This window comes from Mus caroli, unplaced genomic scaffold (assembly GCF_978045245.1).
Source record: "Mus caroli unplaced genomic scaffold, Mus_caroli_1 scaffold_4, whole genome shotgun sequence".
NCBI classification, from domain to species: domain Eukaryota; kingdom Metazoa; phylum Chordata; class Mammalia; order Rodentia; family Muridae; genus Mus; species Mus caroli.
In genome coordinates, this window is record NW_028227259.1 from 140905909 (window position 1) to 140976125 (window position 70217).

Sequence of the window (70217 nt, forward strand, 5' to 3'; positions counted from 1 at the left end):
CATGACACTCCTTTTTTCTGCCTCTTGCCCCCACTCCCCACCCCGGCACCCTTCTGGAAACTACAATAGTGTGTCAGTGTCCAGGAGCCAGAGTCCCATGATTGGGGCAGACAGCCAGGATGGCTGAGGGTGAGACCTAGGGCAATTCATAGCCAAGGCCAGGAGGACTGGAAGTTCAAAGCTAGCCTGGGTGCATAAACAGACTCTGTTTCACCTACCTACGAATATATACATACAGGCACACACATATACTTGCATGCATACATGTGTTCACATACCATGCATGCATGCACACATGTGCACATCCATTATTGCATGCACATATATATGTATGCATGCATGGGTATATGAACACAAGTATGTGTGTATATAGGGGTGTGTGTGTGTGTGTGTGTGTGTGTGTGTGTGTGCAGAGAGACCATACAGAACCTGGGGCTTAAATGAGACAAAAGCCAATAAAGCAGTAATATGAGTGACTCTTACGTCACCGTGGCCAAGCATCTGACAGAAATCACTGAAGGGTGCCTCGGTTTGTTCTCTGATGTAAAGCACCATGAACAAAAAGCAACTTGGGGAGGGACGGGTTTATTTTAGCTTACAGCTGTACTACAGCATGAAGGGAAGATGGGGCAGGAACTCAAAGCAGGAACCTGGAGGCAGGAGCCGATGCAGAGGCCATGGAGGAATGCTGCTTACTGGCTTGCTCCCCATGGCCTGCTTTTTCCCACAGCCTAAGACTGCCTGCCCAGAGGTAGCAACTATGCTAGTGAGCTAGACCCTTCCACATCAGTCATCAATTGATACAGATATATATCCACAGGCCAATGTGATGGAGGCATTGTCTAAGTTCTGGTCTCTCTTCCCAGATGACCTTAGCTTGTGTCGAGACGAGAAAAGAAAATTAATTGGGGGCTGGCGAGATGGCTCAGTGGGTAAGAGCACCCGACTGCTCTTCCGAAGGTCCGGAGTTCAAATCCCAGCAACCACATGGTGGCTCACAACCATCCGTAATGAGTTCTGACTCCCTCTTCTGGAGTGTCTGAAGACAGCTACAGTGTACTTACATATAATAAATAAATAAATAAATAAATAAATAAATAAATAAATAAAAAATAAAAAAAAAGAAAATTAATTGACATAGCATAAAGTGTTTTTTTGGTTTACACTTGGGAAGGAGACAGACGTCCATTGTGGGGGAAATAGATCGTGGTGGGGGTAGCACAAGGTAGCCTGTTCACATCTAGGTGGGCTAGGACCAGAGAACACTCCGGCAGGAAGCAGAGCCACGCTATAATCTTTGGTTCGCCTACCCTTAGTGATCAACTGCCTCCCCAAACATCGCCCCCTGCTGGAGGGGAGGCTGAGCCTGGGGGTTGGAGGTGAGGGATGAGGAATTTCCCATTTAAACTATAACAGCAATCAACACTGGCGGATGGGTGAGCTCCATAAATAATTGCCAGTCATGAGTCAGCCTGTTATAACTGCTGTGTGGCCTGGGGCTGCTTGCCTGGTAATTGGATGTCTGAGCTCCTGGTAGGCAAAGCAAAGGAACTTGACTGGTCTCCGCACCCACACAGTCATGAGGGGACCATGCTGTGGTTGAGGAAGTTGACAGTTTCTAGGGACTTAGTCTAGGAAAAGAGGCCTTTGGGGGCATCCCCATAGGTGGGCACTAGGGTAGATGGCAGACAGTGTTCTGGATGAGACCTGTACTGGCTGGCTTTGTGTGTCAACTTGACACAAGCTGGAGTCATCAGAGAGGAAGGAGCCTCACTTGAGGAAAAGCCTCCATGAGATCCAGGTGTACTGCATTTTCTCAATTAATGATCAGTGGGGGAACACCCTGCCTATTGTGGGTGGGGCCATCCCTTGGCTGGAGGGTCCTGGGTTCTCTGAGAAAGCAGCCATGCTGAGCAAGCCAGTAAGCAACATCCCCCATGGCCTCTGCATCAGCTCCTGCCTCCAGGTTCCTGCCCTGCTTGAGTCCTGTCCTGACTTCCTTTGGTGATGAACAGCAATGTGAAGTGTAAGCCAAATAGACCCTTTTCTCCCCAGCTTGCTTTTTGGTCATGATGTTCTGTTGCAGCAATAGAAACCCTCACTAAGACACTACTCAAGTCAAACAATAAACGTCAACAATGCAAAAGCCAAAATGATGTTTAAATCAACTTAGATAGAGTGTCCAAGTCTCTGAAGTGTTTAGGGAGGATGATAGGAAGGAATCTTGGTCTCAGAGAACTGCTTCCCCAGGTTTGAGAACACCAGGGAACATGGAGAAAAAAGACCAGATCTTGAGCTGACATTTTGTCCCAAGGTACAACCCATGTCATTTGTGACCCTAGACGTGGGCTCTGCAGAAGCTGGTTGCTGACAGAGCTGACCGTCCCTCCTTTTGCTCCAGGCCACTAGCCTGAGCTCTCATTTGCATATTCTGTTTGCCCTAGAGGGACCCCGTTTCCCATGAAGCCTGTTCTCCTGGCTATCACTCAAGGTGACAATTCTGAGATCCCTTCGCTCGTAAGCCTTTTCTGACCTCTGGTTGAGTCAGACTCGCTCCGTGCAGCCCAAAGCATCCGTCCTGCCCTGTGGGATGCTATGTGGCTCTGGGCTACCGTGGCCTATGTCCTTACCTGCACGTCTGTTCCCTTGCATAAGGGCCAGCAGGCACGTTGACTTAGATTCTCACATGCCTCTGGAGCCTTGTGTCCTGCCTGTTACCGGAGTATTGCTGTTTTGTAGTTTTTACTGGTGCCCTCAGAGACCAGGAGAGTCCATCAGGTCTCCTGGAGGAGAATTACAGATGGTTGGGAACCAACTTGATGTTGGTGATTGGGACCAAACTCCGGTCCTCTGAAAGAGCAGTGCATGCTCTTAACTCTTAACCACACGCCCACCAGGGCGTGACTGAATGAATGAAAGAGTGAGCGATTTATCTTCTCTTAAGCCTTCACACATGACAATCACCAGACCCAATTTGACAGCAGAGCCCTGGCTGTCATGATGGCTGGCTTTAGTCGTCAATTGGGAAGTGAGTCTCAATGAAGGGTTGTCTTCTTTGGGTTGGCCTGTAAGCATGTCCAGGAGGGATTATCTTAATTAAATGAATTAATGGACACACCGTGGGTGGCACCATTACTTCCACAGGGGTTCGTGAACTGTACAGGAGCAGAGAAATCCAGATAAGCACAGCAAGCGAACAAGCAAGTGAGCAAGCATGCATTCATTTCTCTCTGCTCTTGACTGTGGCTGTGATGTGACTAGTTGTTTGAAGTCCCTTGGGCAGAGCAGCCTGAACAGGTGGGGATGGGGAGGACAGGTTCTTTTCTCTGGGTACCCCAAACAGCTGGAACTCGCACATAACAAACAGATGAATTAGCAGACAGGCTACAGACAAGGAAGTATTGTTTAGGGTTTAATTCCTTAATTCCTGGGTTTTCCTTTTAATTAAAATGTGTGTGTGTGTGTGTGTTGTGTGTGTATATGTATGTGTGTATATGTGTATATATTTATGTGTGAGTGTGTGTGTGTATCAGAGTGCATGTGGAAACCCCAAAGTTGATGTCAGGTGTCTTCTATTGTCTGTTGTTTATTGAGGTGGGGTCTCTCACTGACCTCAGAGCTCCCTGATTCTGCCTTGTCCAGCTAGCATGCTTGCCCAGGGATCTCCCTGTTCCTTGCCATGTTCACGGGTGGTCATCAGGCTTCCCTACTTTGGTGTAGGTTCTGGGAGTCTTGGCTCCAATCTTCATGCTTGCAAGACAAGCATTTTACCTATCAAGACTTTTTCTCTATATCCCCTCTTTTCCCCCTTCCTTTTATTCTTTCTTTATATCCAGGGATCCATCCCATAATCAGCTTCTAAACGCTGACACCATTGCATACACTAGCAAGATTTTGCTGAAAGGACCCAGATATAGCTGTCTCTTGTGAAACTATGCCGGGGCCTAGCAAACACAGAAGTGGATGATCACAGTCAGCTATTGGATGTATCACAGGGCTCCCAATGGAGAAGCTAGAGAAAGTACCCAAGGATCTAAAGGGATCTGCAACCCTATAGGTGGAACAACATGATGTACTAACCAGAACCCCGGAGCTCTTGTCTCTAGCTGCATATGTATCGAAAGATGGCCTAGTCGGCCATCACTGGAAAGAGAGGCCCATTGGACTTGCAAACTTTATATGCCCCAATATAGGGGAATGCCAGGGCCAAAAGAATGGGAATGGGTGGGTAGGGAAGTGAAGGGGGGTATGGGGGACTTTTGGGATAGCATTGGAAATGTAATTGAGGAAAATACGTAATAAAAAAAAAAAAGAAAGGGAGGATAAAAAAAGAAAAGAAAAGAAAAGAAAAGTTGTTTTTATTTTCCAGACAGGGTTTCTCTGTGTAGCCCTGGCTTTCCTGGAACTCACTTTGTAGACCAGGCTGGCTTCGAACTCAGAAATCCGCCTGCCTCTGCCTCCTGAGTGCTGGGATTAAAGGCATGTGCCACCACGCCCGGCAAAAGAAAAAGTTTTGAACATGTATTTTATTATTTTGAATGTATGTTTGTCTGAATGTATGTCTGTGCACCATGTGCATATCTGGTGCCCAAGGAGGTCAGAAGTGGGCATCGAGTCCCCTGGACCTGGAGTTACTCAGTTGTGAGGTGCCATGTGGGTGCTGGGAATTGAACCCAGGACCTCTGGAAGAACAACTAGCAAACTTGCTCTTAACCCCTGAGCCATCTCTCCAGACCCTTTCCTTTCTTATGTAGTCCATGTTGGCCTTGAACCCACTACACAGTGGACTCTAGCCTGACTCCTGCTCTTCTTGCCCCTGTCTCTAAAGTGCTGGGATCATAGACCTGTGGCCAGCACTCCTAGCCACATTTTGCTCCTTATATTTTCAAATGTAAGAAAGTTTCAAATGAAAGAAAATCCAAGCTGGGTGTCAGAACAGGATGCACCTCTAATCCTAGGATGAAGGGTTTAGGGTCAGCCTGTGCTATAGGGTAAGATGGTTTGGGGAGAGGGAGGAGAGGAATTGGGTGGAGAAAACAGAGGGAACAGAAACTATGCCTTGAGGTTAAAGTGGCTTCTAAGCCTGAGTTCTGAGGTGAGAAAGGACCAGGCTCTGGTTGGAGTCATCTTTGTCACAGAAAGATCTGAAGGAGGCACAGGGAACTGTGGGGGGTAAAGGAACCGACAAAGTCAGAGATGGGACTCCCTACGAGCTGCCCTGTCCTCCCCATACCACCCAGCCCCCACTTTATATTCTCTGCTTCTACCCCTGATTAGTTTTGTAGAGAGTGTTCTGAGGAGCACAAACCAAAAGTCACAATCCAGCCCAGAGTAGGCACTCAGTGGCTTCCCCTGTGCCTACCTTCTAGTCCCTGGCTTGGGATGCAGGCTGGACTTGAAACAGTCACTGTGTACTGAGCTTCCAGTTACCTAGGAGATGGTGGGGCTCAGGGAAGCTGGCAAGACAGTGTACCTGTGCCGATGGGGTGTCTGTGAGGCCCAAGGCTATGTGACTGAGATGGGACTGAGAGGTGTGCATACAATGTGGTATCAGCTACAGGTCTCCCTTAATAAGGACTTCTTTTTTGAGGGGGGTGTATAAGTCAGTGATGTAGCACATGCCTAGAATCCCCCAGTGAGGGCTGGGGGCGTGGCTCAGTGGTAGAGCCCCTGCCTAGAATCCCCCAGTGAGGGCTGGGGGCGTGGCTCAGTGGTAGAGCCCCTGCCTAGAATCCCCCAGGGAGGGGCTGGGGGCGTGGCTCAGTGGTAGAGCACCTGCCTAGAATCCCCCAGTGAGGGGCTGGGGGCGTGGCTCAGTGGTAGAGCACCTGCCTAGAATCCCCCAGTGAGGGCTGGGGGCGTGGCTCAGTGGTAGAGCCCCTGCCTAGAATCCCCCAGGGAGGGGCTGGGGGCGTGGCTCAGTGGTAGAGCCCCTGCCTAGAATCCCCAGGGAGGGGCTGGGGGCGTGGCTCAGTGGTAGAGCCCCTGCCTAGAATCCCCCAGGGAGGGGCTGAGGGTGTGGCTCAGTGGTAGAGCACCTGTCTAGAATCCCCCAGGGAGGGGCTGGGGGCGTGGCTCAGTGGTAGAGCCCCTGCCTAGAATCCCCAGGGAGGGGCTGGGGGCGTGGCTCAGTGGTAGAGCCCCTGCCTAGAATCCCCCAGGGAGGGGCTGGGGGCGTGGCTCAGAGATCTAGCATGTACAAGGCCCTGGGTTTCCTTGTGCTAGCACCACCAAAACCAATGCATACTGCCAAAACAGTGGCCTGCTGGCTGGATAGCTTTGAAAGTTTTACTAACACTTGGGTCCTGGGCCCTCTGTTGATTCATCTGGTGGGTGAGGAGGGGGTGACTTCAAGGGCAAAGAGACACAGAGTATGCGTTTGGCTGAAATAAAAAGTTTTGGCTAGGTGATACCTCTAATCCTAGTAGCACTCAGGAGGCTGAGGCAGGGGGATCATATTTCAGGTCTGCCCAGACTTCAGGTAAGTTGGAGGCTGAACTTGAATCACACTTCTATTTTAATTAATTAATTTAGCTAATTAACTAATGTATTAATTTTATAGTAGTCATTTCGTGTAAGCAAGTTGGACATCCCTTTTGCAGCCATACACACAGTTCAGCAAATCCTGTCCCCTGGGAAGGCTCAAGGGCCAGCTGTGGTGTAGTCTGTGTCTGAATTAGGTCAATTGTATGCTGGTGTCATCTGAATCTTGCTTGGGGCTGCCTGGGACCTTGATGGAGTGATTCGTGGGAACTTCAGGCTTGCTGCTGTGATCTGCTGTGCAGAACCCCAGAAACCATCAACCTTTGAACAAATGGTCTCTGAGAGACTCCACGAAGACTTTTAAAATTCATTTATTTTTATATTTATTTTATTTTATTTATTTATTTATGTTGAGACAAGGGTTCTCTGTGTAGTCCTGGCTTTCCTGGAACTCACTATGTAGACTAGGCTGGCCTTAAATTCAGAACTCTGCCTGCTTCTGCCTCTGTCTCTGCCTCCCAAGTGCTGGGATTAACCACACCTGGCCCAAGGGGAGTCTTAAGATATTGTCTTGTCCAGGGACACTTGGCACCAGTCACCCATGTGGCAGATGTCGAGGGGGCTAGGAGCTGGGACTGGCGCCTTTTCCAGACTTCTGGAAGGGGAAGCAGAGAAGTCAGCTGTCTTGTGATACAGGCTGGGTAACCTGGCACCCGAGGGCCTGGCCTCGGCGCTGGCCAGCTTCATGGCTGGTCTGGCTGGTTTGCGAGGTGAGGGAGGAGGAAGATGCTGCCACTCTGGGTGAATGAGTAGTGACCTGCACTGAGAAAAGAAAGGAAGGGGGAGAGGGAAGGAACGGGAGAAGTAGGGGCCTGATGTGCATCCCTGGGTGGTCTTCACAGTGGCAACATGCCTCTCTGTTTATGTCTCTACGCCCCCTCCACTCTCTGCTGCTCAGCCAGGCCAGCTCACCTTGTATGAATGAAGCTCCAAGCAGGGCAAGAACACAGACTCCCAAGGCCAGTGCGGAGCTCACTCCTGCCTCAGTGCCTTCCTGGGGTTTCCATCTGGATCTGCCCTGTGCCCTAGGACTCTCAGCCTGAGTCCATGGACTGCAGGGACTTGGCATCGGGGCGGCTGCCTGAGCTGACCCAGCCCTGCTGACCCAGCCTGACCCAGCCCTGATGACCTATACACACACAGGGACATTCATCACTGCTGCCATTGTCCTGGTGACTGTATTACTGCAGTCTGTCTGTTACTCAAGGCTAATATGGCAGAGTGACAGATAGTACCTAGGGGTGAGTCTTACAGAAGTAGATAACATTTGATACAAGCTAAAGGTGCCATCTGGACTATTCTAAGGAGTGTATGTGCATGTGTATACATGTGTTCATATATGTATTTTCTTTTCTTTTTTCTTTTTTTTTTTTTTTGTTTTTTTTTTTTTGTTTTTTTCAAGACAGGGTTTCTCTGTGTAGCCCTGGCTGTCCTGAAACTCACTTTGTAGACCAGGCTGGCCTCGAACTCAGAAATCCACCTGCCTCTGCCTCCCAAGTGCTGGGATTAAAGGCGTGTGCCACCACGCCCGGCCCATATATGTATTTTCTTAATTTTAGTCTTCTTTCCCTCTCCTTCCCCTTTTTTTCACTCAGCCTCACGTTGTGTGTTGCTTCTGCTGTGTGATGTTCTATCAGTCACTTGACCTCTCTGAGCCAGTGAGGTTCATGACATGAGATTAAACCTACCTCTCTTAGGGTATTTTCTAAATTTTCATCACCTACCCTAAAGGCCTTTCTAATCACACCAGTGTCTAACACCTCACAGGCTTTCCCAAGATCCAGTATCATGATTCTATCTCTGCCCCAGAGCCCGTCACTGACAACTGGCCAAGCCCACCATGTGTCTGACTAGGGGACCTTCTGAGTCCACAGTACTTTGTGGCCCGGGACTTCCTACTGTAGAAGGTCCAGCTGGAGTCTTTACTTAGGAGTCAGTCATGAAAGCCTTCCTGGAGGAAGGGATGTTGGATGGATCCTGGACTTACAAGCAGTAAAATTAAAACTGCTCCCTTGGATGGGGCCGGCTCAGTGGTGGACCTGGGCTTCTGACCCTTTCGTGTGGGTATAGTGGAGAGCATGGGTCTTCCCATTTCTCTATGGGCTTTGAAACCATCACCCCCAAACTGAGAGGTCAAAGATAGATGCTAGGTAGTGCTGTCCCAGGGAAACTGAAAGAGGGAAACTGAGTCACTATTGCTTACTGAACCTTTATCTCACCATAGCTCAGGCTGCCCTTAAAATCCAATTTCTGCCCACTTCAGCCTCCCGAGTGCTGCTAGGATTATAGTCAGCTGCCACCATGCCTGGCTCTATCATGGCACTTTAATTAACTCACTAAGTTTTGGTGCTGGAGTTAGGATCCAGGGCTTTGCAGGTGCTCTGCTGTTGAGCCAGGCTCCCAGCTCCTTCACTAGGTGTTTGTAGGTGCTGCTCTATCAATGAGCCCCGTCCTGACCCTGCCTCTGTTCCGTTCTAGAAACTTGGGAGGCAGAGTGGATATGAACCACTTGGGTGGGAGCAGCCATAAGCTAACCTTGTCCCCTCTCCCATTTATCTGCCTCAGGCCTTAAAAGGAAGCTGAGGCTGGGACACACAGGGATTGAGGACCTGGGGCACTGTGATTTAGATGGAGGCAGGAGGTCAGCCTTGGTCTGGATGAGCTGGCTGTGCGGTCCATTCAGATTTTCGTTAGCGGAGCGCCACCTAGTGGTGTTTGTGGGAACCGTTCTAACTTCCCGTTTCTTGGTTGTCAAAAAGAGAGACCAGCAAAGGAGAGATGGGAGTCTGGATCCCTCACTGGGCTGTGACTCCTGACACTTAGAGGCCAAAATAAGGAGAAAGCGGGTGGCGCAGGGGCAAGTGCTAACTAGCCTTTGGCCGTAGCCCCGACCTTAGTCTTAGCCTGCTTTTGGCCCGACCTGGGTTTTTGTGTCCATGTGGTAGTTGCTCTGCTCTCAACTTCCTAGTATAGAGTATCCTTTAAGACAAACTATGGGCATCCAGGCATTGGTGTACATTTGTAATCCTAACACCCAGGAGGTAGAGGTAGGAGAATCAGAAATTCAAAGCCATTCTTGGCTGCATAATGAATTCAAGGATAGCCTGGGCTATGTGAGACTAGTACAAATGAGATGAGGGGGAGAAACAAAGAGAAGGAAGAGAAGGAAGAGGGAGGAGGAGGAGGAAAACAAGAAGAAATGACTCAGGGAGTGTCTGTGTGTGTGAATTTGGGTATTAGTGTGTTTGCATGTATGTCTGTGTGTCTGTTGTATGTGAATGTATTTCCCTGCATGGGGGTGACTCTGTGTATTTACATACTTTTAAGTATGTATCTGTTTGCGTGTAAGTGTGTGAATGAATTGCTGTGTGTGTGTGTATGTGTGGCTATGTGTATGATTGTGTATGTGTGTGTCTCCGTGTGTGTGTGTATCTGTATATGTCTGTCTGTCTGTCTGTGTGGCTATGTGTGAGTATGCATCTTTGTGTGGGTATATCTGTATGTGAGTGTGTATATGTGTGGCTGTGTATGGGTGGCTGTGTATATGTATGTGTGTGTCTATATTGTAGCTATGTGTGAGTGTGTCTGTCTGTATATGAGTGTGTGTGTGTATGTGTGGACATGTGTGTCTGTCTGTCTATATGTACTTGTCTGTCTGTCTGTGTGTATCTGTACGAATGGATATGTGTATGTCTGTCTGTCTATATGTGTGTCTGTCTGTCTGCGTGTGTCTGTATGTGTGGCCATGTGTGTGTGTGTGTGTGTCTGTCTGTCTGTCTGACTGTGTGTCTCTCTGTGTACTTGTGGATCTTTGTGGATATAAATGCATCTCATTCTAAAAGTATGTGACTGCAGCCCCTGTGCTTGTGGGATTTGGGGGACACCTGCTTTTCACACTAGGCACCCCTTCTTGGGCTAACAGGTGCCTATCTGGATCCAAGGAAGGGCTGAAAACTTCTTTGAGGCCCCCCTCTTGATGGGAGGACCTGAAGGGCTCCCCTGCCTCGTGATGTCAGTTTGGAAGTGTGAGGTGCTCCGGTGGGGACCATGAAGACGATGCTGTGCAGCCTCCATTCAGTATGGACTTTACTTTTTTAACATTTTAAAAAAGATTATATATTTATTTAATATATATATAATATATATATATTTAATTTCCCAAACTTTAATGTGTTTGAGTGCTTTGCCTGAATGTATGCCTGTGGATTTTGGGTATGTGTTTGTGTGATGTTCATGTGTAAAGGCGCACACTTGAGTGCTTGTGGGGTCAGCCTCAGGTATTAGTTAGTCTTCAGGGCAATGTCTATCTTATTTTTGAGACGGGGTCTCTCACTGGCCTATAGTTCATGGGTTTGTCTGGGCTGCCTGGCCACCATGGGTCCACCTGCCTCTGGCTCCCAGCGCTGGGATTAGAAATGAATGTCACAACAGTTGGCTTTTTTATATGGGTTCTGGGATCAAATTCTGGTCTTCGCGCTTCTGTGGCCAGCATTTTACTGAGCTATCTCCCCAGCCCCAGCAGTAAGGAACTTATGGGTTCAGCAGCATCGGTCTGCAGATGTGACCACTGAGTCATCCCGCCAAGTGCCCTCAGTGGGAGTGCAGTTGTGAAACACCCGAGCATGTATGTGGGTGTGTAAAACACACATGTGTGACTATGTGCATGCTTTATGTATTCGAGTGCTGGGCAGTACATGTGCTTGTGTGTGCATGCTCTGGGGGGTGTGCACTGATGTGTGTAGCATGCTTTGAGTATGTGTGGATGCATGGGAATTAAATAGCTTGTTTTATGTATGCCTTGTGTGTACAGGCATGAGGGTGCATGTGCCCATGTTTGTGTGCTTTGAATGTGTGCAAACATGAAGGTGTGTATTCATGAGTTTGCATATGCTTGTGTGTGTGTACCCTTGCAATGTGTGCATGAGTGTGTTTGTATTTGAGTGTATACATGCTCTGGAGGTGTGCATTGGAGATTGTGCACAAGCATGACTGCATGGGTGTGTGCATGTGTGGATGTGTGCATACTTTCATGTGTATGCTTGAATGAATGACTGCTCTGAGCATGTCCATGCATGAGTGTGTTTGTGAGCGTGTGTTTGTTTGGGTGTGTGCACTGTGAGCTTGTCTGTGCAAGCCAATGTGTGCATGCATGTGTATGCCTACATTTTCAGTGCAGGACATGTATGCACCTTTAACAGTATTTCCCCAGGGCACTTCTGCCTTCCGCACCCCACCTTCACCTCCCATTGGGTGGTGACTGCGGCCTCTATGGGGCAGGGCAGCTGCCAACTGGCCCTGGGAGGAGCCCTGTTTGGATGTGTGTGTGTTGGGACTGGCAGCCTGGCACAAGTCACCGGCCAAATTAACTCTAGTTTCCTTTGGGGAAAAAATGTAATCAGCTATTTCATTTGGGTCCATTTTAGCAAATTAACTTGTCTAGTATTTCCTTCTTATTTGTTTTATTGGGCAGAGGAGGGGATGTGAAAATAGGAGAGGCTCAGCAGGGACCAGAGCCCAGCTGGGACAGCTGTTGGAAGAAGCTTCCCTCTGGGGGGTGGGGTGTCGGAGAGATGGGCTGTGAAGGAAAGTAGATCTGGGCTCAAGTGGGGTCTTGGCAGCAGGTGGGGGCTCATGGGGCCTTGGATCTGCTTGGGACATGGGGTAGAGCCTATAGAGGAAAGGGACTTCAACAGTAATGAGTGACCCACTTGCAGAGCAAGTGAGACCTCCTGGGACACATCAACTCCTGGCCAGAAGGAATTAGCCCAGAAGATCCCATAGGGCCACTATATATGTCTGACTACACTCCACAGGCACCGAGGGCACCCAGGCCTGCCTTCTACATCGCCCATCTTCCTACTTCCTTCCCTCCTTCATTCATTCGTTCAATTTAGAGACAAGGTCTCAATGTAACCCAGGTTGGCTGGCCTCCAACTTGCCCTGGAGTCAAAGGTGACCTTGAACTTGTGATTCTCCTGCCTCCACCCTGATGAGGAGGTTACAGGCATGTTCTTTCACTCGTGGCTTATCTGGGTGTGACTCCCGGGGCTTCCTGTGTACCAGACAAGCACTGTGCCAAGTGAGCTGCAGTCCCAGACTATGTCCACTCTCTTCTCCCTCTTTCCTCCCCTTTCTTCTCTTTCCTCCCTCCCTCCCTCCCATTTCTTCTTTATCCCTCTTTCTTTTCTCCTCTTTTCTTTCCTTCCTCATTCCTTTCTTCTCTCCTCATACTTCCTGCCTTTTCTTTTTCCATGTTTTGTGTCTCACTGTGTCCTCCAGGCTGGCCTTGAACTCATGACCCTCACACGTGAGCATCAGCTGGGATTCCAGGTGTGCACCCCCCTGCAGGCATTAGCTGTGGACATCAATGACTTGTGTGGCTCTAGCTTTATTTCTGGACAGAAAGCAATAGAAACGTCTCAGAGCCTGTACAGCAGCCGGCAGGGGAGTGTCACTGAGTGTATGTTGTCATCCGTCCATTTCACAGTTGGGAATGTGACCTCTGGGGTGTCACAGACAGCTGCCTGACTGTGCTGGTCCCTGCTGATTCCTTCTCCTTTCCACACCCCCTCCTGTGTGTGTGTTGGGACTGGCAGCCAGGCAACAAGTCACCGGCCAAATTAACTCAAGTTTCCTTTGGGGAAAAATGTAATCAGCTATTTCATTTGGGTCTATTTTAGCAAATTAACTCATCCAGTAGTTTCTCCTTATTTGTTTTAATGGGTAGAGGGCAGGGTGTGGAAATAGGGGCTCATGCAATGGCCTTGGGGGCAGCTTTCTTAGCTTGCTCCCTCACAGCAAACCCTCATCTCTATTAGCAACTTGGAGGAAATACTTCTTTCCCTAAGCACAAGGGCCTGAGTTCAAATCCCGAGCACCCATGTAAGCCTGTAACTCCAGTGTCGTGGGAGACGAGAGACAGAACAATCCCTGGGACTTACTGGCCAGCTGGGTCAGGCAATCGGTGGGTCCCAGGTTTAGTGAGAGACCCTGTCACACAAAATAAAGTGGAGGGCTCAGCAGGTAAAACCCACTGGTGACAGAACTTTAATCCCTAGGTCAAATTTGGTAAAGAGAGAGCTGACATCTGAGAGTGGTCCTCTGACCTCCACATCTCGTGCTCTGGCATGCATACGAAATAAATAAAAAGGCAATAAAATATTATAAAATAATAATAATAATGTGCAGAGTTATTGAGGAGAACAGCAACATTGACTTCTGGTTTCTACGCACACCGCCCCACACAAGATTCCTTTTTCTCTCCATCGGGTGTGTGTTAGAAAACTCACTGATAAGAGTCTGGAGAAGCAAGCTGGATCTTGCTTGTTTGACCTGACTCTTTGCCAACATCCAGGGCCCTTTTTTCATTGTTCCTTCTTGCAGCTTTGGAAGAAGCAGGAGCCAGGGTAGGTGTGGCCAGATGACCTCCCGTGACCTTGTACGGCTCAGTCACTCATCTCTGCCCTCCCACCTCCCATTGAATCTGACTGGAGATTGTCAATTTTTTTTCTTACCCACTACCTTTCAACTCAAGTTATGGTTTTATAAATAATATATACTGCAAGCCAGGCTCGGGAAGGACGTTCATTCTGCCCTGAAATATTTATAGCTCAGAATGCCTGCTTTCTTTGCCTGGGAGTCATTTTTTAGAGTGGCAGGCAGAGAGAGAGAGAGAGAGAGAGAGAGAGAGAGAGAGAGAGAGAGAGAGAGAGAGAGAGAGAAAGGACATACGAGGCGCATCTTTGGTGACAACACCTGGAGAAGAGTCCTTGCAGCCCAGCTGCAGGCTGATCTATCCTGTGGCCATAGAGGGGCATAGCAGTTGTTCCTGGGGACAGTTCCCTGGCTCAGACCTCTTAAATTATCTCAGGATGGCTCAGCTCGGTGACAGGCTCAGCACCGCTGTCCTGGGAATGAATGGGACTTTCTAGCATGCGCCTGGAATAACAACATAGTGGATCAGGATCTGGGATCCGTCTGGAATCCTTAGTCCTGTCCCGGAATGTGGGTGCTAGAACTTGTACTTTGCAAATGGGGAAACTGAGGTGGAGAGGAAAGAGAAACAGAGGGTGTACACTGCAAGACAGCAGCAAAACTGCATTTGTTTGTTTGTTTGTTTGCTTTCTTGCGGCGGTTGAACATTGTGATCAGACACACTTAGTGGCCCTGATGAAATCTTTTCATGTATGTATGTATGTATGTATGTATGTATGTATGTATGTATGTATGTATTTTCAGTACTGGGAATTGAATCTAAGGCCTCTCCCATGCCACAAAGCTGCTCTACCACGGAATCATTCTTCTATCCCTCTCACTGGGAGGGTGACAGACCGGTTCTCTATTAAGTCGCACCCCAGCTCCTCAATGGGGAATTCTAGGGAAAGACTTGGGGACTGAAGAGGTGCTGGAGGACCAGTGGTCAGGAAGGCTCCTGTGGACCTCTCTGTCACTGCTGTGTGGCTATGGCAGGGTGGCACAGCTGTAGTCCCTGAATGTGGGAGATGGAGGCAGGAGATTCAGGAGCCTAGGTTGAGAGGATAAGGAAGAGGAAGAGGAGACGGAGGAGAAAAAGGAGGAAGAAGAAGATGGAGGAGGAAGAGGAGGAAGGAGAGGAAGTTTTATTCAGCTGACAGGGACCCAGGTGTCCCTTTTCTGTGGCAGGCAGTCTGCACACAGGCAGACCTTGACTCCGTCCTTTGTTTCTTCTCAGGACATTTGTCCTCTACACATCCAGCGAGAGAGACGCAGGTCCCACCCACCCACCTCCAAATCCCGCCACATCCAAATAAATAAACTCTGAGGTGAGGAAGCAGAGCCACTGAGTTCCGGAGCAAGTGTCATCGGATGGAACCCTCAGGGAGGAACACGTTAGACACAGTGCATATGTATGAGTCTCCAGCGCGTGTGAATACCAGGCTCCCAACACTCTTTGGAGAAGAAAGGAAGTCACAGGAGAACAGGAGATGTGAGCATGTTTCGATCAGGGTGCAGCTTACACTGCTAGTGTACCTGTGTTGGCTTCTCAGATCAAGGGAGTAATTAACTAACCTGAAGTTGGAGACAGTGGCATCCAGAAGGGGCATAAAGGAAGTCTCAAGTCTCTCTGTCTTATATTTCTGTTTGTCTCCCCCTCCTTCTCCTTCCCCTTCCCTCCCTTCTTTCCACTCCCCTCTCTCCCTTCCCCCCTCCTCTTTTGCATGTTTGTGCATGTATGTTCAGCATATACACATGTTCTCGTGGGTGCATGACCGGGGGCCAGAGGTCTACCACCCTCCACATTATTTTGAGACAGGATCTCTCACCAAACTGTTCGTTCACCAATTCGGCTAGACTGTGCTGCAGAAATCTGCTGGCCTCTGCCTGATCCGGGGGTTTTAGACTCGTGCCACCATGCACGGCATTTTTACATGGGGGTGGGGTTTCCAACTCAGAACCTCATCCTTGGGCAGTAACTGCATTACTGACCCAGCCGTCTCTCCAGCTGGACGCAGCGGGTCTCAACGTATCTAATACTGTTCTAGTTCTTCGGAGAGGCCAGGGCTAGGGAGCAACTGCATGCTCCATGCACTTTGTAGATTCACCAGAGGCCGGAAGCGGAGGGGAGCCTAGTCTGGGAATACAGCGTTTCTCTCTAAACAGAACAATCAGGGTGGCATCCTGAATCAGTGCGGTTCACTAGTAGGAAAGAAGAATTGGTCCTTTTGAATCTGGGCTGCTCCCCAGGTGTTACTCATTTCCTCATTCAGTCTAGGCAACATCTCCATCTCCCCTTTGCTACAAATATGAGCTTCACCTCCCTGTTGAACCACTGATCCCATAACTGCCATCTTGGTAGCCTGCTTTGGCCATGAGCCTGTTTTCCTCTTCCCTCCAGACCATTGCTTTTAGCCTATTTTCTCAGGATTTGGGGGTAATTGGGGAAATGTCTTATCCCATGCTGGATTCCTATCAAGCCCCATCGCTCCAGGTACGAGAAGGGCCTCTGTCTCACACACCTCTTCCGTCAGGGAATTCACTCCTCAGTCTGGCTTCCTGATTAGAACACCTAGTTCCCTGCAGCCATCCACCCATTGTTCAGCAATCTCGGACAGAGATCACAGCCCAGGGACATCCTCTTCTTTGGTAGATGTTTGCAATAACAGCTCAGTCCTCCTAAACTCTGTCACTTTATAGGAAAATGGCGTTAGTGTCTCGCACTGTGTTACAACCCACTGCCCTAAAGCCAGCTCACCTCTCTGTTATCTCTGTATTGGTGTGAGGACTTTGAGAACCTGGAGAAATGTATGTGTGAGAATTAGGCAGATAAGAGGCTGGGGAGAGGGAGGGTATTGGGGACTTTTGGGATAGCATTGGAAATGTAAATGAAGAAAATACCTAATAAATTAAAAAAATAGATTGAGGAATTTTTTTCCGGATTGGAAAAAAAAAAAAGAGGCTGGGGAGATGGCTGTCAGTGAAGTGTAACATGCTTTTATTAGAAGGAACTAAATTTCATCCCCATTGAAAGAGCCAAGTGTGCTGGTATGTGCTTGTAAGCCCAGAGCTTACAGATAAGTATATACCTAGGCCCCACTGGCCAGCCAGCAGAGCCAATTTGATGAGATCGAGGCCAGCAAAGGGCCCGTCTCAATAAAATAAGGTGGACAGGTAGGGGATGTAGCTAAATTGATAGAGTGCCTGTCCAGCACACACAAGGTCCTGGGTTGGATCCCTAGCACCATAGACATTAGCTATGTTCGCTCATTCCACTAATTCCAGCACTTGGGAGATGGAGGCAGAAGGATCACAAGTTCTAGGTCATGCTTAGCTACAGGGTATATTTGAGGCCAGCCCTGGGCTACATGAGACAAAAACAAAGGAATCCATGAGGTGGACAACATCAAAGAAATCACAGCCAAGAGTTTCCTCTGGCCTTCACCCACATTCACACATATGTGCACTTGTACACACAAAAGCAGCTATGCACAGAGAGAATATAATCACCCATACTTACAGAAAGAGAGGAAGAGGGAGGTGGAGAAAGAGAGACAGAGGCAGAGAGACCCAGAGACCTAGAGATCCAGAGAGAGGTGGGAGAAGGGGCAGGAAGATGGGCCTGGGTTCCTGGGGGATCTTGAAGCAATGAGTAGAGCAGAGCGAGGTCTCCTGTCTCTATGGAGCACAGGTCTGGCTTTACAAAAAGAAAATCTAAGTCGGAACAATGTACTGAGAGGTGATGAAGCTATGGGAGGTGGGACCCAGACGGAGGAAGTCACCAAAGGTGGATCTTCAATAGGCTTGTCACTCCTGCCTTGCTCCTCCTCCTGCTTCCTGTCTTCCACTATACACCATTGTCTTAACAAGTTTTCACCTTGCTGCTCTGCCTTGCCTCAGGCCCAAGACTATGAAGCCAGCTAACAATGGACTGAAACCCTGAGTCAGGCTGAACCTTTCCTTATTTGTTAGTATCAGGGATTCTGTTACAATGAAAGGTTAAACACCGTGCCTGGAGACTTCCTGGTCAGAGGACAGTGGATGTAACTGAAGTTCCCCTTCCTGCCTCCCTTCCAAAATAACCACTCCATCATTTCTTCAAAAGACTTTTTTTTAAAAAATAATTTATTTATTTATTTTATGTATATGAGTACAGTGTAGCTGTACAGATGGTTATGAACCATCATGTGATTGCTGGGAATTGAACTCAGGACCTCTGCTCTCTCTGGCCCGCTTGCTCTGGCCTGCAGATTTATTTATTATTATATGTAAGTACACTGTAGCTGTCTTCAGACGCACCAGAAGAGGGAGTCAGAGGAGGATGGTTGTGAGCCACTATGTGGTTGCTGGGATTTGAACTCGGGACCTTTGGAAGAGCAATCAGTGCTCTTAATCGCTGAGCCATCCCTCCAGCCCCCAAAGATGGCTTCCTCCTCCTCCTCCTCCTCCTCTTCCTTCTTCTTCTCCTTCATTTATTTATGTGAAGTGTGGGTATGTACATGTGCATGTGTCTGAGGCCAGAAGATGTCAGATGTCGTGGTTCCAGAGCTGCCTGATGTGGGTGCTGACCCCCGAATCCAGGTCCTCTGAAACATCAGTAGGCATGCTTAAGCACTGATCCATCTCTTCAGCTCCAGTCCTCCATTTTAAAATTTACTTATTTAATTTATTTGAGTTCACTGTAGCTGTCTTCAGACATAGAAGAAGAGGGCATCTGATTCCATTATAGAGAGTTGTGAGCCACCATGTGGTGGCTGGGAACTGAAGTCATGACCTCTGGAAAAGCAGCCAGTCCTCTTAACCACTGAGCCATCTCTCCAGCCCCCCAGTTTTAAAGTCTCGGGAATGACTTCAAGTGTTAACTCCATGCTTCCCACAATAAAGACATTAGTGAGTGCCATACTTATGCCCGCTTTTCCTCCACTTCCCCTGTCTACATTCGTCATTTGAACTTTTCCACTGCTGAGGTTGGAAATATTTAACATCAATTAGACCTTCTCTAGCCACATCTATGGGCAGATTAGGAAAACTGGAAATAAGCAGTGTTTGTTGCAATGATTATGAGTAGTGTTCACTGGGAAGTTCAGTGGTCTGAGACGCAGGGTTTTCGTTTTGATGTTGTTGTGTTTTTTTTCCCCCTGCTCTTATTTCTGTGGAAGATTCTAATTTTGTTTGTTTGTTTAAGACAGGGTTTCTCTGGGTAGCCCTGACTGTTCTGGAACTCACTCTGTAGACCAGGCTGGCCTCAAACTCAGAAATCCACCTGCCTCTGCCTCCCAAGTGCTGGGATTAAGTGTGTGCACAACCATGGTCAGATTTCATTTATTGCCTCTTAAGTTGTTCTAATGTATTGAGAAAACTATCAAGTCTATGGAATCCCTCATCCCCCTGGCCTCTTTCTCAGTGCTTTTTACTCTCCCCTATCCTCTTTGCTAATCTGGATCCTGTCATCTAGGACTACTCTTTGTTATTCTCCTGGGCCATTTTTCTGTGCAACCCATTTCCTCCTCAGAAACGTAGGATTGCTGGCTAGTTTAGCTGGGTATAGAACAGGCATATGCCTCTGTGTTTTGTGACTCTTCATTCGCTGTTTCCTTGCTCCTTCCAGGTGATCCACATACCTGAGCACCTGCTGGAACCCAGAAACCTCTACTGTGGAGGGTCTACAACCAAGCATGGGATCATTTTCAGACCTTGTTAGTACATGGCTTTCAGACACAGAAAAACAAATATCACATAATCTTACTCATACAGAAGCAAAAAAATAATTGATCTCAAAGAAGAAAAGGTAGAATAATAATTACTAAAGACTAGAAAGTGGTTAGAAGCTGGGCGTGGTGGCGCACGCCTTTAATCCCAGCACTCGGGAGGCAGAGGCAGAGGCAGGTGGATTTCTGAGTTCGAGGCCAGCCTGGTCTACAAAGTGAGTTCCAGGACAGCCAGGACTATACAGAGAAACCCTGTCTCGAAAAACCAAAAAAAAAAAAAAAAAAAAAAAAAAAGAAAGTGGTTAGAGAAAAGAGGATTGAACAATAAAATGCGTCCAACAATACAGTCAGATGGTGCCCTACAGTACAATGCACTGACTATTTACAGTGCCTTATTATATATTACATGTGTATAATATTATTTATATATAACTGTTATAAAATTGATAATGTAATATTTGTACAATTCTAAATATGGAATATACAGGCATGTGCACGTAGGACTCTGTACTTAGTTTTCATTGGGACACCTATGGTATCTTTATCCCTCCAGCCCCTCCAAGAGTAAAGAAGTTTTTTTGGGTGGGACAATGGGGATATATATGGAGGGCTGGCTTAAGGAGCTGATGATGTTGATATATATCCTAGAGCACAGAGGACTCCTAGGGCCATGCTTTGGACTGCTGTGACTTCTTCAGTCAAAAGCCTTGCCTGGAACAAGAGCTCAGAGCTGGGAAAAAATTCTGTGTGCATAGTGGTCACCTACCCACACTGCAGATGGACAGCTAACATCCCAAGGTGTGCGAGCTTGGTTGGGTACCTATATTCTGTGCTTCCAGAAGATAGTGTCCTGTGTACCAAGAGTCAATACTGCAAGAGCTGGGAGATGTTTCCTCTGAAAGCATAAGGACTTGAGTTTGATTCCTAGACCTCACTTTTTTAAAAAGCTGGATTTAAAAAACAAACAAACAAAACAAAACAAAACAAAAAAAACAGGGCAGGGCACACCTTTAATCCTAGTACTCAGGAGGCAGAGGCAGGCATGGATCTTTGAGTTTGAGGCCAGCCTGGTCTACAGAGTGAGTTCCTAGACAGCCAGAGCTATAAGATTTTGAGAAATCTTCTCTCAAAAATGACCACCTGCTCCCAAACAAAACAAAACAAAGACAAAACCTAACACCCCCCCCCCAAAGTTGACTATGGTGGAGCCCACTTAAAATCCCAGAACTGAGGAGGCGGAGCCAGGCAGGCTCGAAAACCAGCCAGCTTAGTCTACTTGACAAGTTCTAGGCCCTGTCTCAAGAAGAAGAAAAAAAAAAAAAAGGTGGATGGTGGCTGAGGAGAAAAAATACCTGAGGCTATCCTCTGACGAACACACACGTACACATGAACGTATGCAGGCACGCACACACTCACATGGAAACATGGATACTTCCAGGGAGCCCTGGCGCGGGGGCGGGGGGGGGGGGGGAGGGAAGGGGAGGACACGGGACTCTGCCCAGTTGCACTGGGTAGTTGGAAGCGGATTCTCGATCACGTGACTCGGGGCTGTCATGTGGGTATTTATCGGAACAAACAGGTTTTGTGTGCGTTTCGCAATCTTAGCATCTTTAATTTGTTGCACAACAAATTGGAGAAGATTTAGCATGTATTTAATTAATTTGACGAAAATAGTTCAACAACTGTAAACAAGGCTGAGCAGAGACACTTGCTCGTTCCCTGGAAAGTCGAACCTTTGCTCCTCCAGAGAGCAGAGAGGGTGGAACCCTGAGGTTGAGTTGCTGTGGGGCCCAGGTAGGGGGTGTAGCCTCTGCACCAGGGTGTTGTTAGGGGGCTGGGCCGGAGGCTGAGGTAAGTCTTGGTAGTAAGCCTTCATTAGGAGGAAGTGATAAGTCCTTACCCTGCCCCCTGGACTCAGTAACTGGAAATCCCTAGAGTCCATTAATTTGTCCTCCAAGGTTAAGGTTCCCCGAAGTACTCTGATTAATTGAGGATTGTGTTTGGGGGCTGGGGAGGTGGCCGTCATCTAAAAAGTGCGTGTTTGGCAAGCATGAGGACCTGAGTCTGATCCCCAGAATCTACATAAAATGTTGAGCATGGTCTTACAGGTTTGTAATCCCAGTTATGGGGAAGACAGGATCCTGGGGCACTCTGGCCAGTCAGTCCAGCAGACCCGGCAAGTTCCTGGTCTCAGCGATTGACTCAACTTCAAAAGCCAAGTTGGGGAGCTGCCTCATAGTTCAAGTTGGGGAGCTGCCTCATAGTTCAAGCTGAACTATGGAGGACCTTAGTGTAGCTTTCCAGCGCTCACATAAACAGGTGGGCATGTGGCTTGCATTTACACCCTCAGTGGTGCGGGTGGGCTGGCTGGCTAGCCTTTCTAGACTACTTGGGTGATCTCCAGGTTCAGTGAGAGACCCCTTAAAAAATTTAAAGCAGGGCTGGAGAGATGGTTTAGCAGTTAAAAGCACCTGCTGTTCTTGCAGAGAACCCAGGTCCAGTTCCCAGCATCCACAATGGTGGCTCACAACCATTCATAGCTCCAGTTCTGGGGATCCGGCGCCCCCTTCTGGCCTCCACAGGCACTAGGCACTCATGTGATACACAGACATATGGACAGGCAAAACTACTCATAAAAGTAAAATAACTGAACTTTGCATTTTAAAAGGTTATAATCATAAGGCAGAGATCATAGAGGAAGGCAACTGACGTTGACCTCTGCCTTCCCACAGGAATGAGCGCCTCTCCCCCACACAAAACAAGATGGGTGGCGTCTGAGGAACAGCATGTGAGGCTGACCTCTAGTCTGTGTTCAAGCATGGGGGCTTGTTCTGTCTGTCTGTCTCTGCCTGTCTGCCTGTCTGTCTGCCTGTCTCTTTCTCAGATTGTGTTTGGCTATGAGTAGCAGGACATCCCAAAAGAATGGTATAAACAAAGTGGGAACCTGAGAAACGCGATTCATAATTCTGTGATGGCTTCAATTGTCCCTACCCCCTCCCTGCCCTCAAACGCTGCCACCACCGCCGTCCCGCACTTGCCTTTTATCTTTAAAGCCCTCACCTGGTCCCAAGACAGATGGTACGGCTCCACATCTCAATAGTATTCACAAACAATGCAAGCTAGCTAAGACCGTGCCTTTCTAGCCTTTTTATAGGAGACAGGCAATGATTTAATCATCTTGTTTCTTTCTGCATCGAGGGTGAAGACTGAGATTACCTTTGGGGGCTCACTAGTTGCCCAGGGTGACCTTGAATTCACTCTGTGGGCCTGGAGTTCCTCCTGAGCTCCTCCTGCCTCAGCCTCCTGAGCAGCTGGGATGAAAGGCTTGTGCCACCAGGCAAAACTGCCTCAAGAAGTAAAAAGAGGAGTGGAGGTGTGGCTCAGGGTAGACCACGTGCCTAGAATCCCCCAGTGAGGGGCTGGGGGCGTGGCTCAGTGGTAGAGCCCCTGCCTAGAATCCCCCAGGGAGGGGCTGGGGGCGTGGCTCAGTGGTAGAGCCCCTGCCTAGAATCCCCCAGGGAGGGGCTGGGGGCGTGGCTCAGTAGTAGAGCCCCTGCCTAGAATCCCCCAGGGAGGGGCTGGGGGCGTGGCTCAGTGGTAGAGCCCCTGCCTAGAATCCCCCAGTGAGGGGCTGGGGGCGTGGCTCAGTGGTAGAGCCCCTGCCTAGAATCCCCCAGGGAGGGGCTGGGGGGTGTGGCTCTGGGGTAGCAGCAGTTAATAACCAGGGGAAGCTAGCTAGGGCCGGGACAAGGAAGTCTTAGAGTCTCTGCAATTTTTGTATTAATCCAAAACTGTTCTGAGGTAAAAGCTGTGGGCTGAGGACAGACCTGGAAATGGCTCCTACTTTTTTCTCTCCCCTGTTGGGCCCCAGCTTGTGATAGGAAGCGAGGCTCAAGGAATGGCCTAAGGTCAGGTTGAGGGAGGAGTCTGTACCCGGGGAGAGGAGTCTCACCTGTGGGTGTGAAGGGGCTGGGTGGCTGGCCGCACCCCAGAACCAGCCTAGGGTGTAAGCTTCCCCATACCTGGCATCTTGGCTAATCGCTCATTCAGGAGGGCGGATGTGGCTCAATATAATTACAGTTTGTTCAGTTCAGTGGCTGTCAGCTGGGGGCCCTCAGGGGAGGGTGGGAGGAGGCTTTGGGCGGCATAAACCTCCCATTAGTAAAGCAAATTGGGCCTGTTTGGCAGTCTGTAGGTCTTCAGGAGGCCTCAGACCCCGCCTGCCTGAGCTGCCCTGTCCAGGACTGTTCAGCTCCATTTTGAGATGGGAGGGTTTAATTCCACGAGGAACACTGTGGCCCCTTGAATATTCCAGGCCTCAGTTTCCCCAGCTGCCCAAGGAGTGAGGTCCACCTGGATCTTGGGAAAGAGAAAGAGAGTCGAGATCTGGATACGGCAGTACATCCCTGTCCTCTCAGCATTTGGGGGGATAAGGTGGGAGGGCTGTGAATTCTGGTGAATTCTGGACTAGACAGTGTGAGTTTCAGGCCAACCTGGACTACATAATGAGACTCTGTCTGAAAAATCCCCAAAGTCAAGACTAAGTGAAGGCTCAGTTGGCACAGTGTTTGCCTTACAAGCACATAGGGAAGGGGCGCGGTGGGGGCTGGGGCTGGGTTGGTCTCTAGCACACACATACAGAAGCTGGACATGGTGGTGTTTGTAATCCTACCACTGAGAAGGCAGAGTTAGGGTGGTGGGGGACCCCTGGGGATCCCTGGGGCTTGTTGCAGCCAGCCCAGGCAAATGGGAAAACTCCAGGCCAGTATAAGATTGTCTCAAAAAACAAGGGACGCAGTCCCCTGAGGAGTGACATCTAAGACTGTCTTTTTGACACACAGGCACACACAGCATTCTCTGTGAGTTAGTGGCCAGCCTGATCGAAATGGGGACTTTCCAAGCTAGCAAGGGCTACGTAATGAGACCTATTTCAAAACAAAATAAATAAAACATTTTGGAAAAATAGAAGAAAGGAGACAAGAGTTCATGTAGACCCAATTGCAATGTAGAGGGAGATGACCTTGAACTTCCAATTCTCCAGACTCTACCTCCCAAGAGCTATCATTATTGGGGTGCAACCATGGCTGGTGTACATGGTGCTGGGGGGGGGGACCCAGAGTTCTGAACATGCTAGGCACACACTCCACAGGCCTGAAGGAGAGTATTTCAGACGAAGCAATTACAGAGCACTGCGTGGTGCACTGGCCTGAAGCCCCTGCACACGAGAGGCTGAGGCCCCTGCACATGAGAGGCTAAGGCTGGAGGATAATGAGATCAGGGCAGCCTGGGCTACATAGTGAATTAATGCCAACCTGGGCAATTTAGTGTGATTCTGTCTCAAAAAAAAAAAATTAAATCACACCAGGACCAGACCCCTCTTTCCCACTCTGGTCCCTATTGAAGCGCAATCTTTCTTGGCTGTAGACTCTACAGTGTAGAGAATGTCATTGCCATTAAACTGTCTCACAAGTGGTAGTTTCCTGTCCTTCCACAGCTGGCTTGGCTGTGGGTGAGTCCTGAATTTCTGCTCTTTGACCTGTCAGATCTGTGCTCCAACTTCACTTTCAAAGGTTGTTCAAGTCCAGGCTAGCCGCAGCTTTCCTTCTTGTTCACACTACTGGGCTTTCATCGCTACATCTAACAACAAAAGAGGTCACAAGTGTCAAGTGTCACCATGTGGTTTCTGACATTAGGTGCTTCCAATGTTATTTCCAGGACATTTGTGTTACAATCCTGGGCCACCATAGAAGGAGTCCGACTACCAAGAGGCAGCCATATTGTAATGTTGTGCAAGCCATAGCGTCCTGGTCAGTCTACAGTGTCTTTGAACCTTTTCAGCCCAGTCATTAAATGTATATGATCTAGCCTGTAATAGTTGATGTCGATTGTCAACTTGACAGCATCATCACGGGGACAGGCATCAGGGCATGTCTTTAAGGAAGTTTCTGGATTGGGTTAATTGAGATAGAAAGACCCAACCTGGATATGGGTGGCACCATTCCACAGATTTGTGTCCTAAACTGAATAAAAAGGAGACAGTGAGCTGAGCACCAGCGTCTGTCTCTCTTTCCTGACTGGGTTTGACACATCAATGAGAGGAGTAACTAGATCACGCTGCAGGTGACTGTCACCTAACTTCCTGTGCATTCATGTCTGTCGTCCTTTTTTAAATATATGTGAGTACATCATTACCATCCTCAGACACACCAGAAGAGGGCATCAGATCCCATTACAGATGAATGCGAGCTACCATGTGGTTGCTGGGAATTGAACTCAGGACCTCTGGAAGAGCGGTCAGTGCTCTTAATCGCTGACCCATCTCTCCAGCCCCCATTGTCTTTTCCAAGCCATTTCTTATTTTCTGACCCATAGCCCCTGTAAATCCCCCCACTGTGCTGTGGGCTGATTCTGTCTATCTGTTTGTTTGTGATAGGTTGGCCTTGAACTCTCAGTCCTCCTACCCCAGTCTCCAGGGTGCTGAGATTGCAGGCATGCACTGTGGAATGGTTCTTCACATGACCGTAAATAGTTACCAAAGCAGTGATATTATTTTTTCTTTTCACATTTATTTATTTTGTGTGTATGGAAATTCAAAGGTAACTTGTTGGAGTCAGCTCTCACCATATGGGTCCCAGGATTTGAACTCAGGCTATCAAGCTTGGTGGCAAGCACCTTTACCTGCCGAGTCATCTCTTCAGTCCCCAGAGCAGTGACACTTGAGTATGATCTGTGAGAGGTCCCACTGTATAAATACCCACCACACCCCAGGTCTCTGAGGCCCTGTATGGATTGACTATGAAGAGGGATACACACAAGTTCTAGTCCTTATGTGCTGATATATCTTAGTTTCTTCATAAATAACATAGGCTGGGTCATTTGTCACCGTGTGGGTTTCCTAGAGGGTCCAGCAATGTGCCAGCCCACGGAGGTTCCTTATAAACCATAAGCCACTCTCACACAAAGCACTGGGTTTGATCTCTAACCATTCATAACCCAGGAATGTGGGTTATGAATGGCACACATCTATAATCCCAGCACTCAGAAATTGGAGGCAGGAGGACCAAGAGGTCAAAGCCATCCCTCGCTATATAGTGAAATGGAGACCAGCTTACAAGAAGTACTTGACGACTCAAGACATATAGATGGACAGACAGACAAACACAAAGAAGGCATGGCTATAAATCCTGTGTGGTCATTGATAGCAATATGACTATTACAGTTTGGATGTGACACACAGTTCCTCCATTCATCCCTCCAGCACCCTCCCTCCCAGCCTACATGTTTGAAAGCTTGTTCCCCACCAGAGGAGGCTGTTCGGGGAGGCGGTCAAACTTTTAGAAGGTGGGGCTTGGAAGTTATCCCAGGCTCCTGTGTCCAGTCTTGCAGAGATGCTTCCCGCCCTACCGTTGTGTGCAGACTGCACCCATCAGCATGATGGAGTGGATCCCTCTAAAATTGTAAGCCAAACATTTCTGTCATGCATTTTGTCATATTGACATGGAAGTAACTAATACAGTCTCAAACCAAGATGAACATGGCTCCCTTGGGACTACTATGGCTCAAAGTGGGTTGGCTCTGCAGGAAACACCAAAAGGCCATGAATGACCACTTTTCTGATGCTGTGATTAGTTTAATTGCCAATTCCCCACAGCTTAGCATCATCTAAAAGGAAAGCCCCAATGGAGTAACTGCCTTGACTGGGTGAGCCATGGACTTGTCTGTGAGAGATGATCCTGATTAATTGATATAGGAGGGCCCAGCCACTGTGGGTGGCGCCATTCCCTAGGCAAGTGGTTGCAGAATATATAATAAAGCTAGCTGAAGTTCTAGAGAGATGGTTCAGTGGTTAAGAGCCTCTTCAGCTCTTTTAGAGGACCTGGGTTTGTTCCTAGAACCCATGTCAGTTGGCTCACAACCTCCTGTAACTCCTGTCCTCTTCTGCCCCTTGTGAGTTCTAGTAAAAATGTGTCAGACACTCAGACACCATCTGTCTGTCTATCTATCTATCTATCTATCTATCTATCTATCTATCTATCTATCTATCTACCTATCTATCTACCTATCTATCTACCTATCTATCTACCTATCTATCTACCTACCTACCTACATACATACCTATCTATATCTAGGTTTCTGCCTTGAGTTCCTGTCTTGGGGTCCCTTGATGATAGACTGTGACCTGAAAGTATAAAATGAACTAACCTTTTCCTCCCCAAGTTGGTTTTATCAGAATGTTTTGTCACTGCAACAGAAAGGAAACTAGAGCAGACCCACTACCCACCTCTGAGCTTCAGATCTGTTGTGTATTCAGAGAAGAAACCACCCATAGTCCTATGGCTACCCCTAGGGGACTACCTGGGCTCCTGGTCGGCCAGAAGCTGAGCAGGAGCCAAGAACTAAATCTGATCAGGAGCTACCCCAATCTAACAGTTCATATTCCAGGCAGAACACCGACTTAGAGACAATTATTCCTTCTTTCTTTCTCCCCCAGCCTTCCTCTCACCCCACAGGAAATGGCTGCTCGCATCTGTCATCTCTTTAATTACCAGGGAACGGTGGAGACACTTTGAGGACAATTGGAGGGTGCTTTGGGTTTTTTCCCCCAAAACTCCTGGTGCCTCCTCCTTCCCAGCCACCCTTTATCCCTAGCAAGAAGCTTCCTCTCATTAGAATAGGCAAGGCAGCCTTCAAAACCAGAAGAATGTCTCCCAGAATGCTTCATGCTTGTTTTATAGCAGCAGCCACACAAGGACGGGCTAAGCCAGGATATACATACTACAGAAACACACAAGAAGGGTCTGTTCAAAGGACCTGTGGCCACAGACATCCTGCTGTAAAAATAGCTGTGGGTTGATGGCCTTAAGGAGAAATGGGCAAGATCAGTCTATCCCTTTGAGCCCCTGAGGTAGTCTAAACCAGAAGAAATGGAGGCTTGATGCCAGACCTGGAAACTCTTCTCTGGGTTCTTTGTGGGGTGTTGTTAGTATCACATGGGAGCGCACGTGTGTGTGTGTGTGTGTGTGTGTGTGGTGTGCATGTGCGCATGCAGAGGTCAGATGTCAAAACTGGTTGCTTTCCTTAGTAACTCTGTGTCTTGTTTTTAGAGACAGGGCCTCTCCTTTGGCTTGTAGTTTGCTGATCCAGCCTGGCTGCCTGGCCAGCAAGTCCCAGGGATCTGCCCGTCTCTTTCTTGCCAGCTGGAATAACTCGTGTGCTCTCACACGCCTGGTTTGTTTGTGTGGGGATCAAACTCAGGCAGAGTCATCTCCCCAGCCAGGTATTTATTGTTGTAATTTCTTTTTTAAGGCAGGGGTCTGACTATATAACCTAGGCTGGCCTTGAACTCCTGATCCTCCTGCCTCAGCTTCTTGGGTGCTAGGGTTACTGGTACACCACTACACCCAGCTTTCCATGGGCTTTGGAGGCTCCTCTTCTGTGATCTGTGTCTCCCATTTGACCATGAACTTTCACACTGTATGACTTCATATCTTTATGGGTACATTAGAACAGTCAGAAAACTTACCTTTCCTTTCTAGGCCACAAACAAAACTCACCATGCCCCTCTGTATTCAAGGCCCAATGTGGGGACATCTACCCAGAGAGATACCTCTGAATGGCTAGTGGTATTCTCTTTCTGGTCCTGTTACTCTTAGTTATAAGAGTATAGTTATAAGGGCATGGTGACAAGCACTCAGAATGTTCTCAACAAATATTTCAGATCAGCCGGGCATGGTGGCGCACGCCTTTAATCCCAGCACTCGGGAGGCAGGCAGAGGCAGGTGGATTTCTGAGTTCGAGGCCAGCCTGGTCTACAAAGTGAGTTCCAGGACAGCCAGGGCTATACAGAGAGACCCTGTCTCACTGGCTTGCTCATGGGTTCGTGTTCAGCTAGCTCTCTTATCCAGTCCAGAATCACCTACCCACGAAATGGCACCGCCCACAGTGGACTGGGCCCTCCTACATCATTTGATAATCAAGACAATGTAGTAAAAATGATTTAAAACTCTACCCAGAGCTTTAAATCTCCATCCTTGGTTATTGTGTTCCCTGATAAACACACACACACACACACACACACACACACACACACACTCTTTACATTTACAATAAGCCGTAAGCAGCTGGGCAGCTGCCTATCCTCCATGCTTAGAATCCATTTCCTATCGATAACCCCAAGTTATTACTTACTAACTTACCTCTAATTGGCCAGCCCCCAGGGCCATGTTTTTGTGACTCAGCTAACCTATGGTAACTTCTCCTTTCTCCTCTTTGCATTTTCTATTCCCCAAGCCTGCGAAACTGAAACCCTACCTATGTCTTTTCTGCCCAGCTCTTGGCTGTTGGCATCTTCAATTACCAATCACAATTAAGTAGGGGCAGGGTCACTTAGCATCTAGTGCAGACTCTGTGGGGCAAGCAGTTTTAGGGACCTACACTTATCATTACAATACAAGCAGAACCAGGCCAACCCACTACAAGACAACTCCCCACAGACCATCCTATAGCCCAAACTGGTCTTGAACTCATGACTCCCCTTCCTCGGTCTTCTAAATAGCTGGGATGAAAGGACTGTGCTGCCATGAAGGAGCAAGGTTTTGAGGAACTGAGATGTCAGCATAGCAGGGTTGGCTGAGGTTGAAGGTGCGTAGCTTGTTGACCTTGGGGAGGTTACAGGTAAGAATTTAGCAGGGGGTTAGGAGATAATTCCATGCCTGTCATGCTAACAGGAGACTAGAATTTGGTCCCCAGAACCCTGTGAAAAAGTCAGCATGGTAACAAACGTTTGTAAGCCCGGTGCTGGGAAAGCAGAAGCAGAGCGCTCCCTGGGGCTTGCTGGCCATCTTGCCTAGTCCAGTTGGCCAGTTCAAAGCCAGTGAGAGTCAAAAATAATAGGTGGGCAGCTCCTGAGGAACCCTTGCAGTTGACCTCAGACATTAAAACACACACACACACACACACACATACACACACACACGGAGAGCCAAAGGGTAAGGAAGAGGGAGGGAGAGGGAGGAAAGAGGATTGAAGGAGGGTTGAAAGGTGGAGGTAGAATCATCTACTCCAACTGGCTTAGGCCGGTCTGAGCAACAGCTGTCATTCTTTGTGACAAATATTCCCCAGACGCCTTTCTATACTTCCTTGTCATTTGTGAGACTTTAACTATGATGGAGGTTCCCTGTTATTTCTCGTGGCACTCCTCAGATCAGGCCGTGAGCACACTGCTTGCCCAGAACTGTCCTGGGCTTTTCAAAGTTAGTAGAGGCTGGATGCCATCACGGACTCCCTCATTGAGCCCAGAACCAAGATGACCTGGCAAGGAAAGACATTACCCCGCAGCTGGCACAGAGAGCATCCACCTGTGCCATGTAGACTCTCAAACAGGAGCAAGCACTGCTATAGTCACACAGCCTGTCTACCCACCTGTCAGCCAGTTGTGGGCTAAGCTTGGCACCCAGGGCTTCTGCCTCAGTCAGGGTCACCTTCAGTGGGCAGGACCTACTAAATGACTGTGGAGTAAATCATGGCTCTTTGGGGTTCTCTGAGGGTGGCATGGAGGGACCTGGCCTCCAATATGGATGGGAGGCCAGTGAAGAGTTGGAAGTATGGCTCAGTGTTAACTTGCTTAGCATTCCCCAGCCAGGGGAGGTGGTATGAATCAGCAGTATTGTATTAGAGCCCTTGCCTATACTATTCCACTCAGGGTTAGGGGCGTGGCTCAGTGGTAGAGCCCTTGCCTAGAATCCCCCAAGGAGGGGCTGGGAGTGTGGAAGAGCAGAGAAAGTGGACAGAGTCATCTTTAGTCCCAGAAGATTAAGACGGAAGTGTAAGGAGAGGAGTGTTTTATATGAATAGGATCTAATAGAAGCTTTTATATTAACCCATTTGAAAGGGCCCCTCTCCTTAGCGCCACTTCCTTCTACCAGCCATACGAGTCGTGAGGGTGCGTATGTGTGACTTAGCCCACTGGTCTCTCAATTTTGTCACTTGGAAAGTGGGTTAATGATGAACTCTGCCAGGATATAATAGGGCACTCTTTTAATCCTAGCACTTGGGAGACAGAGACAGGCAGTTGGTGCTCTATGAGTTCAAGGCCAGTCTGGTGTACACAGTGAGTTGACAGCCAGCCAGAACTACCCAATGAGACTGTGTGTGTGTGTGTGTGTGTGTGTGTGAGAGAGAGAGAGAGAGAGAGAGAGAGAGAGAGAGAGAGAGAGAGAGAGAGAGAGAGAGAGAGATTGAATCTGACAGACCTGGTGTGACCTTCTGGTTTATAAATGTCAGCCACTCTTCGTTTGATTAGTGTCATATTCTCTCTCCTCAAGGCAGGGATCAGCCGTACCAGGGCCTGCAGGCTTGAGGCCAGCTCCGGGGACAGCTAAGCTCTCCAGCTCTTGGGGACCCGCAGCTGCCTGGCCTGAGCCAAGCCCTCTGGCTCTGGCAGCTGATCACATGTCGTTTCCCACGCAGCAGCCGACTTGGCTGGATGGACTGGGTCGCCTTTGAGGCTGAGCAGGGGCTGCCAGCACCACACTGGTCACCTGAGGAGACTGGGCGGCAGGTGTGGGCTCTGCCTGGCTCAGAGGGAGAATTCTTGGACTTGTACGGATTCTCATCCAGGAGATGGGTTTGTGTGTATGTGTAAAGCCTTTGTAATTCTCCCTCATCAACTATGTGGTTCATTTGTCTTTCTGATTTTTCAACACTATTCCACTATTCTATGCATTTTCTTTTGCTCTCTCTCTCTGTGTGTCTCTGTCTCTCTCTCTCTCTCTCTCTCTCTCTCTGTCTCTCTCTCTCTCTCTCTCTCTCTCTCTCTCTCTCTCTCTCTCTGTGTGTGTGTGTGTGTGTGTGTGTGTGTGTGTGTGTGTGTTGTACTGAAGACTGAACCTGGGTCCTTGTGCATGCTAATCAAGTCTTCTACCATTGAACCATACCATTGCCCCTGGCTGGGGGACTCTATACTGAAGTGCATCGCTAGCTGCCCACTGGATCAGTCTAGTAACCCACACTAATCTTAAACTCTGGAACCCCCTGCCTTCCTGCCCAGAGTGCTGAGATCAGACATGCGCCGTCAGCGTTCCTGGCTTTACGTTGTGCATTTGTAAGTTCAGAAGGGGGCCCTGGGCTGGGGTGGAGAAGGATGGCCCTCCAATGTGTACACAGAGCACTGTGTGGCCACAGTTCCTGCATGTGTACTTTCAACCACATGTGCTCAGAAGTGTTAGAGAAGGACAAAGGGCGGGACAGCAGCAGAACTCTTGACTGCACCTGAAGCCCGTGAGTTCAATCCTCACCCCAGAAATCAATTTTTTTAAAAAAAAATCGCATATAAGCCCCCAGGCTCTAGGCTAATACCACATCCTCTATATAAAGGACGTGACTCTCTGTAGACTTGTGGGGAAAGAGGTTTTAGAATTCCAGAAGCTGACTGCAGTCAAGTTGGCTGAGGGACCTTGGGGCCAGACCAAAGCATTTTACAGGTAGTGACATCATAATATCCCCCACTGTCCCAGAGATGTCCTACCCAGAACCCTGAAACTCAAGGATGTTGTCACCTTTGCTCTGAGTGTCTGAGGCTAGCATGGTGCCTTTGCTTCGAACAGCCCTCGACCCTGTGACCCTCTCGCATCCAAGGCCAAATCTTCCCAGCTGGCTGATCACAGACTTATTCGGCATGCCCTTGGCCATTTGCCTCCTTCCTGGTCCGTGGTCCCTTGGCTAGAGAGAAAACAGTTGGCTTAGGGATGTCGGAGATCTCCGTGGCTTAGACTGTCTCCACATTGGTGGCCTTTGCCACCCACTCCCCACAGCCCCAGGCAGATGCCCTACTTGAATGCCCCTCATCTTGTCCCTGGTCACCTTCCAAACTGTTGTCTAAACCGGGAATGGTGCCTGGCTTGGAGGAGCACTATTTAAAGAGCCACCCCAAGCTGTCCCCAGACCTGCTGCAGCACTCGAAAGCACGCCAGACCATGGTAGGCTGGGACCACCTTCCCCACACCCCCACAGTCCCCATGGAGCCCAGCACCCTGGCTTTGGTCCTCTTTCTGCTCCTCTCCCAGCTCCAGCCTCAGTCCTAACCTCCTTCCTCGCCTCCAGTCTCATCTTTTGGACCTTGAGCTCATGTGTGATTCTCGACTTTTCCTTCTCAACTTTCTCCTTTCACGGGTTCCCTCAACGGGCAGCTATGGGGGAGTGGGAGAGAGTGTCTGACTTTGATATTCGAATGTGGTCCATCCCATGTTGCCTCTGTTGGGTATCCAGTCTTATGGGTGTTCAGTCTCATCCAAGTGACTTCTTTTTGCTTGTGGTGTGCATTTGGATGCAGTCTCATGTGTGTGCACCCATGTGTAAAGGCCAGGACTTGACCTCCGATGTTCTTCGGGTCTATCCATCTTGGTGTTTGTTTGTTTGTTTGTTTGTTTTTTAAAAGCAGAATTTCTCTGTGTAGCCCTGGCTTTCCTGGAACTCTCTCTCTCTCTCTGTAGATCAGGTTCACGTTTAGAGATCCCCGTGTCCCTGCCTCCCACACTGGGACTAAAGGTGTGCACCACCACTGCCCAACCCACATTGGGTTTTTTGTTTTGTTGTATTGTTTTTGAGACAGGGTCTTTCACTCTTAGCTGGAGGTTACCAAGTAGACTAGCCTGGCTGCCCACTGAGCCCTAGGGACCCTGTTCTCTTCCCCAGAACTTGGGTTATAGCTGCATGCCACCAGCATCTGTCTTTTTACATGGGTTTTGGCTCTCATGCTTGCAAGACAATCACTCTACAGACTGAGCTGTCGACACAGCCTCTCATCCACGTGGGTTCTGATTTGGTGATGTTCTTTGACTCCGCAGAGGTACCTGGGGGCAGGGAGGTGGTGGTGGTGGAGAGTAACGTGATCTGGCCTTCCCAGCTTCATAGAATCCAGGGCTCTGTTCTGACTGGGAGGATGAGGTTCCTGTTGCTGGAATTGCAACGTGCTAGAGGTGTGGGCCCCTCTCAGGCCCTGAAACTGTGCCCTACCCCTGTGTTCCAGCCCCTGGTAACTCAGCCCCTGTGCCTCCTTTGATCACTTTCCATTAATGCCCGATCTCTTACAGGACTAAAAGCTCTTTCCCCCAAAGACGTCCTAAGGAAGGGACTAGACCCAGGCTTTAACTAGAGACTAGCAGGTACCTTGTATTCATTTTGATGTTTAGAGGCAGGGATTATTCCTGACTTTATAAATAAAGAGGGTCTGGGGTGTGGCTTAGTCAGTAGAGCCCTTGCTCAGCATCTATGAGGCAGTGCAGTGCATCCTCAGCACCACATACACTAGCCATGACGACACGCACCTCTCACCCCTGCACATGGAAGGTGGAGACACAAGGATCAGAAACTCAAGATCATCCTTAGCTACATAATGAGTCTGAGTCTGTAGGCCAGCCTGGGCTACATGAGACTCTAAGTTTAAAAAAAAAAAAAGGTTGTGCGGGCATACCCAGGGGCCTCTACCCTCTCATAGGAGAAGGGGAGGGATGATGGGGGCATGGGTTGTGAAAAGGGGTGACTGGGAGTGGGGCAGCAATTGGGATGTAAAGGAAATAAACAAAAAGAAATAAATAAATTTGGTCATCAGAAAAATAAAGATTAACATAAGCAAGGAGACAGAGACTTAAGGAATGTAAAAGTCGTGTGTGTGTGTGTGTGTGTGTGTATGTGTGTGTGTGTGTGTGCGTGTGTGTATGCATGTACATATACATATGCAGAGGCCAGAGAAGGATGTCAGTTGTCCTGAACTATAACTGGCCACCATATTCCCTTGAGACAGGGTCTTTCACTGAAACTGGCGTTGACCTAACAGAACAAACCCCATCTGTGCCCGTCTCTACCTCCCCTAGCGTTAGAGTTACAGTTGGGGGGCAAATGCACCTGGATTTTTACGGGAGTTCTGAGAATTTGAAGTAAGGTCTTCCTGTTTCTTCAGGAAGCTCTCTTACCCACTAACCCAGTCTCCCCAGTCACGAGATCTGCCTTTCTTATCACAAGAGCCAGGGTGAAAATCCAGGTCAGGGTGACCCCTTTCTTTCTTGGACTGTTTCCTTCAGAATAAAACTTATCTTTCAAAGGTGCAGTATGAACTTGAACTTCCAAGCCAGGTAAAAGGTGCCCTTCCTGCTTGGCAGGGCTCTTAGCCTCCAGGAGGGCCTGTGACCAGGTGGACCTGAAAGACCAGGGTGGGAAACGTGTGTGTGTGTGTGTGTGTGTGTGTAGGGGGGCAGTGCCACAGCCCTGAGAACTAGCGGAATATCCTGCTGACGGAAGTGATAATTTTTTATTAATCAGAGGGAAATGTATATGTAATTACGAGAGATGAACTCCACAGGGGAGTTCTTTTCTTTATGATATCTGAAGGGATTTATAAATATTTCCTAGGCTTAGAGCATCCCCTGTGTGGCCTCTTTGCCAGCCACCCCCCTCTTTCAAAGGATTACTCAAGACTAGCACCCAGTAAAAGCTAATTATAAGTCGCCGGGTTGTTGCTCCTGACATGGGCCCAGGGGCCCTGGGGAAAAGGGAGAGTGGGGTGGGAGTGGAGAGACCACACAGGTGCTAGGGTATGTGTGAGCAAAGCTAGGGAAACCCCGGCTAGGGGGACTAGGCAATGGCTGCTGTCTGGCAGGGACCCCGGGCCCAGACTTTTGTTCCTTTCTGACATTAAGAGTCACTTTTTTTTTTTTTTTTTTTTGGTTTTTCGGGACAGGGTTTCTCTGTGTAGCCCTGGCTGTCCTGGAACTCACTTTGTAGACCAGGCTGGCCTCGAACTCAGAAATCCACCTGCCTCTGCCTCCCAAGTGCTGGGATTAAAGGCGTGCGCCACCACGCCCGGCAAGAGTCACTTTTAAGGATCTGGGCAGAGCAGTGTTGGTAACATGCTTGCTCTGTGAACATAAGGTCCTGAGTTTGATTCCCCAGAACTCAGGTGGAGAAAAGGTAAGTGTGGTGTCACGTGCTTGGAATCCCAGTGCTGAGGAAATGCCAACCCAGAGGACACAGAGATGGTGGGTCATGGAGACGTGCTAGCCATCCAGCCTATCAGAATAGGTAAGCTCTGGCCAGTGAGAGATCTTGTCTCAAAACTGTAACTGAAAAATAGCCCAGCCAGTAAAAGATGCTTGCTGCCAAGTCTGATGACCTGAATTCAATATTCAGTCTCTCTGATCCCTCACACGATGGAAGGAGACAACCAACACCTGAAATCTGTTGTCTAACTTACACACGGACACACACACACACACACACACACACACACACACACACACACACTATGGGCCAGATATTAGGGATAATAGGCAGCTCAAAGAGGGATTTGGGGTGGGGAAAGAACCCACATGAGTGGACAGGGAGCTCTGAGATCCTGTCTAGAAACAAGTACTGCAGGAGCTGAGATAGTATGCTAGGAACATTCTGGAAGCTTTGAGCAGCTGGACAACAAGACTAGGTCTCATCAGAGTGGATGGTGACTGGTGGGAGACCCGGAAGCCTCACACAAGGGCTGAGGCTCGAAAAGAGCCCATCTGACCCCACCTGCACCAGGGGCCTGGGCAGGGTGGGTCACCGAGTCATGAGTAGCTGCCCCGCCCCCACCCTGCGCAGTGGACCCTCTGCAGATGTCTCTCCTGAACTGAGAAAAGCAAGTGTTAGTTACTTCTTTCGTACTATGGGGGAAAAAAAAAATACCAAAGCAAAGTAAGGTAAAGGAGGAGTTTCTTCTGGCTCAGTGTTCGAGGATACAGCCCAGCTTCCGGTGGGGTTATCTGCATCTGCAGTCGGAAAGCAGAGAACGCAGGAACTCAGCTCTCTCTTTTTTATTCAGTTCAGGACCCCAGCCCATGGGATGATGCCACCTACTCTTAGGGTGGGTCTTCCCACCTCACTTAATTAATCTAGAAACTTGCTTGCAGCGGTGCCCAGAGGTTTGTCTCCATGGTTACTCTAGGTCCTGTCCAGTGCTTTCAGCCGGCTGCTATGTGTATGGGGAAGACGGGCAGAGCTCCCTGGACCACGGTGTTCAGGGACCTGTGGCTGGCACTGGTGACTGCGGACCTCTGAAAGAGGCAACAGCTACAGGTTTTATCTCTTGTGCCCAGGCACCCAGAAGAGCCCGCAAGAGAGTAGAAGGCACAGCCAGCTCCAATGTCTTCTCGATGTTCGACCAGTCCCAGATTCAGGAGTTTAAAGAGGTTGGTCGGTGGCCCTGGCGACCCTGGGAGTCTATATTAGTTAGATTTCTTGTTGCTGCAACAAAGTGCCTGACAAAAGCGATTTAAGGAAGGAAGGCGTCCCTAATTCTGGCTCACAGTTCTACAGTCTGTGAGGGTTGGGGAAGGCATAGGGTCAGGAACGTGAGCTGTTCACACACACATACCGGCAGCCAGGGGCAGGAAGTCAAAAGAGGTGAACGCCAGTGCTCAGCTCATGTCTCCGTTTCATTCAGTCAAAAACCCAGCCCGTGGGATAGTGCCGCCCTCACTTAAGGTAGGTTTTCCACCTCACCCCAGGCTAGAAAACCCCTCACAGACATACCCAGAGAGGTTTCCATAGTGATTCTAAATCTAGCCAAATGAACAATAATAAAGATGGGCCATCACAGGAGGATTACCGGGATTCATAGGTTATTCAAGGAGCCCTCCGTGACTGCTCACACCATCATCATTCAAAGTCCTCATGGCTGCCTTTGTGGCTCGACTCTCTATCCGAGCCTGTACTCGCTGTGCGACCCATGGGAATGCTTTTCCCTTTCTGAGCCTCAATTTCCATCTCCAAGACTCAGAGTCTCTTTTTGAGCCCCTGTTTCTGTCTCTGAGCCTCAGTTTCTCTCTCTGCATCGCTGTGCTCTTGAAGTGAGAGAATGAGTGTGAAGTCCCAAAGCTCTCAGGATAGAGGTTCAGAGAGGGTTCCCAGGATGCAGTGCGCACGAGACTAAATTGGAGACCTGGGTGCTCACAAGCTCCAGGTTGAGGTTTCTATGGCTGCAGACCGCCAAGGACACTTTGGGGAGAAGGGCAGGAACCTGTTGGTCTGGGTGGGCCCTGGCGGTTCAGAGCCAATGTCTTCATCAGGCCTTCACTATCATGGACCAGAACCGTGATGGCTTCATTGACAAGGAGGACCTGAGGGACACCTTTGCTGCACTGGGTGAGTAAAACATCAGCTGGCAGAAGCTTGGTGCTTAGGGTAGAGCTAAGGATTGCGGTGGGAAGAGGGGCAGACCAAGGCAGCCACAGTGAGGGGCTTCAGAACTGGGAAGCCCAGGGAGGAGAAAGTTTCCAATGTGACAAGAGGACTTAGTGGCTAGGGAAAGACATTTTAAGGTTTGTTTGTTTGTTTTGATGTTGTGCAAAGGCCCTGGGGTAGTGAGAGGTCAAAGAGGTACTGAAGTACATGCCTGTAATCCCAGCACTCTCATACTGGGTCAGGTGGATTTCTGATTCAGTGTCTGCCTATATTACATGGCAAAACGCTGTCTCAAAAGTTGGGTTTGGAGAAGCAAGGGTGGTTGAACTAAGGTACCGATGTGGATTGAGTTTTGAATTTCTGGGATCCTGAGTGTCCACTGGGACCTTGCAGCATCCCAGGAATGCATAAGACCTGGGACTCCCTATGCAGCTGCCTCCTCCTCCTCCTCCTCCTCCTCCTCCTCCTCCTCTTTCTTCTTCTTCTTCTCCTCCTCCTCCTCCTCCTCCTCCTCTTCCTCCCCTCCCTCCCCTCCCTCCCTCCCTCCCTCCCTCCCTCCCTCCCTCCCTCCCTTTTGCTTTTGCTTGTTTGTTTTTGTTTCATTTTTTAACCTGTGAGAGGCAGATCCAGAGAGTCATGCTCTGCTTTCCAGGAAGCCTGAGAGGGGGAGGAGAAGGTGGGGGAAGGGTGGACTGCTAGCCGGTAGACTCTAGTGTCTTCACCAAGTCTCCCTAACGGACACACAGGGACACAGGGTCAGATGGAGACAAGTTGGCCCATAGAAGCAGGAGAGACCCTGGCTTCTTACAGGCCTTGTCCCTCCAGGTCCCTCACACCCTCCCTCTCCTCCTCTCCAGGTCGCATAAATGTCAAGAACGAGGAATTGGAAGCCATGGTGAAGGAGGCTCCGGGGCCCATCAACTTCACAGTCTTCCTGACCATGTTTGGGGAGAAACTCAAGGGTGAGTGAAGTTTTCCGGGGCCTGGGGGAGCACTGGGAATAGGAAAGAGATAACTCACCTGCTTGGCCCTCATGTTTGTTTAACCACAGATGTAGATATGCTTGGGTTCCCAGGCACTGTCCTCTGCTGTGTACACTGTCCTGGATCCTGCATGCACAGTGTGGATCACCATAAAGCCTTCCCCTTATAATTCCACTGTCAGAATAACACACACCCACCCCTTCTACTCCCAGTTCCCCTTCCTACCTTCCCTCCTTCTCCCTGCCAGCCCTACCTCTCTGGTCTCTGCTGATGGTGAGGGCGAGGCAGAGGGGTGCTAAAAGGGAATGGGGTTTCTGAGATCAACTGTGGCTGATCTCATTGCTAGAGGGGTTTGCTTACCTTGTCCTGTCATGGAGTCACTGTGGTCCCCAGGGAAAGGACCAGAGAGCTCATTTCAGGGATGAAGAGTCAGGAGGCTCAATGAGTTCATGATACCTGCCTCAGGGATCCCAAAAAAGAACACTTGAATAGATCCAGTTCTAACTTTCCACACTCCTGAGACATAGCCTCAGGCCTGGGCCTTGAAGATGGGCTATCTCTCTTCCTTTTCTTCTTCCCGCTGGGAGCTCCTCTTTAAACATATCCATGAACCTGAGGGTTCTGTGGTTGAATGGGAAATCCTGGGTTGTGGCTGACCTTTGCCTTTAAGATTGAGATCTGGCTACCATCACAGGGTGAAGGAGTGATAATGTGTGGGTTGATGCTTGCTGTACCTTGGTATTGTAGTAGAGCCTTGCCTAGACTATTCTACTCAGGGTTAGGGGCGTGGCTCAGTGGTAGAGCACCTGCCTAGAATCCCCCAGGGAGGGGCTGGGGGTGTGGCTCAGTGGTAGAGCACCTGCCTAGAATCCCCCAGTGAGGGGCTGGGGTGTGGCTCAGTGGTAGAGCCCCTGCCTAGAATCCCCCAGGGAGGGGCTTAAGGTATAGCTCAGCAGTAAAGCCAGGGAATGGTGTCTCCAGCCCTGATGTGACATGTATATGGGGTGAACAGAAAGGGGCACCACTTTTAACTGTGTCTGCCTGCTTTCCATATGAGGAGATTGGTGACTGAGAGCCTGCTGGGGACCTAGAACTGCAGCTTGTTCTCATCTTTGCTGGGGTTCCAGGCCTGGGGCTCCAGCTGAGGCTGTCATGCAAACTTATCTAGGGTTGCGTGAGAAGCTGGCAGTGGGGAGGGCAGTGGGCTGTGACAGGCACCATCATGGCAGTTAATTGAGACAAGAAGACTATCCTCTGGTTTCCCACAATGGCAGGCAGCCACTGCGCCGAGCTTTTTTTATGAGTCTTCCAGGCCGCAGAGCAGAGGCCCTCTCTGGGGACAAGGCAGGGAGTGGCTGGCTGAGGTGAGTGTCCCACAGACAGCCCAGAGCTAACCAAATCCAGGGCTGAGTCCCTAGGAGGATGGTGGGGGCCAACTGCAGACCAGCTTTGGCTGCTAGGACTCTTCAGAGAGACACAGGGGTCTTTAACTCATTGATCGAATTGGAAGGCTGTGGTCCTGGAGGCTAAGACTCTAACCAGCCCTTAGTAGAACCCCCTGCACCCTTCTAGCCCCTCTACCTTAGGGTTGCTCACAACTCTGCTGCTAAGTCCACCTGAGAGGGGTACATCACAGAGGGGACAGTGCTCTCCTTCCCAATAGGCAGCAGTCTGATAGAGGAAACATACAAGGGTCTGACCTAGCCCCTCACTGGGGGATTCTAGGCAGGGGCTCTACCACTGAGCCACGCCCCCAGCCCCTCCCTGGGGGATTCTAGGCAGGGGCTCTACCACTGAGCCACACCCCCCAGACCTTCACTGGGGGATTCTAGGCAGGGGCTCTACCACTGAGCCACGCCCCCAGCTCCTCCCTGGGGGATTCTAGGCAGGGGCTCTACCACTGAGCCACGCCCCCAGCCTCAGAATAGTTTATTTTGGTAATAATGTCCTTCAAAGCCACAAAAGTGGTACAATAGGAACTGTTTGAAGAGCTTAGAAGTTTCACAGAAACCTAAGTGGACGACATACATTTAGTTGTGAACAACCTGCCCCACGACACATAGACTCCTTGCAAGAGCCTTCACTATACTCTTCACTCTCTGACAATTGTTCCAACCTCATACGTGAAGAAACGAAAACTCAGCGAGGTTAGGTGACTTGTCTGTGGTCTCAAAACTGATATTATTGAATACTCTGGGGGTGAGGAAGCAGCGGCTGTGAGACTCATTTGTGACTCAAGTTAGGCACAATGGCCATGAGTGAAGAAAAAGATCTCTGGACTTGGGGGCTGAGGCTGGAGCTCATTGGAGATGTCTTCAAGATTGGGCCACTCAGAGACAGGTGGGGCACATGCTGTGTAATGATGCAGCTGGAGTAGTTCCGATTGTGTTACTTTTGTGGATTTGAGAAAAGTAGCGATCAAAATAAATTCGGTCTGGGGCTGTGGCTCAGTGGTAGAGCTCCTGCCTAGAATCCCCCAATGAGTGGCTGGGGGCGTGCTCAGTGGTAGAGCCCCTGCCTAGAATCCCCCAATGAGTGGCTGGGGGCGTGACTCAGTGGTAGAGCCCCTTCCCCGCCTAGAATCTTCCAATGAGGGGCTGGGGGAGTGGTTCGGGAGGAGTTGGAGACCTTCCTAGTCTCTTAACTCCTGCCCAGTTCAGCATCACTTCTGAGAGGCCCTTACTACCCTTTCTTGTCCTATGTGTGCTACCTATAGGCACGGACCCAGAAGAGACTATACTGCACGCCTTCAAAGTGTTTGACACTGAAGGAAAAGGCTTTGTCAAGGCTGACTTGTAAGTTTTAAGGACTGAGCCAGGGTGGGTGTCAGCCCTGGCTCCTCTTCCCCTCAGAACTCAGCTGAGTAGGGCTAACATATGTCCAGTGGCTAGAAGCCCCTGCCCCAAACCAACCGTTCCTCCTGGTATTCTGTTCCTCCCTCCTGAGCTGGTGCTCCCCTCTCTCTAGGTGTGGAAGTGAGCGGGGAGTATGGTATGGGTCGAGGATTGCTTATGAGTGTTGGGGATGAAGAGGGATTGGGGTGAGCCTCGAAGGATGATCCAGATTGGCCAATCTAGGGCAGAAATGGTATTCTAGATGTGGGAACAGAAAGGATGAATCAGGGTTTAGTGTGTATGGGATGCTGAGCTGGGGAATGAATAGCCTGGAGCCTGGAAGAGGAGGGGTAGGAGAAGGGAAAGAGGAAGAGGAGGGGATGGTTATGCCCATGGAAATGGGGGTGGAAAGGGAAGGACTGTCCAGCAAAGATCCAGAAACCAGGGTTTGGAGAGAGGACAGGGCCAGATGAGGACATCACTGAGCATCTCCGCTTGGGATGCCTGGGTGGGACATGGCCATAAGCAGCTGTCCTGCAGGCCCTGGCGCTGGCATGACAGAGGTGGGCTCTGCTCTGGTGGTCTGTTTTACACACACATGGGAACATGTCTTAGTAAGAGCAGAAGGGGCGAAGAGCCAAGGTCAGGAAGCAGCAGTCTACGTTGGTCCCTGGATGTTGGGCCAGCCTTTAAGATGTCCCTTCCAAACTTTGCTGGTTCTTAGGAGGCCCTAGCGTGTGAGATGTCCCCTCCCTCTTAAGGATGAGCTGGTATCTGGTGACAGCCCATTTTTTAGGAGTTCGGGTGCTGCTTGTAGAAGCTTCCACCTATGGGGTGGAGGAGAGAGTGGATGGAGTCAGTTTTTTTTTGAGACAAGGTTTCTCTGTATAGCCCTGGCTGTCCTGGAACTTACTTTGTAGACCAGGCTGGCCTCGAACTCAGAAATCTGCCTGCCTCTGCCTCCTGAGTGCTGGGATTAAAGGCATGCACCACCATGCCCGGCTCGTGTGCCTTCTTACATACTGTTCTCAAAGGCTGTGTGAGTCAGGCTCCCTGGAGCGCAGAGGGAGCACCAAAGTGGGACATCTAACCAAACCCTCATCCTCAGGCTCCGTGCTCATTCCTGAATCTCGAGGATTCAGAGAGGTACCAAGAGAAACCCCCTCCTGGAATGACCAGGACCATCTTATCTCTCACCAATATGAAGATAGGACTGAGGTGGGGGTAGGGAAGGAGTGTCCCCGAGGGACTAATTTTGGGAATGGAAGGAACAGTTCTGGGCTGTGGAAACCTAGCAGACAGGGCTGCTGGCCAGATAGGCCACAGAAATGGATCTGGTCGAAACAGAGTATACGCAAAGTCCCCTTCGTTGGTAACCTGGAAACTGTGACTGTCCCATAGTAATAAACAATGGAAAATATGTGTGGCTCCTTAACCAGGGCCTGCTACCAACGGCGCCAGAGGATACCCTGAGAGCAGAGGCTCTGCTTAGCTCTCTGGTCCCATCCTTGCCCACAGAACCCCAGTGCTTGCAAACCTTCGCCAGCTGTGAAGGATGTAAATTATTGTGCAGAACTGGGTGCAGGCCTCACCTCTAGCTGTATTCTCCTCGATCCCTAAGGAATCAGGCCCAACCCTGTCACAGCCTCTCTTTGGGATGGCAGGGAAGTCATAAGCCCCCCCATCCCCCAGTCTCGGTTTCTCACAAATAAAGGGGATTCTTGCACGAATGTCCCAGGTCTTGCATGAGAAGGCTGGACCACGTCTTCCCATGATGCTCTTGGCCTTGAACAGTATGATATAGTTTGGGAAATGCTGGAGGCCAAACACAAATAGCCAAAACCACAAGCTGGAAGAGGCATCAAGGAAAAGACGGGGGTAGGGCAGGCGGGCAGGCGTGCAGGCAGGTCATTCCAGCTACTATAGAAGCTGAGGCAGGAGATTCAAGATCAACCTGAGCTACTGAGTAAGTTTGAGGCAAACCTGGGAAACTTAGTGAGAGATGTTTCAAAACAGAAAGTAGTGAGGACTCTGGATACAACTTGAGGGTAGAGCCCCTGCCTAGAATCCCCAGTGAGGGGCTGGGGGCGTGGCTCAGTGGTAGAGCCCCTGCCTAGAATCCCCCAGTGAGGGGCTGGGGGCGTGGCTCAGTGGTAGAGCCCCTGCCTAGAATCCCCCAGTGAGGGGCTGGGGGCGTGGCTCAGTGGTAGAGCCCCTGCCTAGAATCCCCAGGGAGGGGCTGGGGGCGTGGCTCAGTGGCAGAGCCCCTGCCTAGAATCCCCAGGGAGGGCCTGGGGGCGTGGCTCAGTGGCAGAGCCCCTGCCTAGAATCCCCCAGTGAGGGCCTGGGGGCGTGGCTCAGTGGTAGAGCCCCTGCCTAGAATCCCCAGGGAGGGGCTGGGGGCGTGGCTCAGTGGTAGAGCACCTGCCCAGTGAGGGGCAGTAGAGCATTTGCCTTCCATGGTCTAGGCCCCCCGGTACCACTCTCTGACAATGACCAAGAACTCCTCCCAAGAGTCTAAGATTAGTTGTTCTCACACCATGGAAATCCGAGAAGTCTCCAAGTCACATCAGAGTCTCAAGTTTGTTTCATCTCTTCCCGGTTGTTGCTAGGAGTATAGAGGTTGCAAGAGAAGCAGTTAGGGGTCAAAGAGATGCCTTGGGGCTGGGAGAACCAGCCCTAGACTGGGATCATCTGGGCTAGAGCTCCTCTAGAAACTTCATGTCCAGGTGGCCACCAGGCAGCTTTTCCACAAGACATGATGGCTTCTTTCTACCAACAGCATTAAGGAAAAGCTTATGACCCAGGCTGACCGGTTCAGTGAGGAGGAGGTGAGTGTGATCTTTTTGGGGGAGAGACATTCCCATACATCCATTGTTCTGACTTCTCCTTTCTTCAGCAGTCCCTATGTAACCCTCAACTCCCTTTCCCAGGTCAAGCAGATGTTTGCAGCTTTCCCACCAGATGTCTGTGGCAACTTAGACTACAGGAATCTGTGCTACGTCATCACACACGGCGAGGAGAAGGACTAGATGTATCTCCTCCATACCTGGAGTCAGCCAAGATGGGGTGGGGTGGGCGGGGGGCAGTACAGGGCTAGCATAGGTAGGGAAACAGTTTCCATCACCCCCAGAGTCTGGGGCTGAAGTGGGAATAAATAACACAGAGATGTGCGTCTGGGTGATGTTTGCGTGGTTAGCACTCTGGTTGGGAAGATGGTGAAACATTCCCTTCCACGCTAGTTTTTCCAAAACTCTCGGTTCCCTTGCTCTGCTCAGCTGTTCCTGATGAGCTGATAATTAAAAGTAATGGACATTTGTAATGCCCCTCATCTGGACCACAGGGCGTTGACTTCATTGGTGGGGGTTTTATTGAGCACCTAGCGTCTTTGAGTCTCCTGGATGAGACAGGGTTGTTCATGTGCAGGTCATGAGGACTGTGGGGAGAAAGAGTCTCAGATGGGCCAAAGCTGGGACAGGGTGTGAGTGGGATGGAGGGTGGGACCGAGAGGGAGAAACTTGGCAGAAGGAGCCGGGCAGAAGCGGAGTTAGGGAGGAGGAGAGATGGGTTCAGGGACATTAAACTGTAGGCAGAGAGCTCTCTCCTTGCATGCATGGCATCAAAGATGGGCTACATGGGGGCTAAAGGGGACTTCATTGTGATTAAAAACGTCTGCTCACCAAAAGACACCACTGAAGACACCAAAAGATCAGAGCGAGGACAGAGGGAGATTCTGGAGGCACACAGGTCTCGACCGAGGTCTCATCTCCTCTGTGTGTGTCATACTTAAGTCTGCAAGGGAGTAATGGAAAATATGAGTTACTTTATTGTGTGGGGGTGTGAATGCGTAGATGTTAAGGGACATATAGGGGAGTTGCTTCTCTCCTTCCACCACCGGGATCCTGGGGATGAAATAAAGGTCTCAGCTTGGCAGCAGGTAGAGAGCCCCTTGATTTCCTAAGCCACTAAACTGGCTCCCCTCCCCCCCCCCACCCCTGTAACAAGATGGCTGAGAACAACTTCAGAGAGGAAGGGTTTAAAGGATTTATTTTGTCTCATACATTCCGAGTGTTCAGTACAAGAAGATTGCAAGTTTGAGGTCAGCCTGGCTGGTAGGATCCTATCTCCAATAAGGAAAGCAACGGGAGGTGGAGAAGGGAGAGGGCAAGGCAGATAAACAGTCAGACAGGCAGACTTAGGAAATAGGAATCCTTTGCCATTCCCTCAGGAGAGGGGGCAAGAGAGGTTCTCCCATCAGCCTGCAGCTCTTAGCCTGGGATACAACTGAGTGGTCCACTAGAGAAGAGGCTGAGGCTTCTAGAAGAGTCCTTCCTCTACCACAGCCCTGGCTGCCCCTTGCTTTCTAAGACTCACTTTCCTGGAAGTCATGAGTGGAGCCCTGTCTACACTGAAAACTTGTCAAACCTGTTTGTGTCCCACAGGAGGAGACAGAGCCAGGGCTACAGGGAGTGGGAGCCTCAGGCAATCCCTGACACCCCCTTACTTGAGACTGTCTGACAGCTTGGCTTACCATACTGCAGGGGCCCTAGCTCACTAGGGACATGGGCAGCCAGTGCAGAGGTCAAAAGGGGATCCAGCAGGTTAAAGAGGAAGTGTGTGTGGGAGGGGCATTCACTTCCTGGATCCTCATTCTTCCCTCCCCTCCCCCTCTCTGAGCCAGAGTACAATGGTGATCAATAAAACCAGTTCAAGCTGCATGGAATTCAAGAGGAACTTACAAGACCCCCTCTCAAGTTGAACAGTAAAAGCTTGTCTGTAGTTGTTGCTTAGAGGTAGAAAGCCCCTGCCTAGAATCCCCCAGTGAGGGGCTGGGGGCGTGGCTCAGTGGTAGAGCCCCTGCCTAGAATCCCCCAGTGAGGGGCTGGGGGCGTGGCTCAGTGGTAGAGCCCCTGCCTAGAATCCCCCAGGGAGGGGCAGTGGCTTGGTTCTGTGGTAGAGCACCCACCTAGTCTACGTGAAGCCCTGGGTTCAATGCTCAGTACTGCAAAACAACAACTAAAACCAGATTAAGACCTTGCTGTACTTCTACTGTCTGTGCCACTGGCGCTGGACACAGGGCCTTTGCTTATGCTAGTTCTTCTGTTTGGAACTTTCTTCCACTCTATTACTCCAGCCTGGCTATGTGGTTGCAGCTCAGCTCAGCCCTGACAACTGCAATAGGTCAAAGCCCTTTCAGAAAATCAGGTACTTAAAAATGTGTATTATTACTCTGTGTGTGTGTGTGTGTGTGTGTGTGATGTCCACACACCTGTTTGCATGCTCATGTGGATGTCAGGAAGTTGTTTCACATATGGAAGTTGTTTTTGTCCTTCCTCAGGATAAAGTTGTCAGGCTCATGGACAACAAACACCTTTTCCCTACTGCGACAGCTACCTAAGCCACCAGGTACTTCTGTTGGGGAATTTTATGTCCAAAAGGTTGGGGTTCAAGTGGAGTTTTGATCACTACAATGCCCCTAGACCCCCAATGTAGGTTTGGTATATGGTAGAGTCAGAATCTATCGACCCTAGGATACCCAGAGAATCAGCCTGCAGCCAGGCCCTATGGAGGCCACTACAGAGTTATGTGCCCCATGTGGCCAAACCTGGTACTGCATTCAGTTCCAGAGTCCTCCCTTGGGCTTCACCAAGCCTACCTGGCCAGTCTACTTTTCAGTCTTCCCATAAGAAGAATTGAACTCAAGTGTATCTTGGTGTCTTAGGGACTATCATGGCTCAGGAGAGCAGCGAATCTGAGACTGAAGCCACTTTTCTGTTGTTTTTTTTTTTCTTATAAAACTGGCCAAACTGGATCACCTAGAATGCCTGATGAACCCTGATCAGACCTGGGAGGTGATGGGCTGCAAGCCCAAACAGGCCTTTGGGTCCCCAGAGAGCTGGGGCAAGGAATTGGCCCTGCCCTGGGCCTCAGCCTGCTCCCCCAACCAGCTGTATCTCATTGAGGATAATTAGCCCAGCCAGACGCCTGGCTCTCGGCCTCTCATTTTCCACTCAAGATCCATCCGCCGGGGGCCTTCGGACAGTGGCCCCACATATAAATCAAGAGGGGGTCACTGTTAAGAGAACAGGGACATTCTTTCCACCCGTGTGGCTGGCTAAATTGTCTCCAAGAGCAGATTCTGTCTTGGCGCCCAATCAAGAATGGCCAAGGCCTTTGAAGGCCCTTCCAGGATGAACCCCAGGGGTTTGAAGCTGTCTGAGCGAGCGGCAATCCCTGTGGGAGCTTCTGCTGACCACAGGAGGGTGGGGCCTCTGAGGACGGTGGGACAACGTGATAGAAGAGGCACCCCCATTATGGAGTCTCCATAGCAACTTTGGAGCTGACTGTATCTTGCTACATGTAAGTAAGGGCTCTGTCATTAAGCCAGGCCCCCAGTCACTTACTTGGGGGTGCTAGAGCAGTGGTCTACATTGAGCTACACCCAGCCCCTTACTGGGGGATTCTAGGCAAAGCAGTTTATCATTGAGCCCCGCTCAGCCCTTGCTGGGGCACTCAGGAATTCTATTGCTGTCTCCCTCTCCTTATTTTTGCTGTGCCTGGGCTGCACCGTGAAGACCCTATCTCAAAACTAAGTAAATGTACAGCTAGGAGCACATCTCAGTCGTAGAACATGCGTGAGGACCGTGGCTTTGCTTACTGCCACTCCAAAAAGAAATAAATGAAAACAAATGGATATCCACACGTTGATATTAGTAAAAAGATGGGATGAACATTTAGCAAGAATAAAAAATAGAATCACAAACATGACAGACCTAGGTCCTCTGCACATATGTTACAGTTGGGCACCTTGGTCTTCATGTGGGCTGCTAACAGTGGGAGCAGGGGCTGTCTCTGGCTCTGTCATTTCCCTTCACACTCTTTCCTGCTACTGGGTTGCTCACCTAGCCTCAATAGGAGAAGATGCACCTAGTCTTAGTGCAACGTGAGATGCTGAGGCTGGTTGGTATCCATGGGAGGCCTCCCCTTGTCTGAGGAGAAAGGGAGGAGTGGAGACAAGGCAGGGAAGACTGGACGGAGTGGGGGGGGGAACTGTGGTCGGGATGTAAAGTAAATTAATTAATTAATTAATTAATTAATTAATAGGAATCACTGAGATTTTGCTTGTGAGTTCTAGAGAAGAGGTCCTGGAGAGACTGTTAAAAGAGGACATTTTAGAATTTTCTGGAGCACTGGTTCCAGAACTGTCATACTCCCCACTGAATCAGCATTTTAGTCTTGACACTAAATTTCGTTTTTAAAATTTATTTTTATGTAAATGAATGCATGTTTGTGGGGCTGTGTCTGTGCACATGAGTGCAGTACCCAGAGAGGCCACAAGAGGGCTCTGTCTGGTATGGATGCTGAGAACTAAACTTGGGTCCTTCAGAAGAGAAGTGCATACTCCTTCCAGTTCCCTGAGCCCACTTTCTTTCAACAGTGAGGTTCGATCCTGAACCCCACAGTGTCTGGTTGGAGCCAGGGAATTGTGTCTGCTTACAGACAGAAAGACAGACTCCAGGGCATAGTTTAGTAGTTTATGATCTGGTATCAACATAAGCTTGGAGTTGATCCTGTAAACTAAACTTACTGGTGAATTAAATACCCGCTCAGGGCCATGGAGTCAAGCATTTTGCACACGACACGGGCCTATTCCGTGAAGTTTTTTGAAGCCACACCCACCATCCGTGTTTCATACTTGCTCCTAGTTTGCTGTGGAGTCTCTTATGCTGACCCCATGCTGGTTGTATGGGCGGGATGTGGGTGTGATTGGGGAATGGAGAGGAGACTGGGTCCAGTGTCCTGAGAGTGGCGTGACAGGGTCGAGGCATACCTTTCTTTTTATATCTTCAACTTGTGTAGCCTATTAGCCTGGCTCGGTTGCCTCAGAAGACAGAGTTCTATTGGTAGCTGGGTAGCTCTGACACTCCGACCCTCAGCGCCCTCCTGGCCTTCCCATGATCCAGCTACAATCATGGAGTCCACAGCAGTCAAGGACAAAAGGGCACATACAGTGGTTCTGTCACTAGGCGTGGAAGCCAGCTCCAGTCCCAGCTGCTGCCCGCCCCAACACCTCATCCTTACTCAAGACCTGTCATCCGAGTGCTGGGTGCTAATGTCTATGTTTGGAGAGGGTGGGGCATTGGGACCCAGACTTCTTGGTGCCATGGAGACACTGGATGGGAGTGGCTGGTGGGCGCAGGGGTGGGAGAAACAGGCCATGTGGAGCTATGGTAATCCAGAATTTAGCTTCAAAGCTTGTGCCTTCAACTTCATTGGAATGTCCACCCACAAGGGTGGGGACAAGCTAAGTCTGGCTCCCATCAAACTTCAGAGAGTTACTGTGTCTTGTTTGGCTGGGGACTGAGGAGACTGTCTCATGGGGTTACAGATCGGGGATCTTAATGGGTGTATATAGGATCAGGAAACCCCAGTACAGCCTCTTAGGCCATGTCTACTCTAGGTCACTGACTACCTGTTTGGGCCCTCATATCGCCCCCTCCCCAGAGAGAAGGATGAGCGTCCCACCCACCACCCACCACCCACCATGCGCACTCCCTCAGCTGGTACTTGCTGCCCAGGGCCTCCGGGGTTAGAAACTCCAGTTGGCCTCGGTGAATGGAACGCACATAGACCGCTTTTGTGGCTCCACAGCGCCATCTACTGGTTTTTGATCCACCTTGCCTGGCTTCTGTTTCTCCCAGGCTTCTAGAGAAAACACAGCCACTCATAGCACAGGGTTTTAAAGTATAATTTTGAGGCAAACAAGTCTGAATGAGAGTTGTGGCTGCCTCAGTTACTGCTGAACCACAGCCCTTAACCTCTTTAAGTTTCCTGGAAAAAAAAAAAACAAAAATCTTGTGGGTTGGGCTCAGTCAGTAAAGCTTGCCTTGAAAGTATGTGGACCTGAGTCCCATTCCTAAAACCCATGTAAAAAGCCAGGCACTGAATGTGTGCTTAAGGTGGAAATAGGTTAACTCTTGGGCCTTCATGTCCAGACAGCCTAGCCTGATTGGCGAGCACCGGGTTAATGAGAGACTAGAGAGAGAGAGAGAGAGAGAGAGGTGACAATATCCTTGAGGAAGACTTGAGGTTTCTTCTGGCCTCTACATGATCATACATGCACATACACAAACATGCATTTAAAAATAGCTTGCAAACTTATAGCGTGGTCTTTAAGCGTTCTACTGTGTGCACACAAGACCGCATCACATGTAATTACATCTCTAACTTCAGGTGATAAGGACACTGAGGACACCCAGGGGATGGACAGAGGCTGCAGTGATACGTGGATAGAAGGCACCGGATTGCCAAAGCCCGCTGGATGCACACTTTCCCACAAATCCATCTGCCTTCAGCATCTTTGCCTCTGGGGCTTCCAAGAATCTTGACACATGTCTTGATCTAGCCTCCAACTTCGAGCCCCGGCTGCTTCCCATGACAAAGGTTCACTTGCGTGCACGTGCGCCTTCTCTCTTTCTTTTCTGAGACAGGATTTTTGTGTGTGTGTAGCCCTGGCCGTACTGGAATTAATCCATAGACCAAGCTAGCCTTGAATTTAGAGATCCTCCTGCCTCTGCCCTCCCCAGTGCTGGGATTAAAGGTGTGCACCATCACCACCCCACTTCTCAGTTTCATCTATTGCTGTGATAATAAAAAGATCTGACAAGAGCAACTTAGAAGAGTGTATGTCAGTTCATGGTCCCAGAGTTACAATCCATCCTATGGGGACATCACAGGGGCAGGAACACCGGAGACAGCTGGTCCCATCTCATCCACAGTCAGGAGCGGGGGTCGGGGGTGGGGGGATGAATGCGCATGCGTGTAGTGCTCAGCCCGCTTTCCGCTTTCTCTACTCTCAGTCCAGGCCTCAAATGGTGCTGTCTGCTTTTAAGCTGGGTCTTCCCACATCAATTAACACTGTCAAGATAATCTCCCACAGACATGTCCACAGGTCCATCCGAAGGAGACAGTTCCTCGCTGAGACGCTCTTCCCAGGTGACTCTGGGATGTGCCAAGCTGATAATTAAAACTAACCTGCACAATGGGCATGGGAGGAAGTAAGCTGTTTGGATCCAGATCTGTCCCTAGTGGAGCTCAGGGTCCTGAACAGCTCTTCTCTCGGTGATGGCTGGCTTCCTGTGTGGCAAGTGAATTGTCAGGGTCCTTTCGGCAGCTTCTACTGTCTAAACCCTGTCCTGCTTCTCCCGCTACTGTGGGTAGGAAGGTAGAGGACATACAATGGGAACCAGGAGCTTGGGACAATTCTCATCTGCACCCCACCCCCAAGCAGTGGGGGAGTCTGCATCCTGGAGTCTCGCCTGATTCAGCTTGGTGATATTTCACCTCTCTTGGAAGTCAAGTCCGCGCCGCCCCACCTTCCCCAGCTCAGTAGCTTCTTCTTACTGGAGAGCCTTAAAAGGGCTCCGGGAACAAAATACCTCTAAGGACCCATTTCCAGTGGCCTACTTCCTCCAGATAAGCCCCGCCTCCTCCAATGCTCCCCTCCCCCGCCCCCCCAAGTAGCACCACCACCTGGGGATGTAGGCTTTAGCACACAGCCTGTGGGAGGGATTCCACGCTCCAACTAAGGCTTGCCCGAGGCACCCTGCTGTGCGAGGCCTTCAGCTTGCCTTCCAGCTCACAGGGTGCTGTCCTGCTGCCTTCTTGCTGGTGTGGAAAGATGTAGTGATGCAGAGCAGTTGACATCAGAGTGGACTTAAAAAGACGTATCAGAAAGTATGATTGGTGGACAGGAAGCAGCAAGAGGCTGTCCGAGAGTGACTTATGTTCAGAAAGCAAAGACTGAATCCGTCAGTAGCCCACGGTGTGGCTCCCCCCCCCCCCCAGAGATGTGACTCTTATATGCAAAGTCCCAAGGGTAGAGGAGATAGAGAAGTGCTTATAGCTGGAAGAGAAGGAAGCCAGCCCAGGTACTGGTGAGCAAGGCTGTCAGGGAGCCAGTAGCCAGCCTGTCATTGCTGCAGCTACTCAAGAGGTAGGAGGTGGGAGAAGGATTGAGCGAGGCTCCCAGAATCAGAAGACAGGATCTGGGGCCTCCAGTCAGTGCTGAATGGTCATGTGAACGGGGTTAGGAGTCTTCAAGGCCCTAGGAATATATATGAGGGCGTTGACTCCCCAGAGGGGACAGATAGGAGCTTATACTCCAGTCTGCAAAGGTGGTGACAGAGGCCACTGATATGCACAGAGAGATGCCAGCCCTTGCCCTGTAAGGACTGGGAACACTAGAGATTGCTAGCCTTTCCTCAAGGGTGGAGCTGTGGAGCCATCCCAAGAGGGCAGAGGGAATTGGTCACTTGGCTGTCTGGGTTCCATTTGTGTGTGTATGTGTGTGTGTGTGTGCGTGTGTGTGTGTGTGAGAGAGAGAGAGAGAGATTCTTGTGGAGAGAATGTGATGTGTGTGCACTGTGCCTGCATATGTGTACACATGACTGTGGAGGTCAGAGGTCAACCTTGGGTATCATTTCATAGGCACTGCTGATCTTACTTGTTTGAGACAGGACTCGTTGATTAAGGTAGGCTGGGTGGCCAGTGGGCTACAGGGACCCCGCCCCTATCTCTACTTCTTTAGCACTGGGATTCTACACACACAACACCACATCCAGTTTTTTGGGGGGAGGTTGTTTTTGCTTTTGCTTTTGCTTTTTAATGTGAGTTCTGGGGAGCAAACCCAGGTCTTCACGCTTGTAAAACAAGCGCCTTACTGACTAAGCCATCTCCTCAGCTCCCTAGGTGCCCTCTCTTATGGGTCAGTATGGGTTCCTGATAGCCTCCAGCAGTTTCTAGACTAAGGAGTTTTGGTAGATTCTAGCTGTTCTCTTTAGGTCCCAGGGGTGCTGGCAGCCATTAAGGGACAAAATGCAGGAACACATTAGTCTCGAAGCAAAGTTCTTCTGACATTAGCTCTCAGTGGACACATTCTGGGGTGGAATCTAATGCCACTATGAGGTTTTTTGTTGTTGTTGTTATTATTTTGTTTTATTTTTACATTTATTGTTTATCCACCTCATATGTGTCTGTATGCCCACACATGTCATGGTATGTCTGTGGAGATCAAAGGACAAATCAGATCTAGCCTTCCACCGTGTGTGTCCCCAGGGATCAAACTCAGAGCATCCAGTTTGGCAGAAAGCACCTTTACCCGCCAAGCCATCTTGCCCTCACCAGTGAGTTTTGCCAGAACTGACTGATTACCTCTGCCCTAAAGGGAACAGGTTGGGTGTATCCATACTGCCCCATAAGCACCCAAGTGTTTGTTCAGAGAACAGAATGTCAGCCAAGCCCAGGAACCCGAGACCTGTAACTATGTCCTCAATACTGGGTCATCAAAGGCTTCTAGGGGCCACTTGTCTGGTTTCCATGACATCATGGACCTTAAAGTGGCTCTCCCTATCCATGTGCCATGCATGAATGGGCCTCTTGTTCTCCCTAAAGCCATTATCGTCAGTGCTGGGTCCCTGCCAGGGGCCAGGTGGGTCCTGGAGTGACTCAGGATGGGCGCCAAACATGTTCAGGAGTCGCAGCTGATGTCTCTGCAGCAGCAGTCTTAGCTGGCAGGTCTGTGGAGTGGATGCCACATTGTAGAGATCCAAGCTGTGAGCTACAGTGGGCACCTGGGGAGCTGAGTTGCCAACTCCTGCAAGCTGCTGGGCACTGACATCTGCCCTGGGGACTCAGAGGCATAGAAGGCCAGTGTAAGGTGAATAAGTTATTGGTCAGGTAAAGAGGGAGGTGGGGGGGAGGCAAGAAGAGGACCCCTAGGGCAATAGCCAGTACACTCCTCTGCAGAAGTTGGGGAGACCTGAGGTATAGAGGTGGAGAGGAAGGCAGAATGACAAGACGTAGCCCAGGCTGACCTTGAACTCACATTCCTCCTGCCTAAGCCTACTGAGTTCTGGGGGTTACAGGCCTGTGTCCTCACACTTGGTTTATTTCTGGCCATTTAAGCCTGATGACTTAAACAAAAGCCAACAAGATGGCAACTGTTTGGAAGACTCCTATGACTCATTTTTTTTTTAAGTAAATGAATACTTAAAAAAAATCCTTGGCTAAGGATGCGGCTCAGTTGGCGGAGGGTTTGCTTAGCAGGCAGGGATGCCTGGATTCCATCTCAGCACTGATGAGGTGGAGGTAGGAAAGTCAGGAATGCAGAGCCGGGGAGTTCAGAACCAGCGTGGCATACGGGAGACACATCTCTCTCTTTATATCAGGGCTGGAGACATGCAGCATGTGGTGAGGAAGGGCTGCTTCTCCTGGAGAGACTCGAGTTAAGTTCCCAGAAGCTCCATCTAGTGACTCACAATCACCTGTAACTCTAGCTGCAGGTGTGTGTGTGTCTCTGTGTGTGTGAGTGTATGTGTGTGTGTGTATGTGTGTGTATGTGTGTGTATATATGTGTATGTGTGTGTATGTGTGTGTGTGTGTGTGTGTGTATGTGTGTGTGTATGTGTGTATGTGTGTATGTGTGTGTGTATGTGTATGTGTGTGTGTATGTGTGTGTGTGTGTATGTGTGTATGTGTATGTGTGTGTGTGTCCAGATTCCTCTTCTGGCTTCCCTGGGTCTGCATACATGTGGTATATATAACACACACACACACACACACACACACTCAAAATAAATATACACTTTATTTTCTTTCAAGACAGGGTCTCACTGTGTAGCCCTGGCTGTCTTGGAACTTGCTTTGCAGACCAGTCTGGCCTCAAATTCAGAGATCCTCCTGCCTCTGCCTCTGTAAGTGCTGGGATTAGAGGTGTGTGCTGCTATGCCCAGCCATTTTTTTTTTTTTTTTTGTAAAGAAGAGTTAAGGCTCCGGACTCAGGCAGGTGGGAATCATACCGTGCACTGTGCACAGACGCCAAGCCGGAAGCTTGGATGCAAACACAAGCAGAACTAGGAGCTTCTCTGCACTTCACATTTTCCTTATGGCGCAAATGCTTCCTCTCTGAGCTCTGGCCAAGATAACCAACCATAACAGCAGCCATTGTCAGTTCTGAATGCTTGGCCTGAGTCTTGGGGCAGAGTGGATGGGAAGCCCGCACGTGGCATTCTGGACTCTCCCATGTTCTTGTCTGTGAGACACACATAAACACACACACACACACACACACACACACAAGCACACACACACATAAACACATAAACATGCAGACACACAAAAACACTCACACACACATATACATACAGAGACACACAGATACACATTCACACACACAGACATACACACAGACACACACACAGATATACACACTCATACACACAGAAACACACACATACCCCTAAATCAAAATTTAGAGGTTGGTGAAAGTTACGCATTTGAAAGGCACAGATTCAAGACAGGAGCAAGGTTGAGGCAAAAGTTATGGCCCTTTCCTCTGATCTCTTGGCTTGCCTTTCCCCTTGGGCCTCTACCTGGGGGAAGCAAAAATGCAGAATCCAGAATGCAGAGCCAGAGTTAACAGAGCCACAGTCTAAGTTCAGCTGAGTCTGAGCTGTGCCATTAGGGGTTTGTAACAAAAAGACAGAGCCATTTATTTATTTATTTATTTATTTATTTATTTATTTATTTATTTATTTATTTATTTATTTATTTGAAGAACGGTTGATTTTAGGCCCCTCTCTCTAAGTGGTAAGGGTATCATAAGGCAGAGGGAGGCTGGCGATGTGGTTCTGGGTCCCAGCACAATAGCTTCCTGGTTATGCTTTTGAGGGTAGTGTGTGTGTGTGTGTGTGTGTGTGTGTGTGTGTGTGTGCGCGCATGCATACACCCCTTGAGGTCAGAGGACAACTTAGGGGGCCAGTTCTCACTTCCACTTCTGCAAATGCTGCCCCTTCCCTGTTCCACCATGTTCTGGGGGTCTGAGCTGATACTGAGACCTGCAGCTTACTGGCTGAGTTAGACTGGCTGCCAGTTAACCTCCTGGGAATCCTCCAGTCTCCAGTCCCTCAGGAGTGGGTAGCAAGGGTGTATGCTCAAGTTTTTCTTCTGTCAATCTTAGGGACCAAGCTAGTGTCCCCACGGTTGTGTGGCAATCACTGTGCACACCAGCCCTCCTGGTGTTTCTTCTAATTAACCCTGTGATTCCCTCTTCGTTTATCCAGACTGCCATGGTCGCCAGCTGCTGTGGACACCCCTCCTGGGCCACCTGGTGCTGGGCGAACTGGAGATGGAACCCACTCCCTGGGGAGCTAGCTCAGGGATACCCGGGGAACAGCTTAGGTTGATGGTTTTGCCTAAACGCTGGTGCACTATGGGTTCTCGTGGGTGGCATCCGGCTATGTCCTTGGGAAAGGAGGCAGAGGAGAGGCTGCTCGCGCCCCGCAGGTAAGGAAGACCTTGTTGATGCCAGGCCAAGGGCATGTGTAGGACCCGGGTCACCAACCCAGCTCCTATCTGTGACACCGAAGCAAGAGGTGGGCAAGGCCTGAAGCTGCCGGTGGGAGGATGTATCTGCTGCGAGAGGTGGAGGGCGCCCCCCTTCAGACCTCTCATCCATCCGGAGAGCCCTGGGCAGGGAGCCACACAAAATAGCACAACCTCACCAGGCCTGTGGTCCCAGGCAGCGGACCTAAGGCAGCGGAAAAGGCAGCCAGGGCCAGGGCCCACCCACGACTGCCCACCTCGGGCGCTGCCCTCCGCCGTCCTGGGAGACCTCGGGCTGGGTTGAAGGCACAGCCTCAGAAGTGGCCTCCGCGGGCGCCAGGTGCAGCACGGTGGCGCTCATTAGGCCTCGGAAGGCGGGCCAGGCTTAGAGCCCAGTCTTCTGAGAATCCCCGGAGAAGAAAGGAATCAAAGGCTGGGGATTGGGAAACAAGGATGAGGAGATAATGAAACAAGATTCCTATCTGAAATAATTTCCTCTAATTGCTGGTAAGAAACATTCATTTTCCTTTTGAAGCTCCCGGGGCCCCGGGGCGTCTTGGGACCTGCCAAGATGGCAGCCCGTCTAGCCGGATCGGCTGAGAGCTGCCTGCGGGGGCTGGCACTGGGCCACGGCGGGGCGGGCAGCGGGGGTGATGCTCCACTTGATGGGGCGCCTAAGGTGTGCAAGAGGCCTTGGGAGCGCAGACCTTTGTGCCAAACTCCTGGTTTTCCTCTCCCGTGTGAGATGGACACACCACTCTGACCCCAGACCCTACTTTGTGCACCCACTGGGTGCCCTGCTGGGTGAGGCCTGATAACCTGATTTTTTCTACTGATCACTACAGGTGAAAAACCCCACTTTTTCTACTGATCACTCACTACAAATTGTGGCCAGTAGGGTCATGCCAGGATACGAGAGGTCCCGGTGGGCTTCTACATGCCCACAGCGCCCCCTAGCGCCTCTGGGGAATTGCAGACTTCGTGCGGCTGCCCATGTTATAAATGAGGGAGTTAGGTCGTTCAAAGACTAGGACTGGACCCACTGAGAGGGAGGCTGGGTGCGCCCCTGGCAGCGTCTTAGGCTCCAGCCATCTTAGAGTCCGTCCTTTGATATGCACAGGGTGTGGGTGATGCAAAGAAGTGGCCCTCACTTGAGGCTGTGGGGTGTGGTGCTTCTGAAGGAAGGAGGGGAGCTCCCTGCTTCTCTCCCGTGAAAAGGTTTTCATGCTCTTTGATCCCTGTCCATGTATGAAACATAGGATGCACACGTTCCTGGTTACTGTCTACAGAAATCATGGAAATATTGACTGGTTTTTTTTTTTAAGGAGTCGTTTTTATGTGGATATTTCTTTCAGATATTTTTTCCCCAAGCATCTTTGTCCAGGAAGCTGAAGGGCTGCCCTGCTTCCCATGGGACAGGATGGGGCAGTGTCACAGAAAGGACCCATAGTGTCCCCGCTTCTCTGGAACTTTGGGATAAGGCCAGAGGGCTGCCTGGTGGAGGTGTTACCTGGTGATAGCAGACTGCCTCCTAGTCTAGGTTCTTTAGCCTGGCCTTCAAAACTTCCCCTGGGCCATTCCCTCTTCACTCCTAAATTGACCTCTCCAAACTTGCAGTTGCTTCCAGAACTTGCTAGTCCATTCCTGTCTCCATCTTTGGACAAACTCTTCCCTCTGATGTGAATACTGCTTCTTCGCTTTTGGTCCCAAGTGAACTTCTCTTCCTCCTTCAATACCCAGGACCAAGTGCATGCTCATCTGTCCAGTGCATACCTTGCCTCCTCTTCCAGGCAGGCCCCTGTGTTTAACCTCAGCATATAAAGAAGGAATTCCTCATTTAACTCAAGGACCCTGGATGATACCTGCCCCCAGGGTCTCCTGACCAGTGTGTAAAGATGAAAGTGGAGAGAGAAAGTGATAGGAAGGCCTCAGATGAGTTCTCCCTGATGAAAGCTGAGTCCTCCCAGACGAAAGCTGAGTCCTCCCAGGTGAAACCTGAGTCCTCCAAGATGAAAGCTGAGTCCTCCCAGGTGAAAGCTGAGTCCTCCAAGATGAAAGTTGAGTCCTCCAAGATGAAAGCTGAGTCCTCCCAGGTGAAAGCTGAGTCCTCCCAGGTGAAAGCTGAGTCCTCCCAGGTGAAAGCTGAGTCCTCCCAGGTGAAAGCTGAGTCCTCCCAGGTGAAAGCTGAGTCTTCCCAGGTGAAAGCTGAGTCTTCCCAGGTGAAGAAAGCTGAGTCCTCCCAGGTGAAAGCTGAGTCCTCCCAGGTGAAAGCTGAGTCCTCCCAGGTGAAAGCTGAGTCTTCCCAGGTGAAGAAAGCTGAGTCCTCCCAGGTGAAAGCTGAGTCCTCCCAGGTGAAAGCTGAGTCTTCCCAGGTGAAGGCTGAGTCCTCCCAGGTGAAAGCTGAGTCTTCCCAGGTGAAGGCTGAGTCCTCCAAGATGAAAGCTGAGTCTTCCCAGGTGAAGGCTGAGTCCTCCCAGGTGAAAGCTGAGTCTTCCCAGGTGAAGGCTGAGTCCTCCCAGGTGAAAGCTGAGTCCTCCCAGGTGAAAGCTGAGTCCTCCCAGGTGAAAGCTGAGTCTTCCCAGGTGAAGGCTGAGTCCTCCCAGGTGAAAGCTGAGTCTTCCCAGGTGAAGGCTGAGTCCTCCAAGATGAAAGCTGAGTCCTCCAAGATGAAAGCTGAGTCCTCCCAGGTGAAAGCTGAGTCCTCCCAGGTGAAAGCTGAGTCCTCCCAGGTGAAAGCTGAGTCCTCCCAGGTGAAAGCTGAGTCCTCCCAGGTGAAAGCTGAGTCCTCCAAGATGAAAGCTGAGTCCTCCAAGATGAAAGCTGAGTCCTCCCAGGTGAAAGCTGAGTCCTCCCAGGTGAAAGCCATGTATATTATTTATTTTCAGTATTTTATTGGAGGATGAGAGATGGAAAAACAGAATTCTGCCCTGGCAAGTCTCAGATCTCATCCTTAGGGTAGGAGGAGGGAGATCTAAACACAGTCCCTGTGGGGCAGGATTGACCCACACACACACAAGATCCTGTCTGCAGCCAAAGTCCCAGGGATATAGCTGGTACCTCAGGGGAGGGTCCTATGACTCACAGCCTTCCTCCATCCCTACATCTAGACCACAAGGGATTTGTAGCCTGTAGAGTGGATGGGAGAAACCTAAGCCTATTTTACAGATAGGTAAGCTGAGGTCTAGATATGCCTGGTCTCTGTGACTTGCTTTGAGAAAATGATGCTGTGAATTCTCACTGCCATGATTGGCCCTGATATTCCTTGTAGCTAACCATGAGCCAAAATGAGTCGTCCTAAGGAGAGAAGGGAAGGGAAGAGGAGGGGAGGGTAAAGAGAGGACAACGAGTAGGGAAGAAAAGTTGTGCTTGCGCTCTGGTACTCGTCTGATTGAGCAGGTGGCCTTGAGTCTATCCCTTTACATATCTTGGTCTTGAATCACCCATCTCCATAATAGTGGATTGGATTTCTGGAGCTCGTGAGGAACTGAGGGTGTGGCTTGCTGGTAGAGCCCCTGCCTAGAATCCCCCAGTAAGGGGTTGGGGGTGTGGCTCAGTGGTACAGCATCTGTCTAGCAAGTGCAAGGGTGCTGAATTCAATCTCTAGCACCTGGGGGGAATTGCACATTGCTACACAGCTGTCAGGCTTGTGAACTGTGGTGTGGGGGGCAGGAGTGGCTTCTTTCAGCTGTTCAGAACTGCTCAGGAGAGTCCTAAGACTCAGCTGGCACTGGGCCCCCCAGGATGATGGTAGAATACAGGGTCAGCCACATGATGGATGCGATGGGGACAGGAAGACAGTGTGGGGGGTTAGCTGTCCCGTATGGCACCTGCTAAGTAATGGATGGCAGTTTGGAGCCATGGGACTGTGGGGGAAGAAGGCGGAGATAGCTCCTGATTTACAGGCACTGGGGAGGGAAATGCAGGCAAGATTTATAGACACTCGAGTGACTTGTTGGAGCCGAGTTTATTATCCGTCACAGGCATCTGGATGTGTATTTATGGCCTTCCAAACCATCCTGTCTTGAAGAAAAACCATCCACAGCAATGAATCTATAGAGAGGGCCGAGGCAGAGTGAAGTTCAAGGCTTTCTCATGCTCTCCCAGGGATGCCCGGGGCTTGGGTTTCAGAAGCAGACCTTGGCCAATGGCTCTGGTCAGGGTCCTGTACCCCAGCCTGGGTGCAGACTGGACCATGCTCACTGGGGCCTTGCCAGCGCCTGCTGTGCCAGGGGCAGAGAGAAGCATGGCAGCTGTACACACTGATAAGGCAGGGGCCGGGTTGGGTGAGGATAGGACATTACCCCCTCCTCTCTCACTCTGCTTCCTTCCTCCCTCCTGATTTCTTTCCTTTCCTCCCTACTCCCCGATTTCTTTCCCTCCTCCCCTCCTCCCCTCCTCCTCTCTTCTCTCTTCTCTCTTCTCTCTTCTCTCTTCTCTCTTCTCTCTTCTCTCTTCTCTCTTCTCTCTTCTCTCTCTCTCTCTCTCTCTCTCCTTATTCCTTCTTTTGAGACAGGGTCTCATGTATCCCAGACTGGCCTCAAATTCATCAAATGAGTAAGAATGACCTTGAACTCCTGCATACACCTCCAGAATGCTGGAATTCCAGGCATGTCCAGCTCTTGCAGCCCTGGGGTGGAACTCAGGGGCTTTCTGTATTCTAGGCAAGCTCTCTACCAACTGGGCTCCAGCCCCAGCCCCCTTAAGGCAGAGTCTTGTTCTGTCGGCCTGGACTCAGCAGCCTTTCAGACTCTGACTGACAGGTGTCTCTTACCTCTTAGCTCTGTCTCTTAGGAACCATGCAATGGCCCAGGATGGTCTTATCTATGCAGGTGGGCAATGTGTCTATCTGCAAGCTGTCTCATCTAAGTCTCCATCCCCTCACCCTGGAGTTAGCAGCAACTACCTGGGCAAGGAGTCCCGAGGCATACAAGATACCGCATGCACAGTCCTTACCACAGCGTCCTGGCATTCAGTAAAGCCCCATAAATATTTCCTATCCCATTATCATAGTTATTACCCTGGCATCCTAGGCCGTGTTTGGCACAACCTGACCACCAAACAAGACGAATTTTGGCTGAAGCCCCATTCGGTGGAAGACAGACGACTTAACTGCTATGTTTGCTTGGATTCCAGTGAGGTAGATCCTGGCTAGTCTAATACCCACCCTGGCGGCTCTGACCTTGGAGCTTGGAAGACAGGGTCAGTCTGTAGATGGTTTTTCTAGACCTGAGCTGGGTGCACATGACAGCAAGAGCTGGCATTCTGCCAGCACCCCTCCCTCCACCCCAGGTTTTCAGGCAGTCTTTGTATTTCCCTTTGTGTGCACGTGCATGTCGTGTGTGTGTGTGTGTGTGTGTGTGTGTGTGTGTGTGTGTGCATTTATGTGCATGTGTGTAGGTGTGTGTGAGTCTGCATGCTGTCCACTTTTGGTTTTTTTATTTTCAGGGGAGGTTAATTTTTTAAGGAGTTCTTTGAGAATTTTGTACAATAAGTTTTGACAATATTCATCCCTCCACCACGTCCTCCCAAAGAGTCAGGGTCTCTCCCTGGCCTGAGACTCACCAAGTAAGCTAGGCTGACTGGCCAGTGAACCCCAGGAATGCCCCCCATCCTAGGTTTATAAAGTGCACATCACCATGCCTTGCTTAAACTTTTAAAAGTTACATTTATTTATTTATTTATTTATTTATTTATTTATTTATTTATTGTGTGTGCATGCATGTGTGTATGTGTGTGCCATAGCACACTTGTGGAGGTCAGAGGAACAACTTGTGGTAGCATCCTAGGTTTATAAAGTGCACATCACCATGCCTTGCTTAAACTTTTAAAAGTTACATTTATTTATTTATTTATTTATTTATTTATTTATTTATTTATTTATTTATTGTGTGTGCATACATGTGTGTATGTGTGTGCCATAGCACACTTGTGGAGGTCAGAGGAACAACTTGTGGTAGCTGGTTCCTTCCTTCTACCACGTGCTCCCTGGGAATCGAACTCAGGTCATCAGGCTTGGCAGCAAGCACCTTTTCCCACTGAGCCATCTTGGCGGCCTGCTCTTTGAGTTTTGATTTCCCTCTTCAGCTGACTTCCTCAGTCCGCAGAAAGCTGCTTTGTGTATTCTCTGATTTCCGTTGTATTCCATGTTAGAGAGAGGGAAGCACACGTTCACACTTCTGTGACTGGACACAAGCCCTGGGGCTGAGTTTGCACTCTAGTGGGGTCATGTCCTTGAAGCTGGTTGCTTTTAACTTTTAACTTTTCCTCCCTCCCTCCCTCCCTCTCTCCCTCCCTCCTTCCCTCCCTCCCTCCCTCCCTCCCTCCCTCTCTCCCTCCCTCCCTCCCTCCCTCCCTCCCTTCCTTTCCTTCCTTCTTTCCTTTTCCTCCTCACTCCTCCTCCTTTCTCTTTCTAAAGAGAAATTAATTAAATTATGTGTCTCTGTGTACATATGGACACCTGTATGGGTGTCCGAGAGGGCTTAGAGGGGGACATTGGATCCCCAGGAGCTGGAGTTACAGGACTGTGAGTGGCCTGATATAGACGTCTCCGCCCTTTCATTCATCCTCCTTCCCTCCTCCCCTCTCTCCCTCCCTCCCTCTCTCCCTCCCTCCCTCCCTCCCTCCCTTCCCTTCCAGTGTTGAGGCAGGTACTTGGAGTCTTGTACCTTCTACCAGCCCCGAGTTGTACTCCCAGCCCCCAGGTTTTTTGAATGTAAAATAATGTCAGAGTAGCAACAATCCAGGGGTCTCCCCACCCCTTTCAAGCCCTCGTGTCATTTTCTCATCTTGCTGTGGGGTCTGGCGAACATGTATTTTAGGGTTCGCAGCCCACATGTCTTCCGCTGTATCTGCTCCCTGATGCCCAGTGCTGGGCTATAGGCAGTGTGTAAATGAGTGGCCAGGCAGGGACGACTTCCGGTATGACTTTATGCACAAAATCCCTTCCAGGAGGTTAGAATGAGCATGCCCGGAATCCACTCCTTCGCAAAGGTGATATAAACACTAACATAAACAGTCAAAATCATTTTATTTCATAACTCTGGAAAATTAGCTAAAACCTTTCAAGAAGTCAAATGTTTCTATTGTTTGTTTTCTTTTGTTTTTTGTTGTTGTTGTTGTTGTTTTTGTTTGTTTGTTTTGAGACAGGGTCTCAATCCAGCCTCGGTTGGCCTTGAACTCCTAGAGAACCCCCTGTCTCTGCCTCCCACGCACTGGAATTAAAGGCGTGGCCACCATGCCTAGAGACTATTAGTGTATTTAGAACAAGGTCAAGGACTGGGAAAAGACACAGCTAGCAAAACACTCACCATGTAAGCATGAGAACTGAGGTTGGGGCCCCAGTCCCTGCTGTGTTCGTGGGCATGGTGGCCTGTAATCCCAGTGTATAAAAGGTAGAAGCAGGCGTGGGGGGGAGGGGTGTCCCCAGAACAAGATGGGTACCTTGACCAGCCCAGCCAGCAAGCTGTGGTTTCAAATGGGAGACTCTGCTTCAAAAGGTAAGACAGAAAGCAATCAAAGACACCAGCATCAAATTCTCTCTCACACACACACACACACACACACACACACACACACACGCTCATCCTCAGAGCTGCATAAAATGTGAATAGTTGAACCACAGCAAGACTACCATATTTTATGGGTTGTGTGAGTGTTTATGAGGGAGGTGTGTGTGTGTGTGTTCATGTGTGTGTGTTCATGTCCATGCATGTGTTAGAGGCCAGAAGTCAATGTCTTCTGTCAGCTCTCCACCTTGCTGTGTAAGGCAGGGCCTCTGCCTGCCTGGAGCTCATCAATGCTGCTAAAGGAGGTGGCTCCTGGACCCCAGGGATCCTCCAGCCTCTACCTACTGAGCACTGAGATTACAGGTGTGCCCTGCCACACACACACACACACACACACACACACACACACTCACACACACACTCATCATGGTTATCTGGACTTCAAACTCAGTTCCCAGCAAGGTCTTTACCCAGTGAGCTGTCATCGCAAGCCAGCTTTGTGCTGGTTTTATTTGACTTATCCCACAGCTCTGGCACAGGCCTGGAAGCCAAAATTCACACAGCTTTAACTGCTGGGAGAGCAGTTCCCATGGCAGCCACTGGTGGGGAAGAACAAACAGACTTAGGGTTCCCAGAACACTCCTGTCCCCAGGGAGCGCTTACTATTTGATTCATCTGGAAGTTTCCTGGAAAGTTCCATGCTGCGAGGATGGTAAGGCTCTGACCTGACTCACAGCTCGCTCTGCGAATGGCTGTAGCTCCAGGGCACTTGTCAGGACCTGCAGCAGTTTAACTTGCAACTTCCTGGGGGAGCCGGGTTGAGGAGAGGCTAAACCAAGTCTGGGAAGGAGCAGACTGCGGCTGTGTGGTAGAATACTTATCTCCCATGCCTGGGACCCTAGGGTCAATCCTACTACTGCTAAAAAAAAGAAAGCCTTTCAAAAAAAGAGACTCCTTGGAGAGATTTGAAAGTGCCAAGATATGCCAGGACTCAAGAAGGCCCTGTGCATATTAATGTACACATTCCCAAAGTCCTGTGGATGGCCTAGCCTTCACATCTGGATACTGTCTTCGTTGGCTTTAACTGTTGTACAGGCTTGGTTGGTTGATTGGTTTGTTTTCTCAACTTAACACAAGATAAAGTCACCTGGGAAGATGGAACCACAGTTGGGAATATGCCCCAACCAAGTTGGCCTGTAGACAAGTGTGTGGCTCATTCTCATGAGTGATGATTGATGTGGAAGGCTACGGCCCACTGTGGGCGGTGTCATCCCTAGGCAGTTAGTTCCTGGGTGCTATAAGAAAGCAGGATGAGCCCCAGTACGGGAAGCAAGCCAGTAAGCAGCACTCCCCCATGGCCTCTGCTTCAGCTCCTTCCTCTAGGTTCCTGCCTTGGCTTCCCCTGAGGATGGACAGTAACCTGGAAACTGAAATTAACCCTTTCCTCTCCGGATTGCTTCTGGTCACAGGTGTTTATCGCAGCAATAGAAAGCAAACAGAGAAGCAATGTGTGCTCTCAGCTGCTGAGCCATTTCTCCAACTCTGATTCATCATATATTCCCGAGAGACACAGTTCAAGCTCCTTCCTACCACATAAAAAATTAACTCAAAAGATCGTGGACCTATATGTAAGAGCCAAAGCCATAAAGCCTTTAGAAGGAAATGTAGGTGTCAGTAATTGTAACCTTGGATTAGCTGACGGCTTCTTTGATGTAGTACTTAACGATTCAATTAACGACGGAGAGCAAATCAAGTGCCTTCAACAAGAGGGCTTTTCATTCAGGATACTATCAGAATGGAAACTGACTCATAAGATGGGAGAAAATATTTGTGAACATTGAATACAACATTGGGTTGTACTTCATCTGGATGGATAGGTGAAGAACTCTTACAAGCTAGTGATAAAATTACAAACACGCCAACTCAAACCTCAGCCCACGAGCTGCATGTGTGTTTGGTGTTAGAGCAAAGAAAGAATTGCCTAATCAGAGGCCTCGGCTATTCACACCTGTCTTATTACAAGGTCTGTAATCTGTCTGGAGTTAAGAGTTTTATATGCTGTGAGGGAGAGACCTACTGTGGGGGAAAGACTTCAATCAGCTTTTCATCAAAGACCAACAATGGAGGTAACAGTCTCTGGGAAAATGCAAATCAGAACAGCAACAGCACGTCCCATGCACAAGGAAGTCTATAATAGAAAAATGTAATGGAGGGACTGGAGAGATGGTTCAGTGGTTAGAGCGCTTTCTGCTCTCGCAGAGGACCCAGGATCAGTTCCAGCACCTACCGTTGGCTCTGGGGCACCCTAGGCCACTGGCCGCGGTAGGCTCCCGCCTGTGTGACATACATGGGACTCTCTCACACATACATAATTAGAAGAAAAAATAATATTTAACAATACATCATAGCAAGCATGTGGTGCCGTTGCAAAGCCTTGTACGTCCCTCTAAAAGCTCATTTGGCGGTTTCTCAACCAGTCACACAGTTACTAGAAGATCTGGCTATTTCCTTGGAGGTACTAACTATATCAGTTACTTTTCTTGTCACTCAGAGGGAAAAATACTTGACAAAAGCAACTGAGTAGGGGAAACCGTGAAGCCTGTTTTGGCTCTCAGTATGAAGGGAAACAGTCTTTCGTGGAGGGAAAGGCAGCTCCCAGGACTGGGGAGGTGGTGGAGGGGCAAGGCCTTAAACTCCTCACATCCCTCACACCTTAGTTAAACAAGAAAGAGGTAGAGAGCTGACAGGCTTTTTAGTTTTAGATCCTCAAGACCTTTCCCCTCCAGTGAAGCTCACCCCTAATGATTCCACGATCTCTCAAAGCAGCAAACCCCACTGGACACCAGAGGGCCAAATGCATGAGCCTGTGGGGGCTTTGACACTCTAACCCCAGCAGAGCTACGAGAACACATGCCTGTGCCAAGCCACACTCAGAGTTCAGTAGGTCAAACACTTCCTGATCTCACAGGGCTTGGGCTCAGTTGCCGGTGCTCATGCCTGGTGGTTTATAGCTATCTGTAACCCCGGTTCCAGGGAATCCCTCCTCTGGTATTCCTAGGCACCCGTACACAATGTGCGTGCAGTTGCCTGTACACACGCATGAATGCACACACATGCACATAAGTAAGTATTTTACAAAGGAAACAGCCATGCAAATATGTAAGTTATAGCATTGTTCACAACAGTCCAAAGGAAGGAGAAACGCAAGTGTCTTAACAAAGGGTGAATAAACAAACATACTCTGACATAGCCACACAGTAGAATATTATTTACCCAGGAAAAAGAATGATGTATTTGATACATACTGAAACATAGCTGGATCCTTAAAACACACTGAGGGCCAGTGGCTAGCAACTTCTGTCATTGTAGATATAATTTAAAAATAATTTTTAAGATGTTTTTAAAGAACATGCTAATAGAAGCCAGGGACAAAAGCCCACACATTATGCGATTCTATTTATATGAAATATCTTGTGCCAGTGAGTCTGCAGAGACAGAAAGGACTTGAGTGGCCATGGCAGACTGACAGAGAGGATAGTGCCTGCCAGGGGAGGGAGGATTTGAGGGCTGAAATGTCCTAAAACTGGAGAAGGACAGATGATGCTGTGGGCTTTAATTTTTAAACGCTCACTTGTTTTGTGTGCTCTTGTGTGCCACCGTGTGAGTGTGGCTGTCAAAGGAGTTGCTTCAGAACCTGTCCTCTCCTTCCACCATTTGGGTCCCAGGGATCGAACTTGAGTTGTCCCACTTGGCAGCAAGCACCTGTATCCACTAAGCCATCTCGTCGACCCTGATGCTACAATTTAAATATTTCCTCCAAAATCCATGGGTGAGAAATTTTATCTCATTTATAACATGACAGTGGGGGGGGGGCTTCTAATTGACTTCATTGCGAGGGTTCCTCTCTCCCTGACAGATCGACCCATTCCATTTCCAATTTTTCTCCCTTTCTTCTACTCCTCTCCTTTGTTTGGACAGGGCTGGTTTTGAACTCACAATCCTGCTGCATCAGCTTCTCAAATTCTGGGGCCACAGACTGCCACTCCGACACCCAGCTCAGGCAGGAGATTTCTCTGTGTCAGATGCATTCCTCCTTCCTGCCTCTCTCTCTTGCTCTCTGCAGTCCTCCTCTGCAGATGACAGAGGCGCGTGTGTCAATTGTGACACTCAGTGGTTAAAGTCTATCTTGACTGGGTTCTCGCAGGGACCTAAGCCCGGCTCCCAGCATCCTCTCAGGGGGCTCACACCTGCTTGTCACTCCAGCTCCAGGGGATATGACACACTTTTCTGGCCTCCATGGACATGACACTCACCTATAAACGGAACTTGTTTTCTATCTTAACCTTGGATATTTTTCTTCTGCTCATTCATTCATTTACTAGTGGTTTGGTTTTTTTTGTTTGTTTGCTTGTTTGTTTGTTTGTTTTTGTTTTGTTTTCAGACAGAGTGTTAGTAGCATCCCAGGTTGGCCTCCCACTGTCAGCCTTCCTGCCTGGGCTCCCTGGTGCTGGGATGACAGGCCTGGACCACCACAACAGGCTTCAAATGTTTCAAACATCCCAGGGGCTGGAGAGATGGCTC

General features: G+C 49.7%; 1 protein-coding gene across 2 annotated transcripts; it reads left to right on the top strand.

Moving 5' to 3' along the window:
* The first annotated feature begins 33290 nt into the window (after positions 1-33290).
* Myl10 (myosin light chain 10) lies at positions 33291-45807 on the top strand. Of its 2 annotated transcripts, XM_085836331.1 has the most exons (7): positions 33291-33700; positions 37844-37936; positions 38816-38891; positions 39788-39892; positions 42630-42708; positions 45530-45578; positions 45681-45807. In XM_085836331.1, the coding sequence occupies exons 1-7, from the start codon at positions 33611-33613 to the stop codon at positions 45777-45779; spliced, it is 591 nt and encodes a 196-aa protein (XP_085692457.1). In that variant the 5' UTR covers positions 33291-33610; the 3' UTR covers positions 45780-45807. The 2 variants fall into 2 exon arrangements, with proteins under 2 accessions (XP_085692457.1, XP_085692456.1); XM_085836330.1 differs by having other exon boundaries at positions 45530-45807.
* Positions 45808-70217: the final 24410 nt, after the last annotated feature.

Excerpts from the sequence above, each read along its gene's own strand:
- Myl10 (XM_085836330.1), top strand. The coding sequence starts at position 33,611 with ATGGTGCCTGGCTTGGAGGAGCACTATTTAAAGAGCCACCCCAAGCTG. Across the intron at positions 33,701-37,843 it reads CGAAAGCACGCCAGACCATG|GCACCCAGAAGAGCCCGCAA; the intron begins GTAGGCTGGGAC and ends TCTTGTGCCCAG. Across the intron at positions 37,937-38,815 it reads AGATTCAGGAGTTTAAAGAG|GCCTTCACTATCATGGACCA; the intron begins GTTGGTCGGTGG and ends TGTCTTCATCAG.